Here is a 71,416-nt window from a genome sequence, read left to right on the forward strand (position 1 = left end):
CCCATCAGAACTAGTTTTGTTTTGAGATATTTGTTATCTCTTGGGGGGAGTGAAGGTTTGTTTGTACTGTAATTAGAGCTACAGTTCGCACACTGCAGGGCAATGAAACAATTTGGGTCTTGGACTACCCATAGAACTTTTCCATATCAAAGTTCAATAAGCAGGATCCATTATATGGTGGGAATAACCCCGCCCCCCGCCAATATTTCTGCTTCTAATTATAGAATTGGAGCTTCGAAAGGTCTCTCCTGGTCAGATTTCCATGCCATTGCTGCAGGATTTTTCCCTCATGTACATTTAGTGGGTTGTCCCAGCTAGCTTCAATACACCATTCTGCTCACCTTATGACTGTTCATCAATGTAACAAGTAATTTCCCTGTGCTGGTGACTAATGGTAAATTGAGGCCCTTTGCCCTCTGCCCCTCATGCAGATGCTACCAGATCTACTTTATTCTGTCATTTCTCTGTGTCCTGTCTCCCTCCCCCCCCCCTTTTTTTTAAGCTTTCTGTCCCCATTCATACTACTTAGCTTCATGTCTCTTGGCCTGGAGATTCGTTGTTGTCTCTGAGGGCACAACATGTGCTCCCAAGGCTCAGGGGTCTTGCCGTGGCCAAAGACAGCAGCCAAGTGTCTCAGAAAGATGCTTCTAGGGTCAGTTGCCTCGGCTGGCCACAGCGAGAGCAGCCAGTTTCAAAGGGGCCACCGGCAGCTTAGAAGCATGTTTGTATTGAAGAGGGAGCCAGGGTCATCTAGCTTTCCCTGACCTTGCTAGTCCCCATTCAGACACCCTATCAATCCCTAATCTCAACCCTTCCCTTCTGATTCTGATTTGCTGATGCTTCCTGACCCTTCCTTTTCAAAATACATGATTTCAGTCCTGTCCCTGCAACAAATCTAGGGCTTGTTTACATGAGAGAATGACTTTCAGACCATATCAATCCCCTCATTGCAAAACATTTCAAATAAGCAGGAGTAAAGGTGGAAGCAGAGAGGTTGAAGAGGGAAACTCCAGTGGAGCAGTGTTCCTGCTAATTTTTTCCATCCATGTGCAGAATAAATTTTGTTATGTACACCGAGGCATGAGAATGTGCACCACCAGTAGAAACACGTGCTGCTGGTTGTGGATGCTCTGCTAATCAGGCATCATTTTCATCTCTCCTGGGTGGCTGCCCAAGTGCTGAGCTTACAGGGAACCCTGCAGTGGGGTGGGGTTTGCTCCTGTGCAGTAGGAGGGAAGCGTGTGCAAGGGAGGATGTGGGGGTCATCACAATGAGGAAGGAGCTGGGTGAAGTAAGGGAGAGGTGGATCTCTCATGGAGAGCTGGGAAGGCTGTTAGAGGGCATGGGTTCATGTGGGGAAAAGGGTTGGGTACAGGACCCACAGTTAGGAGGACTGGGCAAGCAGATGGCCCCTACCAAGATCCATAGGAAAGAGGCAAGTAGAGAGGGAAATAGGGAGCCACAGAGGAGCTGGCTAGGCAGGTGGTGAGCTGTGCTTAATATACAAAAACTCAGCTCCTCCTCCCACTTTGGCCCCCGTTCTCTGGCTACATCTACACAGCTTCCCTCTTCTGCAAAAGCCTATGCAAATGAAGCATGGATTAGCATATTGCTGCACTTCATTTGCATAATTTATTAGGCGCCATTTTTGTGCACGAGGTTTTTGCGCAAAAACCTCCTCTTGCACTTTCTCATTTTTTCAGAAAGAATGGCTCTTGTGCAGGAGGGGCTTTTTACACAAAAAGGCGCTGTGTAGATGGTGCCTTTTGGCGCAAAAACGGCTCCTGATTAATTATGCAAATGAAGTGCAACAATATGCTAATCTGCGCTTCATTTGCATAGGCTTTTGCAGAAGAGGGAAGCTCTATAAGCGTAGCCTCTGTTTGTCTCATCTATCCCCTGCATCCTGCCTTCACCTGCTCTGGGAGGGACAGTCTCTCCATGCATCTGATGAAGTGGGTCTTTGCTCCAACACTTCTGTTAGTCTATAAGGTGCCACAGGACTCCTTGCCGCTTTTGTACAACAGGATCTGATCCTGAACGGGTGCCCTTCGGCACACTGTCAAAACGAATATTCATACAGCCGGGAGGGCGCTGAAGCTGGAAATCTGGGAGCGGGAGGAGCACAGTGCCCAAAGAGGGGAAGCCGCCTCCTGTGACAGCGAAGGCTTGAGAGTCCAAGGAACCCTGTAACCCTTGGCTTCTGCGCGTAGCACTTTGACTCCCATGGTGGGTAAGGAGACAAGGTTTTAATTTTAATTAAAATTCACTTTAATTAAAGGGGAGCTAGATTTTAATTGCATCCTCCCATTCTGGATCCGTGCTGTGCATCCCCTCTCTCCAGGCAGGCCTTAGTGGGGTTGAGGTACTAGACAGAAATTATACTGGAGCATCCCCACTGAGAGGAATCTTCGAGAGCTCCCCCAACACACCATAGCCCTGTCCTAAGCATGCATTGACCATAGCTCACAGTGCCAAGCCTGGCTCATCCTGGCCTATGCTTACAGACAAGCACTGCTCATCATTGCTTTAGGGCTGGGGGGCGGGGCGGGTGAGGGGGAACCTAAGGGGCTAGATGATGCCCCTAGCTTGCTTGGATCCAGCCTGCGAGGCTCAGGGCCCTCCTCCCCCGCAACATTGGGGAGCCCACATTAGCACTCCTGTGCCCCCACCAGCCCACAAAATCGACTATCCTTAGTCCTGTAAGCTCTGGTGTGTGAGAGGAATTTGGGGAGTGTCTTTCTCCTCAGCTGGGGCTACCCCAGTGAGGGGTGGCTTTTTTGCTTGTCAGCTGTGTGCAGCTCCTGACTGATTTTTTCTGTGGGTCAGCCGCCCCCGCCCCCAAAAAAGATTCCCCATGCCTGCTGTAGGGCTTCCTGTCACTAATAGCCGCTGTCAGCAGTGAGTCTACTACTGCCAGAAACAGGATTCTCTTCTCTCTTTGCTCCCTCCCCCATCACCACCACCATTCTTCTGCCTCCCTGCCTTCCCCTCTGTCTGTGACACACTCCTCAGGTAGCCCTGCCGATGGTTCACACGGTGATTAACGAACGTGCCTTTGAATTTGCACGTGGGTTTGCGGTGGCTGCGCTCTCAGCAGTTTCGCAATGACTTGCCACGTGTGGTCCAGTGCAGTGGTTTTTAAACTATGACTTGCAACACAGCACGGGGCGGTGGAATGTTAGGCCCTGGGTCTCATGGATGCAGGGGGATCAGATGAGCAGTGGGGGGGCTAATGCAGCTACCTGCCTGTCCTGGCACTGCAGATGGTGCTGTGCCCCCAGAAACCTAGGTGGGGCTATGACAGTGCACACACTGCCTGTCCTGAGCACTAACTCCACATTCCCATTGGCTGGGAACCTGCTGCTGGCTGCTTTTGGGGCTCAGCCTGGTCTGCAGTGCTGGGAGAGGCAGGAAACCTGCCTTAGCACCCCCACTGCACTGCTGACCAGGAGCAGCTCAAGGTAAGCCCCTCCTGTCCCAGCCCTCACCCCTCAAAGCCGGAGCCCCCTCCTGCACCCCAAGCTCTCATCCTCAGCCCCACCCTGGAGCCCCCACTCTAGTCAGATTATGTTGGGTCTCTGGCATCAACAATTTTCTTCAACTGGGTCATGAGAAAAAAAGTTTGAAAACCGCTGGTCTAGGGATGAGTTTCCTGACAGGAATGTGTTTTGAAATTGCTGGACTCCCCACTGGAATTCACGGGAATTGTATCCATCCTCTCAGAGACCAGAATATGATCTGCATGTCCAATCCAAACAGCTTGATGGCCAAAGCAGCCCCGCCAGGGGGAAGCCTGCAGGCTGAAACATGGGGGTGAAAAAAATATCCAGCAGATAATGTCTAGTAATAGAAAAAAATCATGAAAGTTGTGCTCGGCTCGTGTTTGGAGTGGATCTAGTAAGAGGATCGGTTCCGGCTCATTGTACTGTGGTGTTCACTCCTGGGCACAAATGCACACTGCATCTTCTCACTGCTTCCTATCACTCCTTGCTCCAGGATCTGGGGATGGGATTGTGGCAGGCATAGCGGAGTCGGCTCAAGGCAGCATCTCTTGCAACCACCGGGATTAGACAATGGAGGCTCCAGCACCAGGGATGCAAAGGACTTGGCCATGGCACCCAGCCATAGAATTCCCTTACATGGCTGTTTGTAATTAACTTGACTTACTTACGTTAATAAGTGAGATCAGGACTCCATTGTGCTCGTTGCTGTACCTCTGCAGTGTGACGCCATCCCTAACCCAACATGCCTAAACAGCCAAGGAATGAAAGGGGAAACAGAGTCACAGAAATAAGAAATGATTTTTCCGTTTTCCCACAATAGAGCTGGGAATAGATCTCCTAAATCCTATGACTTAACTACTTTACCATGTGTCTTTTTCCCCCATTCATCGAGCTGTGATCCCAAAATAGTGCTGATACCCAAAACGATTTAAATGATTTTTTTAGCGTACTCTCTTGCAAGACACTTTAGCAAATATTTTACTAACAGCCAGATATATTGCATCCCTACTGTGCCTCTTTTAGCTACTAGTTGCAATTCTGTGTTTTGGAAAAGTAATGAATCTTGTCTGGAAAGATTCATTTCTTAGGAATGTGGGATACATATACTTCCTGGCATCATTTGCTTTTAGTGATTATTCTCTCTTCATATTTGCTTCAGTATTTTATTAAGCTTAGAAATTAGATTTAACGACACCGTCATTAGGAGGGATTGCCCCTCTTACTTTTGCTCAATATTGCTATGTTACTTTGCTTTCCCCTAATCTTTTAGTACCTCATTAGTGCTCCAAAATTAAATGCCAATGCAACTTCATTCATGGTTTCCCGTTAACACTCTCAACGCGGACTCACCTAGGCTAGCTGATTCGTATCTCTTCTCCCTTTCTGGAAGCTCCTTTGCCTCATATTCACCCCTGCAGCCTTCAGCATGTGCATTTCAGTCTGTGAAACATAGCTGCCGTGAGACAGAGCTCACCACAAAAGTTCTTATCTTCAATCACTTTCAGTCGCGTATCCGTAGTTGCTCATGTAATCTCCCGGAAACACTATTGTTAGAGTCACTCTTTCTCTTCACTACACAGTGTGCTTACTCACACGCCTCTTATACATGTGATAGCTACACTCTTTCTTAATAATAATAGTTTGCTTGTCTATACTGCCTTCTCCTTGTCTGTTTATGCAGCCTAGACACAGAGCTTTCAAACAGACACACAGCGCTCATAGGGGATAGCCTGAAATCCAGTTCTCTAGCTTCAGTTACTAACTACAGGCAGTCCCCAGGTTACATGGATCCGACTTACATCGGATCCCTACTTACAAACGGGGTGAGGCAACCCCGCACTAGCTGCTTCCCCCCAGCAGATCAGGGAGACGCGGAGCGGCTTTTCTCAGCAGACACCTCAGCTTGAGAATAAAGGACCGAGAGAAGTGAGGTGTGGGAGTATAAGACTGAGCTCTGGAGAAATGTTTGGCTAGAGTTTCCCCTACAATATGTACCAGTTCCGACTTACATACAAATTCAACTTAAGAACAAACCTACAGTCCCTATCTTGTACGTAACCCGGGGACTGCCTGTACTCTTCCTACTCTGACTAGTTATGTTTGCAACCTACTTTCCATTAAATGTTCATCCCTCCTTGTAAACAGCACAGCAAACCTGCATTGGCATTGAAACTGGTAGATTAGATGTTGGGTCCAAGATGCAAGCATGCTATGAAACTCAAAACAATGTAGTTAAGGGATTTTTTTTTATGACAGCACTGTGAAATTAGAAGCACACACCAGGACTAAAATGGTGTTCAGTGCCCATGTAAAAAGTTAGTAACCTTTTAATAGGCAACCTTACTGGGGACTGTCGGCCACAGTGATCTTCGTATAGCACATCAGATGATAGGCTTCTGTTTAAAAAGCTCCTTCCTTCTAGCTCTATCCCCTTTCTTTGCAGGGAGACTTCAAGAGCCATGACTTGATTAGGAAAATAGTTTGTATTTTAGAACATGTTAATTAACATAATTTTAAAGAAGAGTTTGCACCTAAGGGAGGCAGAGCAGGTTGTATTAAATGTTGTCTGTGTTGGATGCGGTAAACCCTAGAGGGGTGTACTTGTATTAGCCAACAAGTATTTTTAAATAGGTTGTTTTCCTTGTCTAGACATAGCCAAAATATAATCTTATTCCTGGGGAGGATTGTCAGTGGGATAGGAAAATGGTAGCCCATGAAAAACACAACTTGCTCACTGCAAGCTCCAAGGAAAAGATACATATGTGTGTGTGTGCGGGGCGACGGGGGGACTTTGTCGACTCCTTTCCACCCAGCTCTTTGTTCTCATTCGATTGCCTCTCTCTGCAAATCTCCTGAAGACTGTGAAAGGAAGTCTTTCTCCTGCACAGTTTGGGGGTAGGTGGAGGCATGGAAGACTAGCTGGAGAGAGCAAGATAAATGAGTGTAACTTTTTCTCTGGAGGACCGACCTGTTCAGGCCCTGGACAAGCCTTAGGCCCATGTACCTGCCTTGGTGAGATTTAGGACATCCATCATGGACACTCCTTGTCCACCCATGAGCCTGACACTTGGAGTGGCCCATCATCCTCTCTGAGACTTACGAGGCGTATGAGAAGGTTCTCTGGACTCCCACCCATCCCCAATAAACCCTAGATAATGTGCTAGTCCCCAGGGAACCTGGTTTGAGTTGATGATGGGTCATTGGGGCATGGCTGGGCCTGTCATGGTCCATTTGGGCCTGAAAAGCCTTTTAAAGCTTGTGGGAGAAGGGAGAGACTCACCCAAGAATCACCTGGTAAGGTAGTAGGAGGTAGATTAGAGGTTTTGCCAGGCCTAGGGCAGCAAGAAGATCAGGGTTGGAGTTTACTGCCTGAGTATCCATGTCCTGGGAATGAGGAATAGCAGGAAGCACAAGGAAGGAATTTGTCACAGCTGGGAGCCTCTGCCTGGTTTGGTGATACACATGAGTTGAGTGTGTTATTTCTGTAAACATTGTAGCTGCCTCAGCTTTTGGAAAGTAAGCTGCATTTAGGGTTGCCAGGTGTCTGGTTTTGAACTTTGAACTATTTGAGCTTTCTGTTCAGGAAACAAATTGAGAAAATATAAATGAGAAAATATAAATGTCTGGTATTTTTGAAATAAGATGTAATATAGATTGTGATGTCATGTCCAGTGTGCCCGCTATTTTTGTTAAAACCATCTGGCAAGCCTAGTTGTATTCTGGCTTGCTTACTTGCAACAGCATTGTCAGCTAAGCTCTTCCTCACAGGGCTAAATGCTGCTCTGAGTTGCAGATCAGAGTCCATATCAGTTCAGACCAGTGTCACAGAAGGCAGCCTTGTGCACACTGAGATGGCCAAGGGGTCTCTTTGAGGCTGTTACTGGAGACATAAAGACTCAGCTGGACTTTCAGATCCCAGGCTGAGTTTTGGAGTGGCAGGGCTGGGGGCTTGTAAATGTGCCCCAGAAATCCTGAGTAGCAATTCATGTGAATGTCTGCTGTGTTACCTTAACAGTCACATGTCATGCTGTGCTGTAGGCCTGTATTTTGAAGACTCTTGCTATTCTCTGGAGCAGCTGCAGCAGCAGTTCACGTCTGTGCTTAGCTTGCTGGACCCCTAGCCAAAGAGGATGTGCCGTTCTCTTCCCCCTTGCATCATATCACAGAGGGCAGGGTATCAGTGCAATCGGCCTCATAGATGCCCATAAAGCATGCTTAGAGGTGATTTTGTAATTGCTTATAACGACTGTACAATTGTTTTATTTTTAATTTCTCCATGACTAACCAATCCCAAGACTAAGACAAGTTACTCACAGAAGACTAGCTGCTTTCTAAGCTTGGAGTATTTCTGTTCTGCCATTTCTGAGTTATTGGAACATACATCTCCTTGCTAAGGCAAAGTATGAAATTTTGGGCCACCTGGTGCCACTCAGAGGCGGACACCATCTGCTCCAACTGCATTACTTTTGTCTTTCCTTCTCGCCTATGTTCCCCCTCTTGTTTTTCACACTCATTTGTTGCACCTTGTAACAAATACAGGGTGAATTCTTCAAGGTAGCATTATCTTACTGTGGGTAGGTACCACGCCTGGCATAATGAGGCCCTGGGTTTTGCTGGGGCCATTAGTGTTCAATACTAATACAAATAATAAAGACATGTTTCAGTAGAAAAAGTGGATTTCACAACCAACAGGGAGCATGTGAAAGTGGGTTACATAGAAATTCTGGTGGGAACGCTGCAGCTTTTACCAAAGCTACTATAGTGATACTTACATAGGCTATGTCTACACAGCAGCATTATTTCGGAATAACTGACATTATTCTGAAATAACAAAGAGCCCATCTAAAATACAAGCCTTTATTTCAAAATAATGGCAAGCTGGAAGACTTCTTACTCTGACTCCTGTAAGCTTTGTTTCACGAGAAAGTAAGGGAAATCAAATGAAGAACGTTTTGCCTTCGACTTCCTGCTGTGTAGACAGCACCAAAGGCGGAATGAAGCTATTTCAACTTCAGCTGCGCAATTGACATAGCTGAAGTTGCACACTTTAATTCGACTTTAACCCTGCTGTGTACCCATAGAATGTTAATAGATGCAGGGTGAAAACTCTCAGGACTATTTGGAGGGATAAGGTTTCCCTTTTAAGGTGCTTTGCTGCAGTGTTCTCTCTAATCCTTTCCATCCATGTGCAGAAAACAATTTTTATGTGCACCCCCCAATGCATGTGTGAGTATGCACCACCAGTGGAAACAAACAAACCTAGCTGTGGGCACTCTGCTAATCATCTGGGTGGCATTTAAATCACACTCAAGTGGCTGCACAAGCACACAGCTTACAGGGAACACCCCTCTGTTTTAAGTGGTACCTAGCTTGTTCAAATATTTAAATTCCTGTTGTCACTGGGGAAAATATGCAAAGAGATACACGGCCACGAAGGCATGGGATAAGATTTGGGAAATGAGCACTGCTCAGTAAAGATACAGCATATGGAGACTCAGTGTAAACTATTTAATAAGGCTGTGCATTTTTGCAGTGGGCCAAAGGAGAGCTTGTGTCATGGGACGTATAAGGCAAAATAGTCTTTTTTCTTTTCCTCTGTTCAGGGGTGAATTTCATCCCGTGTATCCAATTCAGATATAATAGCTGTGAATCCCCACCCTGCCGGAAGGTTTGTGCAGTTTCAGCTGCCCAATCATTTAAATCACGGGTCCATGTGAACAGTTCAGCAATGGGGACATGCTGGAGCGCTCTTTGAGAAGCGACTTATAAAGCCTACACGGAGGCTACACTTGTGGATTTGTATTTGTGTCACTTGGGATGTTGTCTTTGACTTAGTGGGTAGAGAGAAGAGCAGAAGAACTTCCTGGCTGACTGCTGCTAGCAGCCAGAATCACATGAGATGTTCACCAGAGAACATATTATGCCCCATTATGTCTTGTTATCAATGGTATGGGTGACCTTAGCAGTTGAGAAACCCACCTGGACTTTTACACTGATCCCTATATCACTGGGACTCCTTTAATATTAACAAAATGTCAACTTGGCGCCACTGAATGTTTCTTCTCACATTATTCTTACCACAGAATAGACCTTGCGGAAAGATAGATGTCCGTGTACTCATTTGAATTTGAAAGTGAACTTTGGTTTGACCATTGTTTTGGTATTCTCATGTTTGCATTCTAAGAACTTCCAAGCACTCTAGGTTTAGTACTGTAAATTCTCAAGCAAAGTGAATATAAATCCTGACTATGCACTGATTTCAAATAGCCTGTGTGGAACAAAAGCAATACAACGTGATTTATGTAAGTAACCAGCCCAGCGTGACTTTGTGTCACTTGCATAATCATTACTGACCTTTTGTTGTCCTGAATTTTGAAAATGATTTCTATGTTTTTTTAATGGACCAAAATAAGTCTCCTTGTTGAAACAACCAGCAATGGGAATGTCCTCAATCTTGATTTGAATCATGAATTGAGCTCTAGGATGGGTATCGTTTGATGGGAGTCTTTGATGGGTCAGGGAAGAATTTGGAATGTTGAAATCAATGGAATTAAGCAGAGATTAATTTGGTCCATACAATATTAAACCTCAAATATTGGACTTTACTCAGGATACACTAGTACTTCAGCTATATAGTGACATCGTTCTATAACAATACAACAGAAGTTCAGTAACTCAGTTGAAATTCATGAAGTGACTACATAAAACTGGTGTGTGAGAGAAGTAGATGCCAATGTATCTTGTTAACACAATTCACTGCTACTTATCTGTCTAACCTTGTCATTTTAAATACTTGCATTAAATAACATGATGCTTGAAAAAGCCCTTATTGTTGCCTTCTAGGTTACTGGTTTGTTGGCTTCTCATTGGAATATCCCCTGGTTTGGATTTGCTGTCCAGAGTGCAAATTTGGATAATGAAGTTCTGTACGACACCTATGTCAAAGTTGTGTCCCCTCTGCAAAGGATAGGGGAAGTTTTACGTGAAAGCCTGCAGTATTTTGGCTGGAAATATGTTGGATTATTTGGAGGATCATCTGATACTTCCACCTGGGAGAAAATTGATGGACTCTGGAGGTCTGTCGAAAACCAACTCAAAGTCAATATCACAATCACTGCTAAAGTCAGATACAACACACAAGACCCAAGTCTCCACCGAGAAAACCTCAAATACATATCATCTGTTGCCAGAAGTAAGTTCCAGTTTAAAAGTGTTTTATATTGGCTGGCTTTAAAGAGTCTAACTGTAGAACTTTGCCAAATACAGATGAATGCAACAAATTACTTATCATTCTGGAAGCATATCTGGTATATTTTTATTAAACATATTGTAATTAGGATACTAAATGATATGTACTAAGATCAGGCTCTTACTCGATCTTGGATCCAACCAAGCCTCTCTTTCCACCACAAACAAACCAGTCTGACTTGGGTCAGTAAGCATTCAATGCCTAAGTGCTAAGACTCTGTGGGGTGGGGGAAGTCAAAGCCCAAAACCCTCTGAGACTCAGCTCCAGTAATTTTGCAGTGTGAACGCGTGTCAAGCAGCAGACCCAGGTCAGAAAGTCTTTGTAGTGCAGTACAGATGCTCTAGCATGGCGGTGAGACCAGACTCCAGCAATTTTAAACCCAGTTTTACAATCCAGTATGGATGCTCAAGCACAAGTTTGGAAATGTCAAATCCACTAGCCTGGGTCCCATAGACCCAGGCTTAGCGGGCAGTGCAGATACCCTTAGTTACATGGGGACTTAAACTGGAAAGCAAAATATGGCATTCCATATTAAAGGAATTATATTACTGGTGCACTTAGAGAAAAATATACTCATAACCCCTTCTCCCCCTTCCGAGTATATATCAACTCAGTGCAATAGCATGTCAATAGGAAGGCAATAGTCAAATCAACCCGGCTTAATCAGAATTTTGCCCTTGTCTCATGATGGAGGTCAGAGGTTATGAGATGCATATTGGTGCATGGGGCTTACTTGGTTTTATGCTTGAATAGACTACTTCTTGCTGTCTATTCTGTATTATTACTTTAGAATGATTTCTGACACACACACACACACACACACATTCAAAAGCTCAGCTATGAGTGACATAGAGGATGGTTGATAGGTTCTCACTAGCTATGGAGTAAAACACTTACACACTATGACTAGGAAACATTATCTTGTGGGTGAAAGTGTAGCAGCAAGATTGGGTTAGTGTGAGTGGAGACTGGAAGCCAGCAATGCTGACTTAATTGTGATTTGCTGTACAAAGAGGAAACACTCCCTGCCCTAAAGTGTGATTCAGATGTTGAGTTGATTTTAATGGAACTGGAGATTTTTTTTCCCCTTCAGCATCCTTGTTAATTCAATTACTGCAGTCATCACTCCATAAGGGCAGCAAACAAAAGAATTCCCCTGACAGTATGCAATATTAATCTCATTTCAGTTTGAAATGAATTGCACTGTGGTAACTATACACTACTGCAGAAAAGGGGGGTCTAAAACTAGTGTATAACACACAAATGGACCAACAATAATTTGCAGGTTTGGTTACCTAGTTAAACTAGTTACAGTGATAGCTTTGTTATCTGGCACTCATGGGGAGTGTTGTCAGTTAATTAAACAAGCCAGAAAACAAAGCTTATTGCTTTGCCCTTGCCCCCTACTGGCAGATCCGGCTCCTGGAAGTTCGACGCAGGGTGAGCGAGAGGAAGCGCCTGCAGATGCTACCAGCCGGCAATGCCGGCATTCAGAAGCCCTGCAACAGCCAGTGAGACAGGTGCAAAGTTTTCCGGTTAACAGAGTGGTGGATAACAAAGCTATCACTGTAGTTTGTTAAATGGTTTGAAAGACTTCTGCTAAACTAGCCCTTTGGCAGCTGATATGCCCCCATTAAAATAGACATCTTAAGGGTTTAGCTCCAGCTCTCTCCAGCAGTCCAAGGGTTAAATGTGGTTTTGAACAGGGAATGACAATGGCCAGTTAAAAAGTTTGAAGCAAAACATTTTCCTGCAAGAAAGCGGGGTTTTATTGAAATGACATTTTTCTGTCTACATGAATGAAAGAAACATTTCGATCCAGGTCAGCACTGATCTATGTCCTAATCCATTCCAGTGCCTCATGGGGAGCTGTAGTCCGAGGTCCCTTGCAGGCTCTGTTCTCACTTATCAGCCCAGCTGCCTGGCTGGATTCACATTTTCCGTAACACACTATGGTCTCTCCCTATGGCCATACCCACATGGTGCATCAAGGATGGGGAATCACTGTGGTCATTAGGGATCTAGAACTGCAACAGTCAGGTGAACATAGAGATTAATGTAGGCCTGAATTACATAAAGCATTTGAATTACACCAGATGCTCTGGTTGCTCATAGAAATGGGGGAAGCCCCATCTCTGCTATTCAATTGACAATGTGTCCTCCCCATCACACCCATCCTAGATGCTGTACTACTAGTCGCTGCTCCCAGGAGGCACAGTTACACACGTCAGCTTTCTGGAGTCACGAAAACCACTGATAATGGACATACGGATTTTTCAGATCTAGACACAGAGGAGAGAAGACGACAACCTGTCCAGAACAAACTGGACTTGTCAATGAGACCTGATCCACAATATTCCATCAACCATTTTTTTTACAAAACAGCAAGACAAACCCCAAATCTTTTCTGTTAAAAAGCAAAACAAAATTGGGTTTTCATTAAAAATAAGGGGCTTTGAGAAAATGTGTGTTTTAAAAATGATATTTTACTAAAAGAATGTTTTGAATCACAACTTTTGGGGGAGGAGGGGAGCTTGAAAAACATCATGAAACTTGAAAAACGAGAATATTTAAAAATGTTCACTAAGGCAATGGATGACTTTTATTACATTAACTGCGATCAAGGTTCTTCTGTTCCTTTTTATACAGAAACCTGGTCTGGTTTGAAAGGTGGCTTGCTGTGGCAGTGCAGAATTCTGATATAAAATGCGCATGTGCTCATTGGAACGTCAATATTCAAACACGTCAATAAATCAGAATGATTTCACCACTACATATTTGCTACATGATTTGCTCATTGCTTGTAGCTACAGTAAGATTTTTTTTCTGCTTGTGTTTTGAAAAGCCTGATTACAGAAAGCTTTCCTCATCTATGGCCTCCACACTCTTCCCTTATTAGCACATAGCCTTTAATGAGAAATGAAGAAAGATAACTCAAATGAGCAGGTTATATCAGAGAACCAAGGAAGCTGAATATAATTGCTGTGCACAATTGTAATGCTGGTTACAGATCCCAGCTAGGTCATCTCTGTTCACTGTTAGGCTCATGAGAAGCTGATCTTCGACAGAGTTCCTGCTGACAGCATCTGGAAAGTGTGTTCTGATTCCCCTTTGTAACTAGGCGACACTGACAAAATGCAGCATATGGATTTTTCCTCTACTTACTGAAGATTAGTACTACTTTCTTATTACATAGAAAATATCCATGTGTGAAACTGACAGTACAATAGGCTGTGACCTAAATCCCTCCTACAAATGCCTTTCTAAGACTGTAAAGTTAGCACTTCAGAAGAAAAGAATACAAGGCGGCATAGAAACTGCTGCCCCTTTTTTTGAGTTGCATAAGTCAGAGGAATTCAGCAAAGGATCAGAAGAGGTCCAGAATATCTCTGTTCCCGTACAGAGATTCATCTGACTCGTTAGGGCCATGCCAGTGCAAATCAGTACCAACCAGGAAGAGATCACTCGTGTGTCTTAAAGAGCTGGAGGAACCGGAGTTGTGGTCAGAAAACTCATTGATATGAGGATCAGCAGTGTGAAGGGCAATAGGAAACCAGTGGAGGATGCATGCTTCAACATGCTGACTTTCACTTATTCAGGAGAAAAAATTCTTAATGCAAAATTCGAATTACCAGGCCCACTAGTTGCTTCAGAACACCTAGTCCAACAGACAACTGTGGGATGTGATTTGTGTATATAGTAAGACTCAGTATTTTATCAGTATTAGTGACACTTGCATCGTGCAACAGACCTACAATGTTTAGTATAATGGGACACTCAACCTGTTTGTTTCCCTTAGGCACCACACAGACACAAATAACTCCATTTGGAAACAATATTTCCTTACTGTATTGCATTTTTAGCATTCGCCCCCAGATTTCCATGTGCTGGACTTCTACAGATGTCCTCACTAGAGCTGGCTGGACAACTGACACGCACCCCACGCACAATACTTTTATGAAATTTCCCTCTTGGGAAATCCTGTGTTTGCCACAGGAAACTCAAAACCTGTGGGTAAGGGTTTCCTTAATACACACTTTCTTGATGTTTCTCAATTTCCTCCCCCCATCTGGGAAACAGCAAGAATTGTGGGGAAGTTGTGGGACGGGAGTAGATGTTTAAAAGTGACACTACTACTGTTAACACTTAGAAGTGAAATTGTGACTTTCTCTTACTGTTAGAGATAACATTTTGTTACTGTTTTCCAACAGATACAAATTAATTAAAGGTCAGAATACTAGGAGTAGAGAATGAGAGAGGGGAGGAATCCAGAATTTCAAAATAGAAAATTCACTTTCTTTTTTCTTCTCAAGATTTTTTTAAATTCAAAATCAAAACTTTTTTTCAATTTTAAAAATGTTTCACTGAAATCCTTGTCAACAAAAAACAGTCTTTGTGAGGAAATGTACGGACCATCTCAAGTTGCCACTTGCCCATGACCTACGTGTACAGATGTTTTATGCAGATGTGGCTTCCTTTGGTTGCCATCATATGTCTGTTGACAGGAATGCAGCACTCAGGATGTTCTGAGATACACAGTGGATTTATTTAGTTTTTTTCTGGAGTGAATTACAGCAGATTTTTCTACCTCTCCACTGTGTAGCAGAGAGAAACCTGTGACTTTGGCAACCCTTATTCCTAAAAGCAACCCTTTTTCATAGGATAAATTCTATTGACTTCAGTGGGACTACTCACATGAGTAAGCAGTGAGTAAAGACTGTGTTAGTTTAGTTTCTAGCTATCACTGAAAGACCCAACGAGTCAGGCATGTTTCATTTACACAAGAGCTATCCACTGACATTGGTCCATACGCGTTAAAGTCTAGCTCAACATGTAATCATGAACCATGTAATTTAACTCATCTTTTAAAAGTCTTCCTAGTGTTGACTGACAGCTCTTAATGTGTTCATTTAAAAAAAATTGGTGAATGGTTGAGGAGCAAATGTCTAAGTCCACCTTTTCCTTTTGCAGTTATTGTTTTAATCTGCAGCTTTTCGGATGTCACGTCTATTATGCTGGAGGCCAGACATCTAGGGCTGGTGAATGGGAAATTTGTGTTCTTCGTTTTGCAGCAGTTTGAGGTGAGAGGCAACTGAGTGAGTATTGCCAAAATTGGTTTAATATTAGCACTCTTTTTTTTTTTAGTCTTGAAATGGTCACCAACAGAGACTTGACACTAAAAGTGTTGTATTAAGAAAGCTATGTCAACTAACATACTAAAGTTGGCCCTGACTCTGCACCACCATGTGGGTTAGGAGATTGCAGTATAGGCCCAAACTGCGCTTTGAACTAAGAACACTGTATTTTAAGCTACTGTACTCTCGACTTCTCTTTCTCTTTCAGGACAATTTTTTGAAAGGGACTCTCAGTAACGAGAAGAACAGCAGTGTGCTAGAAGCCTACAAGTCAGTGTTTCTGATCGGCCTCAGCCCTTATGGCGGATACTCTATGTATTCAGACTTTGTGAAGCAGGTCCATGAAAAACTAAAGGGACGGCCCTTTTACAGCTCACTTTCTTCAGAACAGGAGGTTTGATATGGTCCTCTCTACTTGCCACACATGCTGAAACTCATACCAACGGCCACTAAAACCAAGTATTCAATTCATTCCAAGGGTCATCTCCCTCTTGTGCAGCTCACAGGTGTAGTTCTGTGGGTTCCACCAGGGTACTTACTTGAGTAATGTGGCCTGAGATCGGAAACATACATGCCTCTCCCAATTTATTTATTTTTTTCCTCAGTGGGTGGTGAGGATATTGCCAAGCAGTGACTTGGAACCTTTCTGTGGAGGTTTTCCTTCACTCTCATGCTGCTCTGTCCAGACAGTGATTCAGGTTTCTTTTTGATACAGGGGATCAAGTTCAGATCTGTAGTGTGAATGTAGACACAGCACCAATGGGAAATTGCACTTGCCTTCTCCAAGGTTCAATTTGGCTTAGAAATTCACTCTTGACTTTGTCCCAAAATATAGAATCAGTCTGATAAGGTTTATATGAAAATGATCCAGCAATTTTTCCAAACAAACTCTACGTCCATTTCCCCAGGGAGAAGGCCCATCTGTCCAAGTTCTTTATCTGTGAAGCTGAAACATTGCTTGTCTATGTTGCCCTTTTCAGGTGAGTGCCTACTCTGCCTACCTACATGATGCAGTCCTGCTCTATGCCCGGTCCATAAGAGAAATGATAAAAGAAGGGAAGGAAATCAGTGATGGACGGGCCCTTGTCAACACCTTGAGAGGCTACAATAAAACCGATTTATATGGTAAGCTGTTGAAGGAGAAATTTGGTCAGTCATGTGACTTTAAGCTTCTTGTGAATTAGCACATTTCTTGTTGTCTGTGAGAGAAGATTTTCTTGACTTGATCTGAGAGGTGTGCAAGGTAAGCTCTTAGCTCAACTTAATCTTTTTTTAAAAACCATTTTAAAATGCTGATGAATTGTAGAAGTGTTGCAAGTCTTTGACGCACTGGTTTGTGCTCTGTTATGGAACTCAAGAGAGCTAGAAATATCATCCTACTTTTTGTTTGCTAAAATGGTAGCTTGCTTGTAGCCATTCCTTTTTTTTTTCCTTTTCTTTTTATGCCTTAGCAAAAAACCAGCTTGTAGTGATTCCAGGTGTGTCATTCAAAACAAACAAAATAGAGTTTTAGTACGGGCTAAAGTGTACTTCCAATGTTCCCCTTTTGCCCAAGTGGTAAGAAAGAATTATTGTGCTGGGGGTTAGAAACACTTCCTACCTAGACAGTAAAGCAGCAGTTTAGGTGGGCACTAAAAACCCAGAGCTGCATTAATGGTTTTTGTCTCTATAAACTGCATGTGTCTAGACTGGCCAGTTTTTCCGGAAAATCAGCCGTTTTTCCAGGAAAACTTGCCAGTTGTCTACACTGGCCGCTTGAATTTCCGCAAAAGCACTGACTTCCTACTGTAAGAAATCAGTGCTTTTTGCGGAAATACTATGCTGCTCTCGTTCGGGCAAAAGTCCCTTTTGCGCAAAACTTTTGCGCAAAAGGGCCAGTGTAGACAGCTCAGATTTGTTTTGCGCAAAAAAGGTCCGATCGCAAAAATGGCGATTGGGGCTTTTTTGCGCAAAAGCGCGTCTAGATTGACCATGGACGCTTTTCCGCAAAAAGTGCTTTTGCGGAAAAGTGTCCATGCCAATTTAGATGCTCTGTTTCGCAAATGCTTTTAACGGAAAACTTTTCCGTTAAAGGCATTTGCGGAAAATCATGCTAGTCTAGATGTAGCCTGCCTGTTTCCAAAATTGCTTTGAAATTTTTAGCTTTGAAAAATATTGACCAGCATTATAGTTAGCAGGGTGTCATCTTCTATGGAAAACGGATCCCTGAAGCTTACTTACTTCTGGGCGTCCCTGGAGCACCCAAGGTGTCCTGCCACAACAAGGCATGGGTGCCAGAGGACAGGAGTCGAACACTTGATAGACTGTTATTGGAGGTCCTCTTTGAAATGCTGCATAACTAGAAAAATGTTGGCTGGGAAAATGTTGGATTATTTGGAGGTTCATCTGATGCCTCTTCAGCTCCAGTTCACTCTTGTTGTGAATCAGGTTCTTGGTTCCCCTCCTGTTCCTCTGAGGTGGGCAGCTCTGCCAGTCCCACCACAGCCCCCGGCTTCTCTTCAGAGTCTCTCTCAGGCCTCCTCCTGAAGGTACAGCTCCTTCCCTCTTGGTTAAGAAGTTGCACAGCTCTCCTGCGTGGGGCAGTGCTGCAATTCAAGCAGGCTTCCCTGGCCCAGCAGTTCCCAGGCTCTTGTCTTCATACACTTTCCCCTATGGTTCCAGAGCCCCACAGCCCTCTTTCTTTGGGCTGCACTATAGCTCAGACAGGCTCACCCAGAAGGCTCCTTATGTGTTTTTAGCTAGCCATGTGCTCTCCACTGGGATGGGCCAGCCTATATACACTTGGCCTTGTTGTTTAATAATGGGAGCAGCCCAGTCCCCAAACCCCTTTCAAGCGTTCCCCTGTGAGAGCCAGCTCCTGACAGTGCTTACCCACTAGACTACCAGTTCTGCTGTTCCAAGGGAATTGTGCGTACACCAGGTTTGAAGGTGTAACTCAGGATCAGCACCTTGCTTAACAACTAAGCACAGAGATATTTGCAGCGAAGCCAAGAATATGTTTATTATCAAAGGTTCACATCAAGGTGAGTGAAAGTTATGGAAAGATCCAGCAAAATAATAACACTTTCTAGAGACTAAACTTAACTCACAAGTTACTCTCTTGTCTAAAGCCTCTCTCTCCCAAAGTTCTCTCCGGTGCTTTTCAGCCAAACCTGTCAGAAATCCCCTTTTTTAAATGAAGCGAAGGCACTGTCCTTCCACTTCCCTACCAGGATACCAAGACCTCTTCTTTGACTTCTAGAAATACCCCCCAAAGTTCATTGTCTTTTTCTCTTGGATGGGATAACTGTGGCTTGGTTTTTTTCTTTCTCTTTGTGCTCTTTTCCTTCACAGCTCTTTGTTAATGTTGGACTATGGATGTGATCAATGAGCATCCATCGTGTTAGCTTAGAGTGCCTGCTTCATTTATATCCTGATAGAAATACACTTTTTTTTTAAATCTCTTGTCTGAAGGTTAACATAATTTTCACCCTTGATGGTGAGTAATTCTGTAATACAGACATAACATATATTTGCAGCATCTGTGTGCATAATTTCTCACACACACCTGTATTTCCCAATGACATTGCTGACCAGTGTAAGGCTGGCTTTCATTTGAAACCTCGCCTGATGCTCTTTGGTGGACTAGAATGCACATAACTAGTCCCATGAGATGCCTCTACGCCCCCTTACTAGTGGGTATTAAGAGGTCCTTGAATCACACCATCTCCTCCTTGAATTATCTCACAGTGTCTCCTTGGAGAGGAGGTGTACACAGCCCATTCTGCATCTGGCAGGGCTGTCCCATATACTGGATGGAGGGTATTTGCCTGCTGGTCATTACAGCTGCTTTGTGGCCCCTTTGTATAAGCCAGTGTTTCCCAAATGGTGTTCTGTGGAACCTCCATATATTAGACTGTTATTAGGGGTTCCGCAAAATTCTTTTGCGTTTAAAAGGGTTCCGTGGCTAAATAAAATAGGGAAACACTGGTGTAAGCAGTACCAGCATAAAGGGGTTGCAGAACAACTGTGAACAGAATCATATAATCCAGAAAGAATCCCTCTATACTAAACAAGCTGCATAAAATTATGACCCCTTGAATTCAATGACAAAAATCCCATAGACTCCAGAGCGTTAAGGATTTCATCCACTATGTTACAGTCAGCTCTTGCTCTCATGGCTAGAAACATTTCAGCTGCCATCATGATACCTAAGCATCTCAAGAAAGGAAAAGGACTCAGTTCTGATTTGTTTCTAGGGAGTGAAGAGTAAAGTGCTAAAGAAGTAACATGGAATTAACTCTGAACTAAAAAAAGCCCAGCTGTGTTGAGATAAGGGAGACATTTTTGTTCCTACCTGCTATGCAATGAATGTTTTTATATTTGTGTAGGGGTTACTGGTCCAATGTATATTGATGAAGCAGGTCAGAGGTGGATGGATTACTCTATATATGATCTGCAGAAAGCTGGCAACTCATCACAGTTTGTTCCTATTCTCAATTATGATGTTGTGAGAAGAACAATCAGGTACTGTTGGTAAAATTTTAAAATGAAAATGCAATATTGAAAGTAGCGTATGTGTGATAAGTCACCCTGTTCAGAGAGCTTGCAGAAGGCCTTGAAGTTGTATTTTAGCCCTCAACATTGGGCTTGTGCTACATAGGCCTCGTTAGAACCTCTCTGCACAAGGGGTGAATTCAGTGGTCGTGAACATGTCTGCTCAGTGGCTGATCCCACATATTTTCTGAGGGCACTGCCTTACAGCGTTAATTCTTCCTGGAACTGCTGCAGATGTAACTTTGTAGAGTTTAGTTATAACAAATGAGAGAGCCTTATGTAAGTAGCATATGTTTTATATTTTAGTCTTATTGTGTATGACCTTTATACGCCTTGATATTGAACTCATACGAAAGTGGCCTCTTTTCTTCAGAACTGGCCGTGCACTGATGTTACATGCATACACATATAGCATGTTATCTCAGTAAGGGAAGCATGCATCTATGTTTCCATTTGCTTTTTCTATTAGGGCAAACTTTGTCAATATGAAAATGTCTAACACAAGCAGACAGTATCACCGGAGAGCAGTCAGTTTTCTGAGAAATAATCAGTTGTCAATCTGTCCATTGGCAGGCCCAGGATTGCAACATGTTGATAATTAGCAGGGATTTTTTAAAAAAGAGAATTGTTTACAGGAAGGTTAGACAAACATCTGTCAGGGTGCTCTCGAGTACATTGAACTCATTGCAGGGAGTCGGAGCAGAAGATCCTTCCAGCTCTATGTTTGTATAATTCTATATTGAACAATGTGTTCATTTTATTTCCAAAATCCCTGCAGGGAATCTCACATTTTTGATAAAAATATAAGTTTTTTTTCTCTTACAAATGTATGGCATTAGAAGTGATGCCAATTCTGTGTTCCCTGTTGGAAAATAACTTTAGTGCAGGAGGACAATCAAAATGGACACTTACATTTATCTGTCTCCATCTATAGCCCAACCAGGGAAATCGCCTACATCGACTGGCAGGCTGGCTTTCCTCCCAAAGACAGACCATACTGTGGGTTTCATAATGAACAGTGTGAAACTTCAGCTTTAAGTGAGTACGGTCAGACTTAATGAGATCAGCATTCTTGGCATGTGGGAAGGGGAAAGAGACAAATTCGTTGCTATTCTTTAGCATTTTTCATTCAAAGGACAGAGAAGCTTTTTACATAAGAACAGCCATACTGGGTCAGACCAAATGTCCATCTAGCCCAGTATTCTGTCTGCCAAGAGTGGCCAATACCAGATGCCCCAGAGGGAGGGAACACAACAGGTAATCCTCACGTGATCCCTCCCCTGTCACTCATTTCCAGACAAACAGAGACTAGTGACACCATTCATACTAATTCCTGGCTAATAGTCATTGATGGAGCTAACTTCCATGAATCTCTCTAGCTCTTTTTTAACCCTGTTAAAGTCTTTACCACATCCTCTCGCAAGGAGTTCCACAGGTTGACTGTGTGCCGAGTGAAGAAAAACTTCCTTTTGTTTGTTTTAAACCTGCAGCATATTCATTTCATTTAGTGACCCCTAGTACTTTTATTGTGGGAATAAATAAATAACTTTTTCTTATTCACTTTTCCCACACCAGTCATGATTTTATTGACCTCTAGCATAGAGGTCTCCTCTTTTCTAAGCTGAAAAGTCCAAGACTTTTTAATCTTTCTTCATATGGTACCCATTCCAAACCCCTAATCGTTGTTGTTGTCCTTTTCTGAACCTTTTCCAATGCCAATATATCTTTTGAGATGAGGCAACCACATACGTATGCAGTATTCAAGATGTGGGTGTACCATGGTTTTATATTTACAAACATTAATTAATGAAATCTCACAGTACTGCAGAAAAGGAGAAATTTGAGAGTGTGCCTGCAGTATGCCATCTTCATTTTATAGGGAAATGGAGGCAGAATGAGGCAGAGACTTGGGGATAAGATTTTCAAAACCGGATACTTTAATTTACGCACCTAAATCCATATGGACTTAAATAAGCGGAGCTACTGGGTGCACAGCACTTTTGAAAATCAGAGGTTGTGTCTAGACTGCATCCCTTTTCTGTAAAAGGGATGCAAATTAGACACATCGCAATTGCAAATGAAGTGGGGATTTAAATCCTCCCCGCATCATTTGCATAAAAATGGCTGCCGCTCTTTTCCGGCTTGAAGCTTTACCGGAAAAAAGCGCCAGTCTAGACGCGGATCTTTCAGAAAATAAAGCCTTTTCTGAAAGATCCCTTATTCCCGAAAGGCTTTATTTTCCTAAAGATCCGTGTCTAGACTGGTGCTATTTTCCGGCAAAGCTTCGAGCCGGAAAAGAGCGGCAGCCATTTTTATGCAAATGATGCGGGGAGGATTTAATCCCCGCTTCATTTGCAATTGCGATGTGTCTAATTTGCATCCCTTTTACGGAAAAGGGATGCAGTCTAGACACAGCCAGACTGTTATGTAGGTGGCATTACTACATCCATATTTAGGCAATTTTGGGAAATGAAGGGCAATTGTTTTGAAAGATATTTGCAAATTTTTGTTCTTTTCCATTTTTGGGATTCCCAAATACTGACACTTGGAGCTGATTTTCAGAAGCAGTGAGCACTGACATCTCCCATTGAAGCTAGTATGAGCAGGAGTAATCAGCATCTCTGAAAGTCAGTAGGAGGGTGGTCATGTAGGAAAGGCTAGGAGATCATTAATCCTCATAATGCTTCACAAGGAGTCAACTAACCTGGTGTCCCAGAAGTTTTATGCTGCCTGAGTGGTGCAAAGTCCTGTTTGGAGCCAAGGACCAGACATATAATGTCAGTATAAAGCAAGAAGACAAGTCACACCTGAAATACCATAACCTCTAGTTTGGTTGTGCCATCAAGATTTTTCTCCACCTCTCTGTAACTGGTGATGATGGGAATCATGTGTTTAACAGGTACGCCAGTGACTGTCCTGATGGTCGTTCTGTTGGTAACAGCCTCGGGAGCTGCCAGCTTAGTGGTGTTTTTAAAGATCCAGGGAAAGAAGCTCCAAAAACAAAGAGATGACAGCTGGTGGAAGATCAACCACGATGATATTATTATGCTTAACGATCATAAGGTAGAGCAAGATCTTGAACTACGAAGAATCACCCCTGTGATAAATTATACTCTGCGAGCAGGAATCCAAAAATTGGTCATCATTTTAGTAATAAACCATGCTTGTGTCCCGAAGTTGTAGGCATCTACTTAGAACAAGTACATACACATGTCCTTAACTTTAAATGCGTAAGTAGCCTAATTTAAATCCATAGGCCTGCTCTCATGCTTGAAGTTAAGCATGTGCTTGAGCACTTCGCAGTAAGAAAGGAGTTAGTGTGTCAAACCATGAAATCTGGAGTGATTGCTTTGCAGTAGTAGATGCTCATTACAGGACTGGATCCTTTTACAGGCAGTCCCCGGGTTACGTACAAGATAGGGACTGTAGGTTTGTTTTTAAGTTGAATCTGTATGTAAGTCGGAACTGGCGTCCAGATTCAGCCGCTGCTGAAACTGACCGTCAGTTCCGACTTACATACAGAATCAACTTAAGAACCCCAAGCATCCCCAAGACAGCTGCTGCTGAAACTGATCAGCAGCTGATTCCAGGAAGCCCGGGGCAGAGCAACTCTGCCTCGGGCTTCCTGTAGTCAGCGCTGGTCAGTTTCAGCAGCAGCTGACTTGGGGACGCCTGGGGCAGAGCAGCTGGGGTGCTTCTGGGTTGCTCCAGTAGCGCCGCTCCTTGGCGCTACTGGACCAACCCAGCAGCACCCCATCTGCTCTGCTCCAGGCGTCCTGATTCAGCCGCTGCTGAAACTGACCAGCAGCGGCTGAATCAGGACGCCTGGGGCAGAGCAGCTGGGGTGCTGCCGGGTTGGTCCAGTAGAGCCCAGAGCGGCGCTGCGGGACCAACCGGCAGCGCCCCAGCTGCTCTGCCACAGGCGTCTGGAGAAAAGCCTAGTTTGCTGGGGGGGGGGGGGGGGCGTACTAGCTGCGCCCCCCCCCCACCCCAGCAGACCAGGAAGACGCAGGCAGCGGACCGAGACGCACCGCGGTCCCGCTGCCTGGGTCCTCCGCGGCTTTGCTCCCCGTCTCCCTGGTCTGCTGGAGACCAGCAGACCAGGGAGATGGGAAGCAAAGCCTCTGAGGACCAGCCGCGGGACAGCCGCGGGGCGTCTGGGCTGCTCTGCTGCCGGCTTCCCCGAGGCTTTGGAAAGCCGCCCGAGCCCCCCCGTGGCTTTGCTCCGCGTCTTCCTGGTCTGCAGACCAGGGAGACGCGGAGAAAGCCCCAGAGTACCCGGGCGGCAGGACCGCGAGGTCCCGCAGTCCGTGTCCTCCTGGGTGAGCCCCGTTTGTATCTGCGGATCCGACATAAGTCGGATCCGCGTAAGTCGGGGACTGCCTGTACTATGTTGATCTGATGGTTGTAGATCCTTGACTGGCAGTGTTATTTCAGTTTCACTTTTCCCCAAATATTTTTTAAAATTTTTTCAGCACTAATGGCTGTAATTCACTGCTATCCAGAGGAGCAGCCCATTCAGCACAGCAAGTCTACTTACACCTTAGTTGAAAACTGTTTGGTTAGGGCTCATATTACCCTATGTCACCCCTCAGTGTGGCCGTAACCCCTTAGGGCACGGGTCGGCAACCTTTCAGAAGTGGTGTGCCCAGTGTTAAATTACTCACTTGTTTACGGATCTGCATGGCCCCAGACTGAGTCCATGTGAGTGCCATGCCCTGAAGGGCCCTGAGTCCCCATCTACGTCCTACGTGTGCAGGGTCCTCAGCCCCAGTGCCGCCTCCTCCCACTACCGCTGGGTGCGGCGCAGCCTAACCTGCTGCCAGGGAAGGGGGCTGCTGCTCACGCACCATGAGAGCCCGCCCCGCCCAACCTGGCCCCGCGCAGCCCAATTCGCAGCCTGCCCCACAGGAGCAACCGAGGTGGACGCCTAGCAACGGGCGGGATTTTTCTATGGAGGGGAGTGGGGCGGTGCTCCTCCATGTGTAGCTCTGCAGCCCATGTCAGGGGGTGCTGAGTTTGCTTTCTTCGCCTCCGCGTCTGCCCCCCAGAGCTGGTGCTGCAGCCTCAATATCATCTTGCGTGCCACTTATGGCACGTGGGCCGTACGTTGTTGACCCCTGCCTAAGGGCATAAATATAGAGCGTTATGTGTGCAGGTTGTACCTCCTTTACCCAGGACTCTCTGGTCCGGCAACATCCATGGTCCTGCACGAACACAAAGGCCAGGAACAGGGAGGTCTGGCGGAGGGGCAGCATGGTAGGGGGGACCGGTGACTCAGCTGGGAGCCCAGTGTTGGTGGGAGGCGGCATAGTGGGAAGTTCTAGCCCCAGCTTTCTCTCCAGCCCCTGCTGGGGCCGTGGAACCCTGGCCATGGAGGCGAGCGACTGTGGAGCTCTGGCCCCTGCTGCAGAACTCCAGCTGTGCTGCTTCAGCCCTGGCCACAGCGGGGCTGGCAGCAGCTAGAAAGCCCCGAGGCAGGAGCAGCAGCAGAGCCAGGGTGCCCTAGTCTGGTGTCAGCAGGGCAGCATGAGCCATGAGGAGAGGGAGCTCCCTGGTCCAGCAAATCAAGATAAGAACATAAGAACAGCCACACTGGGTCAAACCAAAGGACCATCTAGCCCAGTATCCTGTCTGCCGACAGTGGCCAATAACGGTTAGGTCCCCAGGGTGCCAGACAAGGGAGGTCCAACCTGTACTGATTTTTTTTTTCAGTTTGCTAACTGAACAGAACAATGTAAAATATTCATTTCAGGTTGACTGGAAATTGTTGTTGATCTTTTTCAGAGAACGGAAAAAGTCAAAACACTTGCATTTAAAAAAATGTTAATGGTTTTATTAAAAGTAACATTGAGAGAAATGCCAAAATGAGACATTTTTCCAAAACTAAAAGTCAAAATGCTTTGTTTCAGAAATTCCATAATAAATTGTCTGGATATTTTTGACTTTCTTTTGACTGGAACAGGTAGCCAAAATTGATCTGAATTTGTGAATTGTGTTAGTCAACACAAATCTGCATTTTTTTTATGGGGGAAAAAGGGTTGCCATTTCTACTTATATGGGTCCTATCCTCTGTATAGCAGTGAAGCGCGAGCTTACGAGATTTCTTTTCACACCAGGTTTTGATGGCATCTTACTTTTAATTTTCTTTGTTCTATTCTTATCATTTATGATAGGCACTGCAGGAAAGCTTATTCCTGGGTTTCTTTCTCAGTTTGTCAATATGGACAAGTCTTAGGCTCGTCAAATTTTACCTAGGTTGTTTATGAATTTTTTACAATATCACATATCTTGTGCTTTCTCCTAAAGGATAATATTGAGCTATCACACACAGGCACACCAGTGTCCAAAGGACAAGAAAGTGTGGGATCCAGTTTGATATTTTCAAGCAGTTGGCGATCTGGGTTCAAGGACAAGCTGGGGAAAGATTTATTTTATGCCACAATAGGCCTTTACCAGGTATGACTACAAAGACAGATTAGATGAGCTTCATGGCAGAGTACGTTCTGCTCTGTTTTGTTAACTGTGTCCCTTTGGTTTCCTTTATGTGGCTTGACTTCTCTGTACAGGTGACTAGGGCACAACCGGGCCAAAAGAATAAAAGCTACAGTAGTTCTCAGCATTCACAGGTAGGACTGTGAAACCAATGGAGCTAATTGACTAAAGTTGCTGATAAATGTTCAGCTTTGCTTTGCCAAAAATGGCAGATTGGAGAAAAGTCCCATATGAAATTCTGACACAGAGGGAGTCCATTTTTGGATAGTATAACTGGTCTTCCAAAAGCACGAAACATCTTCTGAGTCTTAATCTGTTGTCTATGTAAGATAGTCTCTGTGCTATGAAGCATTACAGTTCATGGCATTTCCAGCATGAATACACTGCTTCCTTGGCATAAAGTCATTCTGAAAACGTATGCCATACTGATTTAACTCCAGTGGGCAGCATGTTATGCAAGAGAGCCTCAACTAAAACTACTTCTGGACTGTATCATCTGTGACAGCCATTGGTAGTTCGATTGTTAGCCCAAGATCGTTAGCTTGCTATCATGCTTTGTTACAGCCAGCTGGTTTCCCAATTTAAATTTGGCATTTTTCCCTGCAGAGCCCCTAAACATTAATTTAAAATGCAATTTCAAACTTGTCTGTCATTGGACAAGTCAGGAATCCAATACCTTGCATAGTGGGGCTCCTATTAGTCATCTTTTATGGCTGCATGTCTGTACTGGGAAGGATCCTGTCATATAACACATTGCAGTTTTAAACTTCCAAGCACATGCTATGGTTTCCCATGGCTGCCTTTGTGACCTTTCCAAACATATTCTGAACCTTTGCTGATCTACACTAGGGCTTTATTTCAAAATAACCTCCCTGAGGCTAATTTAATAAGTGGAGAGTCCACACTGCCAAGCCCATTATTTTGAAATAATAGGTTGCTTATTTTGAAATCTGTACTCCTGCTTTTCTCAGGGAATAACGCTAATTTAGAAATAGTTATTTTGAAATAGCGGTAGTATGGATGCTCCACTGCTGCTATTTCGAAATAACGACTCCCCAGAGTCATTCAAACTAACCACTCCCCAGTGCTTCCGGGGGCTCAAAGTTGAGGTAGCGTGTCCACATTATTAGAGCCTGCCTTGGAATAATTTGGAGGCTTCCCTGTAGTGAGGTCATACTATTTCAATAGTTGTTATTTTGGGAATTACTAAATCGATTTTAGTTGTTTTGAAATCGTTTCCTAGTGTAGGCGTGACCGTTCTGTGTTAAAGTATGGTATGTTGCATTCCACCTTTCTGAATCTTTGTTTTAGGGAGCTCTGGTGGCACTCAGATATATTGAGAACCAAACAGATGCCTGGATATGGAAACAGTCAGTCCTTCGTGAAATTCAGATGGTAAGGTTCAACCTCAACCCGATCCTCACAGGCCAGACTGAAATGAAGTGCAAACATACTGTAAATGCTGCTGCATCAGGCAGTGGATCCCCCTGTCCTTCGCAAGTTGAAATTCACATTCAGAGCCTACAATATTTGGGTGGTGTTGAATTTGGAAGACGACTGGAGTCTACTTAGACTTCATTGCTGTCTTGCATTTTGGATTGGGGCACCACTATATCAGAAAGGAATTGACAAGCTGCAGAAGAAGAGCAACAACAAATAGGACTCAACTGAGCGGCAGAAGGGACTGACCTTTTTAGGAGAGATTCTGGGCCAGATCGTGAAACCCTTTCTCGTGTGGCGGGGTAATTGCACTCCAAAAGGATCATCTGAGGCCAAACTGGCCTGGGGAATAGAAAATACATTGTAGAGACATTCCTGAATGAGACAGGTTTGGGCAAGGATGAGCTAATGGCTTTTTAATTTCGAACTTGTAGGGTTGTTGTAATTAATAATGACTAATTGAATACCTCAGGGGTGGTTTTGTCATGTAAACAAACTCATTTAACAAGGCCTCATTTCCTTTCAGATGCGCGAGTTGAGGCATGAGAATCTGGTGAACTTCTTTGGCGTGTGCACGGATGTTCCAAATATCTGTATTATTACAGAGTACTGCAAGAAAGGAAGCCTAAAGGTGAGAACACCAGCAGCATTTATGTCAACAGCCCTTAAAGTCAACTTATAACAGAGCTTGCCAAGGAGATGTGCTGAGCTCCACTCAGACCAGCAGGGACTGATTTCTCCCCACTCCCGTTTTGTTTGTCAGCTGCTTTTGTTTCCTACTCTTGCTCTGTTGATATCAGGAGCTTCCTGGAATCCAATTGCTAGGATTTCAGTGCACATGTCACTTCCTATTGCTATGAGTCTTCATTGGTTTAGTGTTCGGTTCTTATGTGCAGCCATTTTGTGAATACTAAATATGGGAAGCAGACTAGCCCAAAACAGAGACACTGCACCACAAAGGCAATGAGTAGTAGGACATCCTATTTACTAAGAAACATTTTATTCACACAGAGTATTGTTCAACATGTGCTACAGGATTCACATGCAAATATTGAATCAGGTTTGTTATTGCCACTTGCCCCCTAGTGATATGTACAGAATTTTTTCAGGAACTGCTGATTTGGAGACCGATATACCTGTATTGGGAAATCAACTTTCTGTTTCCAGTAAATGTCCACAGAGCAAATAGAGTTCAGTTCCAAGCGCTCACTGATTCTCAATCTGATGAGAGTCAGTCCCGTGTCATTTTGACTGTTTTTGTTTTTCAGGACATTTTGAGGAACTCTGATATTGAATTGGACTGGATATTCAAACTTTCTTTTGCCTATGATATAGTCAATGTGAGTATGACATTGAACTGGTTTCTGATGGATACCCTTATTTTAAAAGTAGCAGAGAGGCAGCCGTGTTAGTCTGATCTTGGTCAAACAAACAAGCAAACAAGCAAACAAGCAAGCAAGCAAGCAAACAAGCAAGCAAGCAAGCAAGCAAGCAAGCAGTCATGTAGCACTTTAAAGACTAATATTCACTTTCAGTCCTTTGGGTATGATGTCCAGCTTTTTGCACTTGGATACATGACTGCTTTTTTTCCCTTATTTAAAAAGTGGTGGATTCCAGAAATGCTTATTGCACTAGGCTTTGAAAAGTTCTAAAGTTTTGAGAAAATGGCTCGACATGGTACGTTCTTCAGGGCTGGCCTTGCCATTCACTGCATACTACACTAGGCACAAAGGAAGCCTAATCTAGGTGGAGAGATGGGTCAACGTTACCCATCTCTAGACCCGGAGGTGGGTAAATGTTTTGGCCTGAGGCCTCGTTGGGTATGGAAATTGTATGCAGAGCTGGGTAGGGAAGGCTGGGGGAGGCTGTGCCTCTCCAAACAGCCAGGTGTGGCTCCGTTGTCGCCCCTTATCCAACCTCCCTCCCCTTGATCCCCTGGGATCCCTGTCCCTAACCAATCCCCCTGTTCCTTGCCTCCCAACCACGCCATCAAGGCTGCAGCAGCACCGTCCAGCCAGAGCTGCAATCATGCCATCTGGAGCATCAGGGCTGGTGGGGCAGTGACCGCACTGCCTAGGCACTGGGGGAGCTTAAGCTGCAGAGGAGGTGGGTAGAAGCGGGGTGGGGGGGCTAGCTGCCCATGCTCACCAAGCTGCTCAGGAATTGGTCTGGTTCCTCTCAGCAAGGCTGTTCCGACCCCACTCCCCGTTGGGAGCTCAGGGACCAAGCTGAGGGGTCCGACAGGCTGGATTTGACCTGCTGGCTGTAGTTTGTCCTCCTCCTACCCCCCGTTCTAGACAGTACTGCAATACGAACAAGAGGAATAACAATAACGTGTTTCTCTTTTCATTTCTAGAGTTGTTCTATATTTTCCAAAAGCAAAAATCCTTGCTTGAAAACTAGTAGAAGCTGCTAAAGGGAGGGAGGGGCAAGAGATAATGATGAGTGGCAGCTCTTACCATTCTGATTTTGTTAAAGCCCGATTCTGGTTTGTGTGTGTTGTGTAGAGTGGAAGAACGACTTCTCGTGTCTTGCTCAAAACACTGCTGTGAATGCATCCCAGAATCACGTTTGCCTTTTTTGCAACAGTGTCACACTGATGACTCATGGTTAGCTTGTGGCCCACTATGACCCCTAGATCCCTTTCTGCAGTTCTCCATACTAGACCGTCGCTTCCCATTCTGTATATGTGCAATTGAATGTTCCTTCCTAAGTGAGGTCCTTTGCATTTGCCCTTATTAAACGTCATCCTATTTACCTCAGTCCATTTCTCTAGTTTGTCCAGACCATTTTGAATTATGACCCTATCCTCCAAAGGAGAAAGGGGGAAAGATTACCAGATGAAACAAAAGGTTGTTTCCGATCCTGGTATTTGTTGGTCAGTTATCTGAAGAGCCCTAGTGTATGACCTGTGACTCAATTAGGGCAGGTCTACACTAGGAGGGAAGGTCGAATCAAGATACACAACTCCAGCTGCATTCATTATGATTTTTCCCACTGTTCCCACTTGCAGAAGCAGGAGTACCGGTGACTACAGTGGTACCCTGTGAATTCAATGTAGTGAGTTTTAACTAGACTTGCTCAATCAAACTCCAGAAGATTGATCACGGCTGTGTCGATCTTCCATTTAGTGAGGACATGGCCTTAACCACTTTTGTATTCTGGCTTTATTCACCCAGCTTTTCATAGATTTAGCTACTTTACTTTGTCCAGTTTGTGGAAGTGAAGGGCCCGTTTCCTTGCGCAGCTGCTCATCGTCCCAAGGAGAGCAGGAAGGCGTATGGCCATGCTGCCACAGCCAAAGGCATAAGATGCTTTCAAAAGTGATTTAGGCACTCAAGGACTTCCAATGGGATTTGCCTACATCCCTTCTGAATACAAGACAGGCTCCTAAATCAGTTAGGCATTGTGATATTGAGTGCCACAATGCCTAAATATCTGTAAAAATCTTGGCCTAAGTCTGGTTCTCAGTGCCCAATCCCTATAGGAGGATTGTACTCCCTTACCTCACAAGGATGTTGTCAGGATACGCATGATAATGAAGGTGAGGTGCTCACATACTTTTATGATGGGGAATGTCACAGTTCAGAGCAACCGCTCTGAGTGTATTTCTCTGCTATAATCCAGCACTGTCAGGCTTCCAGGTCCCCTGACCATCACCTTTTTTGGGCGAAGAGGTGTCTTTCTCTCTCCTGATTAGGGTATTTCCAGGCTGAGGTCCCATGACTGCCCTCCGTCATTCCCAGCAGAGACAGACTGCCTGAGCAGGCCTGCTTGTTTTGTCTTCAGAGACGGTTAGCAGCAGCAATGGTATAGGCAGAGGGGTACACTTGGGGCCCTTTACTCAGGCTATGTCTAGACGGCAGGTTTCTTTCAGAAGAAGCTTTTCTGGAAGAGATCTTCTGGAAAAACAACTTCTGAAAGAGAGCTTCCACACAGCAAAAGTATCAGCATGGTAGCCAAGTTTGTTGCATCTGAAAAAATGGGTCTTTGCCTACGGAAGCTTATGCTCCAATAAATCTGTTAGTCTATAAAGTGCCACACAGCAAAAGTGCATTGAACAAGTGATCTGCTTTTTTGAAAGATAGTGTCCACACTGAATGGACGCTATCTCACATTTCAGCTGTGATGACTATGGACGGAGTGGCCACCGAGGCACCTGTGCTTTTTCCTCTTTCCTCTTCTTTTGAAAGAACTCCCTCTTCCCCATCCACACATGCCTTTTTCTGAAAGAGCTCTTTCGGAAAAAGGCTTCTTCCTTGGAGAAAGAGGTTTATCAATGTTGGAAAAACCCCTCTGTTCTTTTGATTTTTTTCCCCAAAAAGAACACAACTGCAGTGTGGACGTAAGTGAAGGGTTTTTTTGAAAAACGGCCGTGTTTCCGAAAAAAGCTCTGCAGAGTAGACATACCCTTAGAGGGCTTGCATAAAATTCCACAATAGCACACTTGCATTTTTCATACGCTGCACCTCAAAGGTATCAAACAACCCCCCTGAAGATTTAAGGAAAATGTATTTTAATTCCATCAGATTGCTCAAGAGCGTTGCACGGGCCTGTCAATGGGGTTGCAAAGAGGGCAACTGCCTCAGGGTCATTCAAAAGGGCCAGCGGCTCCCAGCCGCTGCTACTACAGCAGCGATGGCAGCCAGAGCCCTGGGCCTTTTCAGTTGCTGCTGGAGCATTGATGCTTGGTGCGGCCTGGGGAGGCAGCATGGTGTACTCCAGGTGGCGCTGAAGGCTGGCTGCCCCCAACCCCGCCCCTTCCACCCAAGGCTCCGCCCCCTCTGGGAGCGTGGAGCCACCCCTTTCTCCCCCTGCCTTTCTCAGGGGCCTGACAAGGTTGTCGGCTCTTCTGGATTTGCTTGATACAGTGTGACGGCGCGTTGGGGGTCCCCCGTCTCCTGCACCCCAAAATGGCACAAACAGACTGCACCAGCCGGTGGAATAGAGGAAGTTTATTGCCTCTCCAGGATACAGCACAGCACAGATGTAATCTGGTCACAGAGCTGGGCTAGGATGCCTCAGGCCCCCTTGAGTTGGGGGGAGACTGGGCCCCTAAACTCCAGCCCCTCTCCCTAGGCTGTCTCCTCCATGCTCACAGACAGCAACTCACCAACACTCTTCCAGCCCTGCCCCCCAGCCAGGGCAGCATTCCACCTTCCTTTGTTCCTCTCCATGGGGGGTGTCTGGCCATACTGGTTTGCATAGTGACTCATCCTGTTTTGCTGGGTCGTGGTACCCACGGCAGCCAGTGGGGGTTACCCCAGAGCCAGCAGCATAGAAACCAGCCAGGTTCCCCCACTACGTCACAGCTTGATACGGTCAGTTTCTCACAAGGACTATGTAAGTACCCAAGGGATCTCGGTAGAGAGGTCAGAGATTCCAGGTGGGAAAAAGGAATTGTCCGTGTAGAAACAATGTCCGGGATCAGGGCCTAATGTAAGACCAGATGCCATGGGCGAATGCAACAACAAAACAAGGGGCTAGGGAAGGGAATGAGGACAGTGAGAGAAAAATGCAGCTACCCAGCAAAGTGTGGGTATAACTAAGCAGGTTTCTGGTTGGGTTTGACCAAAGCAGACTATTGCTGCAAATAGCTTAGACAATATAATGGGGGGGAAAATACTCGTATAGACCCAGTGAGATTTTGGGATGAAAGCCCTGATGTTTCTAACCAGAATTAGCTGAGCCAAGAGCTGGTTGCATTTGCCATTTGTTGCACTGACAGCCCAAACAGGATCCTGCCATCCTGCTGGTGCGGAGATAGCTGCCATTTTATAGTCATTCTGTTCCTATTTTTGCAGGGAATGTTGTTTCTTCACAGAAGCCCTTTGAACTCCCATGGAAATCTGAAACCTACAAACTGTTTGGTGGATAGTCGCATGCAAGTGAAGCTGTGTGGGTTTGGATTATGGGAATTTAAGTATGGAAAAAAATACCGAGTAATTACTGAGAAAAACACCAACTATGCAGGTAAGAGGATTGTGCAAGGATTACAAGCACAAAGGATGCACCAAAACACAAGGATGCATGGATTCCAGTAGAGGATGCTTTTACTAATAATTGTCTTCACACACATTTTATCTACAACTACCTCTTTGAATATTGGTGATTTCCACCCAGTTTTGGAAATTATAGAGAGTTTCTTTTTTTTAATTCCAGGGATATTGCATATCAGTGAGTGAATAGATCACAGCAGATACTTTTAACTGATCAGTTTTTGTCTTTCTTTTGTTCAATATTTGTCTCTGCATAGTTTATGATTTTCTTTAATTTATTTGTTGAAAATGTTTGCAAGATAATTTTGGTGATAATTCTTGGTTTGTAGCTGGGGTTGGATTAAGGCGTAAACTCTAGAAATATGTAGCAGTGTTGATAAATGCTTAGTAATGTACATTGGAAAACATAATCCCAACTATATCTATAAAATGATGGGGTCTAAATTAGCTATTAGTACTCAAGAAAGAGCTCTTGGAGTCATTGCGGATAATTCTCTGAAAACATCCACTCAATGTGCAGCAGCCGTCAAAAAAGCAAACAGAATGTTGGAATCACTAAGAAAGAGATAGAAAATAAGACAGAAAATATCATATTTGCCTCTACATAAATCTATGGTATATTCACATCTTGAATACTGTGTGCAGATGTGATCACCTCTTTTCAAAAAAGATATATTGGAACTGGAAAAGGTTCAGAAAGGGGCAACAAAAATTACTAGAGATGTGGAACAGCTTCTGAGAGGAGAGATTAATAAAACTGGGACTTTTCAGATTAAAAAAGAGATGACCAAAGGAGAATATGATGGAGGACTATAAAATAAAGACTGGTGTGGAGAAAATAAATAAGGATGTATTATTTACTCCTCGTAACACAAGAACTAGGGATCACCAAACAAAATAATAGTCAGAATGCTTAAAACAAATGAAAGATATTTTTTTTCCTCATACAGTTCATAAGCAACCTGTGGAACTCCTTGCCAGAGGATGTTGTAAAGGCCAAGATTATAATAGGTTTAAAAAATGAGCTAGATAAATTCATGGATGATAGGTCCATCAATGGCTCTACCAGAAGCTTACCCTCTACCAGAAGCTGGGAATGGACAGAGGATGGATCACTTTATTACCAGAAGCACCTAGCATTGGCTACTGTTGGAAGACAGGATACTGGGCTAAATGGGTCTTTGGTCTGACCCAGTGTGGCTGTTCTTATGTTCTTATAGACCTGTGTCCAGAGCCCCAGTTTCTGGAATCATTTGATTACAGAAGAATCACTGCCTTTATTTATTTCTAAAAAAGAGAAAATCCACAATTCTAACCTTTATTTTTGCACACAAAAAAAAGCAGCTTGAAAATGTGACTCAAGTGCAGTGATGCTGTGAAATTTGCCTGTGTCTGCAAATGGCTAAAATAATAACTGTGAGATAAATAACTTTGAGATGTTAGCAGCCTCATGCATCTGAACAGGATGCTAACTACAAGAGCCACAGCGGTGAGGAGTCATGCCAATACCATCTGTAAGGTGCTGGCTTCTCTCCAGCCCACCAAAGCCTCACTAACTCACTCTGAGTCTCTTTCTAGGCCGAGTTTTATTTCTCACATGTAGACAAACAAACCCCATAACAATTCCTCAGCCCACTGCGGGCTACATCTCGCTGGGGATTTCCCCCTTTGCTTTACTCACATAGTCCTGTCTTTTTTACCCCTGCTTCAGAATCCGTTGCAAGATCTTGCTGTGCTCTTTCAACAGAGCACCACCTCCCAGGAAACCCTGTCCTTCCCCACCCGGTGGGTTCCCACTGCCTTGCCTGGAGCTCTTGCAACTTCCTGCTGCTCCTGTACTATCCCCCACCCCCTCACACCTGACAGCAGGCTGTTTATGGCTGAAGGCGCTGCCCTTCCCTTCTAACTGGACGAACTGGGAGTCCCTGTTCCAGGATAGGGGAACTAGTTTTGCATCCTTATGCCTTCCAGTGACCCACCTCTGACAAAAGCCTCTATGTGTGGGCCTCCCAGTTGCTGAGCATGCACTTTGCTTTTACCCCTGCGACCCATCTGGTGTGGGGAGGGAGGGGTGCCTTTGCACTCCTCTAGCTACCTACCAGGGCGGTGGTATTGTATGGGTGCATGAGCACCTGCAAGCAGCAGAGAGATCCTCAGCTGGATGACAAAAGCACAAACCATCCTGTATCACGTTCAGCATTTTAAAAGGTGGCCAAGCCTGTTCCTTGCCTGTGATGAGTTTGACCCAGCTAGAGCACAGACTTACCTGCTGTTTCCTATTTTGCCTTGTAGATCTCTATTGGACAGCCCCGGAACTGCTCAGGATGGGGGAATTCCCATTCCATGGGACTCAAAAGGGGGACGTCTACAGCTTTGCTATAATTATGAGGGAGCTGATTTATAACAATGAGGATGGGCCGTTCCAAGACCTGAACAAGGAAGCAGAAGGTAGAGCTTTGTTCTTCACTTTGTACTATATTTCCAGGTGGGCTTCTCTCTGTGAGCACATTTTTGGAGTAACTACATTTCGGACGCGTCTTTCCTGCAAATACAAGGTGACGTTTTTAAATTCAAATGACCTGTGACCAGTGTTAGCGAACTTGCAATTAAAATCTTCAGACGGGTTGCCAAGTTAGTCTGGAACAGGAAAAAGTTAAAAAACGACAAATATTCTGGTAGCACTTTATAGACTAACAAAACATGTAGATGGTATCATGAGCTTTCATGGGCATAACCCACTTCTTCAGATGACTGGAAATAGCTAATTCAGTTAGCAGCTAGAGTTCAATCCCAGCTTTAACAAGAGCTGCCATATCTTTAATAACGAGGAGTTCTGTGGCACCTTAAAGACTGATGAAGTGGGTTTTACCCAAGAAAGCTCATGATTCTATATATTTTTGTTAGTCCCTAAGGGCACATCTACACGGCAGCGTTATTTTGAAATAATGAGGTGAGAGTCTATACAGCAATATTCCATTCTGGAATATTAAACCCTCATTGAATGAGGAATAATGCCTATTTCAAAATAGGGTGTGTGTGTGTGTACAGTGCAGCTGTGATTATTTCGAAACAAATGGCCTCCAAGGATTCTCACAGTTGCCCTGGTAGCCACTCTGTCCACACCCCTCAGAACTCTATAGTTTCCCTTCTTGTGCATGCTTTAAAGGTGCAGTCACAGGAGAAAGGGTTTGTGGCACAAGGAAGGTCCTGACAGCCCTGTGCCACACACCAGCATCCTGTCACTGCTTTCCCTGATGCCATCTGTGACCCCTGAACTCCCACTGAGCCCTCCACAGCTGCAAGCGAGCCGGCAGCTAGCTCTGAAGCTTCTGCCCGGGGACGGAAGAGGAGGGCCCCTTCCTGGTCTAGTGCGGAGATCTTGGATCTCATCGACGGGGCTCGACAATTAGGGCAATCTGCTCGCCCGTGGCGAGTAGATTTTAGCCCGGCATGGTGCTGCAGCGCGATCGGCGCATACACAGCGTGCCAAACCGCGTGGCTGGCGAGCAGCGCTCGTCAAGCCCTGCTCATTGAGGTCTGGGGAGAGGAGGCTAACCTTCAAGTATCGCCACACCACATGCAGGAATTCAGATGCTTATGGCTGGATGGCCACTAGCCTGGGCCAGAAGGGCCACGTGCACCCAGGAGCAGGTGTGCATGAAAATGAAAAAACCTTAAGCAAGCCCACACGATGGCCAGGGAGCTGAATCCCCACTCTGGGGCAGCAACCAGTTATGCTGCTTTTCTGAGCAGCTGCACCGCATCCTGAGAGGGGGATCGGTCCCTCTCCCCCCACTTGTCATGGACTCTGGCCTGGAGATATCCATTGTGAGCGTCCCAGAGGGCGGGGCTGTGGACGAGGAGGAGATGGAGAAGAAGGAGGCCAGCACTGACATCATGACTGCCAGCCAGGAACTTATCCTGTCTCTGGAGCCGGTACCCCCCTTCCAGGATGTCTCCCAGGGTTCGGACAAAGCCGGGGAAGGCCTATGAGGTGAGTTCCATTACTTTCCCTAAATACATGGGTGGGCGATGAAGGGCTGCACACTCCTCGCATGGCCATCTCAGCCTGGGGAATTGCACAGCAGCCTGTGCACGTGGATGCACGTGGAGCACCAGTCCAGACAGATAGCCGCATGAGGCTGCCACAAAGGAACCAGTCACTCTTTCTCACAGGGTTCTTGCACAGACCTGCTTTTCTTGCGACTCTGTGGTGGGACACCTTCCCACCACAAGCCACCACTAAGGAGAAGGGGGTCAGGGAAACAGACAGAAGTACTGCGCATGGGCACACACCTGCACTCTCGGGACAGCATCTGCTCCCGGGCAAATGCAGCAAGGCAGAGGACAAAGCCCCTGCTTGGGAACCTGCTGGGAGGAAGGAAGAGAAGGGGACCCCAGGAGTACCCTCCCCAGCAAACAGTGTCTGCCATTCACACACACACGTCCCCCAGCACCCTCCCCGCCTCCTCCAGCAGGCAGAAGTCCTCTCCCTGTGGGAAGCTGCCATTGCCAGCCCTGGCATGTGCACAGCATAGAGGGAAGGTGAGCTACCCCATTACCCCACTCGTGCCTGGCGGGCACCTTCCCATGCCTGCTTGTCCCAGGATGTGGGGGCAATGAGGCTCCCTGGGACGTCCGTGACCCTGCAGGCCACAGGTGGCTTTGCTGAAAGCACATCGCCATCATCTGAACCAAGACCTTTCAGTGTCGGCTCAGAGATGAGGTCTGGGCTTCATGCACAGTATCTCCTGGGGTGACTGCCCTTCTCACTTTTCATCACAGCTGGACCAGCTGCGCGTGAGGCGGGTCCCCCACTTCCCGGGCCAGCCTCCCGATCTCACTACTGCAGACGACCCCAGGATGACCTGGAGGGGAAACACATCGCCTGCCTGTGCGCCCTGCAGCGATGTTTTGAGAGGCAGGAGCAGTGGTTGGCTGGTGGGAGCGGTCCCAACAGAACTGCAGCATCTGCACAGCATAAACCGCTGCCGTCGACCACCTGGTCACCGTGATTGAGCGTTTCAGCATCCACCTCCCCGCACCTTCTCCTTCCCAAGTTCCCTCCCACTCCCGCTCCTGTCCCTGCCTCTGCCTCTCCAGCTTCTCCTCCTATCCCCACTGCGGCCACCAAGGGCCTTCCACCCGAGGTAGGCACCAGTCCCAGCTCCATCCCTGAGCCTCTCTTCCCTCCTCCCCCCGCTTCCCATATTATTTTCCCAGTCCCACCTCAGTTATATTTCCCCCAAATAAATATCACAGAGAGTTTCTTATTCCAAAGCAAAAAGTCTGGTTTCTTTGGTTTACAGGGGAAGGTGGGACGAGGGGGCAGGGGAAGGGAAGGGTGTGGGAGGAAAGGCACAGAGAGGCAATGCAGATGACCCTTGTGGGGAGGCCCTGGGCAGAGTGTCATAGTCGGTCTTGTCTGAAACTCTCCCTCAGGGCCCCCAGGATGCACACAGCCCCCTGATGGGCTTGCCAGATGGCAGCCATGCGCAGCTGTTCAAAGGCCCTGGCCTACTGGTGTCCCGTTGCCAGAAGCGGCAGTGCCCAGTGTGCAGGAGAGGGCAGGAGGGCCTGTGCTGCCTGTGCAGCCCATGGAGAGAGGTGAGGAGGTGCCCCAGAGAGATCTGGGGGTTCTATTCCTGCAGAGCCACGTGGGCAGCCTGCAGGAACTGTGCCAGGAGGTGGGGCAGGAGGTCTAAGAGCTGGCAACTGCTTTCCAGCAGGTCTGGCTCCATGGCTGCAGTGCTGTGGCCTCCACAAGGGAAACCAGTGAGAAGAGTTTGCTGTCCCGCAAGGAAATAGGCAATGGAGAGGAGGCTGAGACAAGGCTATCGAGGGGAGCCCCTTTAAGCACGAGCCTCAGGCAGCAGCTCCAGGAAGTGAGCTCTGTCCGGATGCCCTGTCTGCTTTAAGTGCTTCAGTGCGGAGGGGCTTAAATGCAATTCAGCCGCCAATCAGAGTGGACGCGCTATTTCAACATATCTCTGCGCTATTTCGATGGCCAGTTGTAGTGTGGCTGAGCTATTTAGAAACAGCCATTTTGGGAGCTGTTATTCTGAAATAGTTTATTTCAAAATAAGCGCGTAGTGTACACATACCCTTAGGTGCTACAAGATTACTCGTTGTTTTTAAAGTTACAGACTAACATGGCAACCTCTCTGAGATTTATTTGGGCATAAGCTTTTGTGGGTAAAAACCAGGCCATCAGAAGCATTGGAGTGGTAATTTACAGAGGCAGGGATATAGATATCGGTACTAGTGTATCAAAACATGGAGTTATCCAGTGTAGGACCACTGTGAATGAAGGGACTCCGTGTGTGGGCTCAGCTACATCCACCCTGACCGAATTGGCCTTGGTAACACTATTCCTACACTGGATAAGTAGCTCTTTTCTTTGGGTATCCCTGCCTCTGTAATTTTAACTCCAATGCATCTGAGGAAGTGGTTTTTACCTGCAAAAGCTTATGCCCAAATAAAACTTTAAGGTGCCACATGACTCCTTGTTTTTGCAGCTACAGACTAACAGGGCTCCCCCTCTGAGACATATCTTTAATGTTATTTTAGCCAGAGTAGCGAGAGCAGGTTAGCTATTCTGAGTTGAGAATCACAGAGTACCCACATGGTTTGTAGGCAAGGGACTTTTTGTACACTGTGAATGAGGATAGTCACTTGTATCACTGAACTATCTGCTTGTTGAGCATAGACAACTTTGGTCTTTTGGGAAGGCGCACAGGCTTAACTGTATGTATGTTTAAATGATTTTGCAATTTTGCCTAATAAATCCTCAGAATTTAGAATTTAATCTGAGCAAGTGCTTCATAGTGCTTTGCTAACTCGTTATTGATTTCCTGTCACTATTTTTCATTGCTGCCTTCTTTACAACTGAAAAAAGCAATTGCTTTATGTTTGGCTTTGTTTCAAATACAGCAGCAGATGACTTCTCTCGCAAACTCCTATAGTCCGCATATAGTATTTCCTTGAGGGACATTACTCATAGGAAATCCTCTATCTTGTTTGACCTTCTATTGATCTGAATAAATTCCACGTCCTGTAGACTGCTCCGATAATAAGGCTCTACTGCACCTTTTTCTCTGACTCTGTGTGTAAGTGCGTCACAGTGAAGTGTAGTAATTACTCAGCTGAAGTTTGGCCCAATTTAAATACCACACCATTGACATGTTGGAGCTACATATGGCATGTGCCAAGTTACAACAGCTACAGCTCTGAAATCCTTGTGTCTAGGAGGAGATACATCTCTCTTATAGAGCCAAGATTTAGCTTGTAGCTCTAGAGATAGTTTCCCCTAGCACTTCAATGTGAGTACGTTTAGACCCACAGATACTGTCGACAAAGCTTCTGTCGACAAAGAGCGTCTAGACCACATCCAGTTCTGTCGACAAAGCAAGCCACTTTGTCGACATGATAGTGTGGACACAAAGGACATTGTAGATGCAATAATGCCTTTTGTTGACAGAACTCTGTTGACAGAAGGCGTTATTCCTCGTGGAATGAGGTTTACAGCTGTCAACAAAACTGCCGAGTTCTGTCGACGTTATGTCAACAGAACTCAGCGGCAGTGTAGACGCAGGTATAGTTTTGTCAACAAAAGTCCACTTTTGTCAATAAAGCCCTGTAGTCTAGACACACCCTGTGTGTGAACACAACTGTGGGACGAGACAGGCCACTCCTTCTTGGAAACTGGGCAGCTGCACGCTTTGGATAGAAGAAGCAGACCCTAAGCTTGTCCAGATGAAAGACTGTGATTTGCTCTGACCCTTCTGTGAGGTGCATAAGAGAAAGGGAAGCTCCATTCATTCTTTGTTGGTGTTTTTTTCTCCCTTCAACCTCCTGTATTAAGGACCTGGATAATTTGCTCCAAAGTTAGGGACACCTAATCCAGCCGTTTTTAAACTTTTTTCCTCATGACCCAGCTGAAGAAAATTATTGATGCTCACGACCCAACATAATTTGACTAAAGTCTGGGCTCCAGGGTGGGGCTAAGGAGGAGAGCTTTGGGGTGTAGAAGGGGGCTTCAGCTTGGGGGTGGGTCAAGGCTGTGGCAGGAGGGGCACAGCACAGTCTGCAATGCAGGACAGGCAAGGAGCTGCCTTAGCACCCCCTGATCCCCCGACAATGGGACCCAACCCCCGACATTCCACCGCCCAGCGCTGAGTCGTGACCCGTAGTTGGAAAACCATTGACATAATCCCCCTCCCCTAAAATAATTAATCAACTCAAATCCTGATTGATCACATTTGCAGAGATAATAAACCGACTCCGGGACCCCACTGTGCTGGTCCCACTGCGACCATCCCTGTCGACAGAGAAATGCAGCGAAAGGATCATTGCCATGCTTAGGACTTGTTGGGATGAAGATCCAGGGAGAAGGCCAACATTCTCCTCTGTGAAGAGAGGGTTAAGAGATGCAAGCCCCGAAGGGTGAGTCTTATTTGTCTGTCTGAGAATTATTCCAGATCTACATTGTGGTTTTCATCCAGTGGGCTCCCCAAGTGTTATAGGAATGGTCTCCAATATGTGGGGATTGCTCACATAGCGCTGAAATGTGTCTGCATCAGAGATGGGACGTGGCACCTTTTTAACAGCCCACAGCACCACTGCAGGACAGGTTAGACCAGGGAGATGAAGATGTAGGTTTTCCCCAATAGCTCACCTTTTGGACCTATAAGGATAGCAAAGTTCTGGGCTAGGCTTCCAAGCAAGGTTGTGGAGTACCGTCACTGGAAGTCGGACAAACACCTGTCCGGGAGGATCTAGACTAGTCATGCCTCATCACAAACAGCTGGACTAGACGCCCTCTCAGGGCCTGGCCAGCCAAATATTTCTGTGATTGTATGAATAATGTCCAGCTAAAAGCACAGTTCAGGGGTCTGTTGGGCAGTGGGGCATGGTTTACATGGATGCAGTGAACCTAACAGCTAGCCAGTTTTAGAAAAGCTTTTGAAGTTGATTCCAAGGACTGCAGCTCCACTCTATCAATATTTACCTTTTTGAAATCCCATTTTTTCTATTGGTTACATGTTTTTCTTTGCTTTCTTGAGAAAAAGTCCCTTATGGTGGAAATTGTGGGCTATACAGGAGGAATCATTAAACTAATGTTATGCAGAGTTTTATCAAAGTAGGAATTTGAAAAAAGAGGAATTTTTATGCTCTAATCTTTCACTTATAGTATCTTAAGTGATACAGGTAATAGATATGTAAAAAACCCATCAGAGAAAAATATATTTTAGTTGATGGTATCTTTAAATACTTAGCATACAATTACCTACAGCAGAATTTGGCCATAATGACAGATATCACTTTGAGTCTTGCAAGGGACTTGGATTTGATGATCCATCTCAAAATTGTGCCTTCTGTCAGCCAGAGCTCCCAAATACTATGTGGATTTGTCTAGACTTCATGGCTCCGTCGACGGAGCCATGTAAAGTAGTTTACTCGACATAGTCAATGAAGCGGGGATTTAAATAATCCCCTCTTCATTAAAATAAAAATGGCCGCCGCACTGTGCCGACAATCAGCTGATTATTTAAATCCTCGCTTCATTGACTATGTCTAGTAAACTACTTTACATGGTTCCGTCGACGGAGCCATGTAGTCTAGATACACTCTGTGAAAGCATTAGTTCAGTACTAACGCTATCTGTAGCATGTCTAGTCTCCATATCATGAGAGGCCCTAGTGAGGAGTAGCCAAGTATCATAAGTCATTTCTCCTCAATGAACTCTAGATGCTGGAGTGGATCTTTGAGTGGAAATGGAAGTGGAATACAGTTCCCATCAATACTTTGTATTATTTCATGCCATTATGCAAATTTAAAAAATAGATACTGTATTTGTTTGAACAATTCCATTAGCCACATAGGCATCTTGGATAACATGGTAAATAAGCTGGAAACGTATGCCAATCACTTGGAGGAAGTGGTGGAAGAAAGGACAGCCCAGTTGGTGGCAGAGAAGAAAAAGACAGATAAACTTTTGTCAGCTATGCTGCCCAGGTAATCAAACAACCTTTGTATGTTCACAAGTTTGTTGACCATAGAAATTGGTGCAAGACGGAGCCTTGAATGCATGGTGTTTCCCAGGATGCTTTGCAAAGCACTTCAGTAACTTAAGCGCTGGCCGCACAGTCTCTTCTGAAGTAATCGCAAGCTCAACAGTAGCTCACATGCGCACAGCTTTGGAGAAAAGGTCTCATTCTAGTAGAAAACAAATGGATTGTTGCCTCGGGCTTTAACTATTTAATGTTAATTATTTATTAATGATTATTAATTATATTATGATAGTGCCTAGAAGCTCCAGTCAGGGACCAGGACCCACTGTGGTAGATGTTATACAAGCACAGAACCAAAAGGCGGTTCTCCCCCCACCCCACCCCAGGAGCTGACAGTCTGAGACAAGAATTTTCAAATTTCATTGCACTGTCACCCCCTTCTGACAACAAACATTATTACACAGCTCCAGGAGGGAGAATGAATCAGCCAAGCCCTGCTGCCTTGGGTGGGGGAGCCAGAGCCAAAGCCCAAGCCACACTGCCTAGCAAAGCAGAAACCTAAGGGCTTCCACCCCAGGCCTATAACCTGAGCCCTGCTGCTCAGGGCTGATGTCGTTGGCTTTTGGCAATGGGGCTCATGCTTTGGCCTCCAGCTCCAGCAGTTCTAAGCCAGTCCCAATGATCTCATTACAAAGGGGTTGTGACCCTCTTTCAGGTCCTGATCCACGGTTTTGAGAATTGCTGGTGTAAGACAAAGGACTGTCTCTGGGTACACCAGACATGAGGAGCAGAAGTGAAACAATGAGCCTGAATTGTTCAACATAGGTTGTGGTCTCAGCATGCCAGCTCCCTTCCTCCTTGACAGATATTTTGTGGGGATGGCCTGAATCCATGCTAGCCAACATCATGTAGTGCTCACACCATCTAGTGCTCCACTGACCTTCACCCTCCCATGCCCCTCTGGCAAATGGGGGGTTGTGGCCATTTTTCTCTGTGGCATCTTCTTTCCTCCAGTAGAGGGTCTAATCTGGAGACCTTTTGCCAAAGTGGAAGCTGATATAAACCCAGGGTGAATCCTGGTTTGGGAATTTTTAAAGCAGTCTTGAAAGTGCTTTAAATGGACCATTTGTATTTCCCAAAGGCGCAGGATGTCAAGGCCAAATGGATTTATTCTGAGGTGGAGGGCTAGGGAACAGAGAGAGAGAGATCAAACAAACCTGAGGAAAAAGATCATTTTCTCCTCTTGTCCCAGCTTCATCAGAGAGCAGCTCATTGCGGGGAAGTCCGTGGAGCCTGAGAGTTTTGAGTCTGTGACCATCTTCTTCTCTGATATCGTTGGGTTCACCACTTTGTGTTCCCTCAGCAACCCCCTGCAAGTGGTCAGTCTCCTGAATGACCTGTACAGCCTGTTTGATAACATCATTAAAACCTACGATGTATACAAGGTGAGACACGCTGCTGCCTGCTCATCGGGCAGCGCCATTGCTGGGCCCCGTCCGGCAAGCAGTGTGTTGGCAGAATGTCTATCGAAGTCGAGGGGAGTTTCCTGGAGAGAGAGCCCTCACTGAGTCAGTCTGTAGCTACATGCATCCAAAGCCCCATTAACATCACTGATGTTAGCTCAGTGTCTTGATTAATGGATTCCAAGTCCAGAAGGAAACATCTAGTCTGACCTCCTGTATAGTGTAGGTCAAAGAATTTCCCCCAAATAACTCATAGAATGGAGCATTTAGAAAAACAACCAGCCTTGATGGAGAATCCACCATGGTCCTGGGTAAATTGTTCCAATTGTTGATGTTTGAGAGCAGTCATGAATAAAATTCTGTACATGTGTGTGAGTGGGAATGGGAAGTGGCTCACAGAACTTCCCTCCCTCTAAGCTGTCTATCTGAATGCCGCCCTGTTTGATAGCAAAAGAGAGGTCTAAGCATCTGATGGATGAATGGTGGCCAGGGAAGGTGATTAAATTGGTTGAACATAGGCCCTTTAGGCTAGCGACTCTGTGTCACAAAGGATGCCCCAGCAATTGGTCCGATCATTGGAAAAGAGGGACAGACTTAGTGTTTTGGAGTGAGCTTTCAAAAAAGGCGCTCAGGTGTGGTACATGTATAGGAAGGAAGGAGAGTTGATTGTACCCAACAATCATAGCATTAACCACAAAGCCAGCTGCAGAGCACCTTAAAGCAATGATTCTTAAAGCATTCTCCAAACGTAACTCATCCATTTTCAATTAAAAAAAAGACACATCTGGTCTTTAGGTTGCTACGACCATCCTGTTGCAAGGGAAATGGAGCTCAGCAGTTCTGGACTCCATGAACAGTTGCCAACATATACAAAGGGCTGGATAGGACCTCGAAGTCATTGAATCCATTTCTCCCCATGCTGACTATCTTTCTCCAAATCCTATTTAGCACTTAAATTCTACAGTAGGTATCTTCAAAGGTTTATCTTCAAAATGACAGCTACCTATCTACGGATCCTCCAATGAGGCAAGCTGTTTACTAAGTTTAACCCAAGTGTGAACAGGCACAGATGTGAAGAAACTAAGCCAAGGCTTATCAAAGTCAGTGGGTTTCTTTCCTTCCATGTCAAATTACTTTAAATCAGACTCCAAGTCACTTGCCCAGGATCATTCTGCAACTCAATGGCAGAACCATGACTAAAATGTAGACAATTTTAACTCCCTCTTTTAAGCTAAGTCCACTCGTTTGCGTGGTCTCTAAGGCTGGCTATTGTTTGCCCTGTGACTCAGATGCCTAAGTGCTTTTTGTTTTCTTTGCTACAGGTTGAAACAATTGGCGATGCCTACATGGTTGCCAGTGGCCTCCCCATCCGCAATGGAATGAAGCACGTGGAGGAAATCGCCACCATGTCTTTGCACTTCCTCAATGCAGTGGTCCCTTTCAAGATAGGGCACATGCCCAAAGATAAGCTGAAACTGCGGATTGGCATTAACACCGGTAAATAGCATGAGTCTCGTCTGCTTCCAATACCGAGGTTTGTTCTCGGTCCCTAGAAACTGAGCCACAAATGCATAATTCACATGTTTGCATCAATGCATAATTCACCTCTGGATGAGTCAAGCATCAGATTAAGAGGAGATTGGAGAGTGATTAGAGATTTGTCCTCCACTCCTAATTCAGCCAAGATTCTCCTTAACCGTAATTTGGATTTTTGCCTGGAGAACTAGTAGCTAAATGTTTGTTTTAATCTTGGGCATGGGATTCATCCTTAACTCGCTGTAGCACATACTGAGCTGTTACAGCATGGCTGTGTCTAGACTGGCAAGTTTTTCCGCAAAATCGTCTGATTTTGTGGAAAAACTTGCCAGCTGTCTACACTGGCCGCTTGATTTTCCGGAAAAGTAATGACGATCTACTGTAAAATCATCAGTGCTTTTCCGGAAAAACTATGCTGCTCCTGTTTGGGCAAAAGTCTTTTTCCAAAAGACTTTTGCGCAAAAGGGCCAGTGTAGACAGCATAGTACTGTTTTCCGCAAAAAAGCCCCGATTGCGAAAATGGCGATCGGGGCTTTTTTGCGGAAAACCGCGTCTAGATTGGCCACGGACACTTTTCTGCAAAAAGTGCTTATGCGGAAAAGCATCCTGCCAATCTAGATGCTCTTTTCCGAAAATGCTTTTAACGGAAAACTTTTCCGTTAAAAGCATTTCTGGAAAGTCATGCCAGTTTAGACGTAGCCCATGAGTCAGGGAGCTGGGTATTCCGGATTCTCTTCACACCTCAGCCATGACTTGCTGTCTGGCCTTGGCAACTTCTGTAACAATTCCATCCTCAGTTTCCCAATCAGCAAGGTGGCAATATTAACATTCAGTGACCTGACAGAATGCTGGGGAGATTAATTAGTTTTTATTTTAAATGCTTTGAGATCCTTGGCTGAAAGGTGCTATAGAACTGTAAAACATGAATTTACAACTCTTAGAACTACTTACAACACTCTTATCTGTGTTTGTAAATCACTGCGTACGTGTGCAGTGCTATGTAAATCACTTTATAATGATTCTATTAGTGTTGGGCTTCTGCAGTACTCATCTAAAGAATGACACCTGCGTTCCCCGTTGGTGCTTTCTGTTTCCTGTTCAACCATAGCTTGGAGTCTATGCTAACAGATGCGTTTGTGGCGAAACTCAATGCAGCACATTCCAGCAAAATCATTTCGAAGTGCATTTCAGTGGTAGGACTGGTCATCCCACAAATATTGGCCTAAAACTATCATGCGGCCTCCTATTAGAGTGAATAGGATCTAATTCCTAGAGCAGAGCAACGTGTCTCAGATGAATGCTTTATTTGCTGAAAAAAACGGTTTTGAACAACATGAAACATACTCACAAACTGGACACAAATTTGCAGATTCGTTTCATCTGCAAAAATGGAAGAGGAGGCCACATCCCCTTTACCATTTTAGCTTACTGGGCAGGGCAGTCACCTGGGGTGAGGGAGGCCTAGGTTCTCAAACAGAGGTCAGGAAGAAATCTCTCCTATGGGCAGCTTATTACACAACTCCCTGCTGCTATAGAACTCATAGTCTGAAACATCTGGTATTGGTAGAGTCCAGATGTTGTTGCATACATGGACCACTGGTTTGCTCCTGCATGGCAATTTCTATGTTCTTTTCTCATGGTGTTTCAGTGAGAATTGTAAATGTTAAAATAAAAGAGGGAAATAATTGTATTAAAATGAAAGCATTCGGATGAGTTTCATCTCTAATAACACAACTAAGCATTTCTATGATCTTTAAATAAATCCTAGCTCTTTTTCCCTCCATTGATCACAAAGAGCCTTTCAAAGAGGTCACTGTTACTATCCCCATTGTACAGATGCCTCGTGAGATTAAGCGACTCATCCCAGTTAGAACATATTTGTACACAAAATCGTTTTTATAGCAGCAGTCAGATTAGCTAGGGAACATTGCTGTGTTCGCTGTTGTGAAAACTGAGACTAAAAGTCATGAGTTGCGAACATCAAAAATGTTAGTTGGTATCAGAGAGGGGATTAGAACTGAGGGGTTACACGTACCCAGGCTTGGGATCCACGTAGGAGACGGACACTCTCTCATTTAAACTGCTTCTCCAATGGCTGGCTAGGAGTCTGAGTGCGAGGCAAAATTGCTTTGCACGACACTTTCTGATTTGATAGCTTCATGGTTTGTACTTTGTTTTGTACTTTAGGACCTGTTGTGGCAGGCGTGGTGGGAATCACAATGCCACGGTACTGTCTGTTTGGAGACACTGTTAACATGGCTTCAAGGATGGAAAGCACCAGTTTGCGTAGGTATCATTTATGATGAGTTTGTAGTCATCCTGCATGACACTTTTTTTAACTTGTTTGTGTCAAAACTTTGCCATGCAATGCTGTGATGGACCACTCTGATGAACTCTAGGGTTCTTACATCTAAGATCATTTCAGATAACAACAACTAATTCTTATATAAGGCTTTGTTATCACCAGATCTCAGAGCACTTTACAAAGGAGATCAGAATCATTATCCTCATTTTACTGTGGGGCAAAATAAAGGATGGAGAGGTGAAGTGACTTGACCCAGGGCACCCAACTGACGTGGGCCAGAGTTAGGAATATACCCCAGATTCTCCTGAGTTCCAGATCATTGCTCTGTCCACATTGTTCACAACCAGTTGGAAGGTCTAATCTTTGAAGAACCTAAAATGAACACGGTATTTTTTATGTTTGTTACTGCCCTCAGACACACATGACCGTGTGTCATAGACCTTCTACACAGAGAAACCTTTGCTTGCTCATTTCTTCTCCTGATGATGCCAGGGGGCTGTGAATGACCACATTGTGCAGCATAGTGATAACTGCAAAGATGTAGATAGCTATGGACATTATAAGACCAAATATTAAAAGAGCAAGTTTGAGGTTTATATAATAAACACCTTGCTTTTGCCCTGGAGACCATCACTGTCAAGTGACTTCATTTTAAATGGAGTCAGACTAAAAACCAAAATCTTAATTACAAACCCTTCTGAACAGGAGGAAAGATTCAGGCCAGAAATGAAATGCCACCTTATGGACGCTAAACATTAACTTCTACACAGATTGATCCTGCCTCATTAACTAATTACTCCTCCCCAGCCAGCCATGCACCTTTCTAACACAACTAAACCAATGTATTTTGCTGTAGCTCTCCGAATCCATGTCTCCACCACCACCGCTAATGCCTTGCAATCCATCGGCGGGTATGACTTGCAAGAAAGAGGGACCATAACAGTAAAGGTATGAACGTTGAGAGTGCAGATGGGAGCCTATCATGCCAAGGAGGTAGATTTCATATACTAATGGGGGAATTTGCAAGGATGTACAATGGAAGCAGATTCACAGAACATGGATATGAACTGATATTAATGCATGCATGTATAAACACCACACATACAGAGGTGTTCGGTACTATGGAGTGACATAAGCACATAAGAACGGCCGTACTGAGTCAGACGAAAGGTCCATCTAGCCCAGTATCCTGTCTGCTGACAGTGGCCAGCACCAGGTGCCCCAGAGAGGGTGGACCGAAGACAATGATCAAGCGATTTGTCTCCTGCCATTCCTCTCTAGCCTCTGACAAACAGAGGCCAAGGACACCATTTTATCCCCTGGCTAATAGCCTTTTATGGACCTAACCTCCTTTTAGCCTTTTATGGACTTAGATCAGACACCTCTATTATGATAACCATCTGCCTAAATAGGACTCCATGCTGTGAAGTCGTGTTCTCGCAGCCCTTTTAGCACCTCACACCCGTGGATTCTGGGCGTTGTCCTTACCGTCATGCTCTATGTTGATATTACAGTGCTTTGTTACCGTGGTGTCCAACCCGTTCTGAAGCAGTAGCCACAATAGTGGCTAGTGCTGTAACATTATTCTGAAAATGTAAATAATGTTGTGAGCCAACTAGCCACACTCAGCCGGCCAAATAGCCACATGTGACACGTGGCTTGTGCGTTGGACACCACGGCTTTATGACTTATGTTGCTAGAGTGCCTTGAGTAAAGGTCTGTGGCCTCCTCGTGCTGGCCTCTGTACCAAACTATAACCAAGAGAAGTTTCTGCTCCCAGGTCACAGTTAGAACTTGCCAGAAGTTTTCCAATGGATCAGTTTCATTGGAAAATACCCATTTCCCAATCAAGAATATTTGACCAAACTAATTGGTGTTCCAGGGTCCATGGCTCGCAATAGCTTCATTTGGCTGTAGGCGCTGTCTACACAGCAGGAAGGTGAAGGGTGAACATTCTTCCTTCGACTTCCCTTATTCCTCATGAAATGAGGGTTACCGTGAGTCGTCATTATTTCGAAATAATGGCTTGCTGTGTAGATGCACTCTTTCTCATTTCGGAATAATGTCAGCTGCTGTGTAGACATACCCAAAGGGGGGAAGTCGGGACGGCTGGCTTGGGCACCAGCATTGAAGGGCACTTGGTCATTGCGTTTGAGGGTGCTAAATCCCTGGAGACAGGGAGGCAGTTGGTTTAATTATGTTTTAGCTTTTGGAGATTTTATGGTACTTTTTCAGTATGGGGGACACGGAAAAGGTTTGCCATCCTGTGTGACAAAATGCCTCTGGGTGGCTGTGGTTTCAGGGTGTCTATTTCATTTTGAAAACCCCACATGTGGACATTTCCCAAATGGTTCCTTCCCCAAGAGCCCAAGTTTGGGGGACACTTTGAAAAATTTGGAACCAAACCAAATTCTGAAATTTCAAATTTTCCCAGCACCCAGAAATTCCTAGTTTGGGCCAGCTGTACTTACCATCACTGTGGGTTTTCTTCCCCCTTGCCCCCAGATTTCTTTGTGCAACTCCACTTTCATTTCTTTCTGTTGTCAGGGGAAAGGAGAGCACAGAACGTTTTGGTTAAAAGGAAAAGATGGCCTTCACTTGTCTCTCCCGGAGCTCAGTGACAATTTATAAGCTTGTCGAAGGACACTTTGCAGGTAAGACACTGGTAAGATTTCTGTAGGGAACAGTGTTAAATCCATGCTGATAATGTAGTTATACAGTTGAAGGATTGGAGAAGTGATCTAACATGTGGGTCTGTTGAAGAAAACTCAGAGTATAGATGTAGCCCCAGAGACAATAATGAGTTTGTTCAACAGTCTAAGCTAAGAGTCACTTGGCTTTTAGCTCATGCAGTTGAGGTGCATGCACTAAGCTCCAAAGGTCCCAGGTTTGATTCCATCAGAACGCACCCACCATCACATGGCCCGTGTGCACAGCATCTGAGTCTCTTAAAGCTCCCAATTCTAAAACTGTACTTTAACTCTCAATCCCTGATCATGACGAAAATGGCAGTTGTTGCAGATGCACCCGAAGACATCTCCATTAAAACTGATGAGAAATTCTCCATTGAAATCAATGCTGGATATGACCTTTGGTACATAAGAAGCAGAGGGAATCAAACTGTTCTTTGCATATTCACTGGGCAAAATTCAATTCTGTCATAAACAGATGATATAAGTAAGATTTATATGAGCGATTCATTTGGCTGACTGCCTTTCCCATGTAAGGGTTATTTAATTTGATGCATTAAAACCTTGGCAAATCCTATAAATACGCACAGGAAATGCCCTTCCAAAGGGGATGCAGTTCTATATCTTCCTATTTAGGATCCCTCAGTAGTGAACTAGAAGGCAAGACAGAGAATATGTTGCAATCCTGTGCAGTGTAGTGTTTGTGGGGAGAAAAACATTTTCACCACTTGTAAGTTCATAATGCATTCAAATGCAAAGCTCCCAAAAACATGGTGGAGAGACAACACGTGTGCTTTTCCAAAGCTTTATACCATTAGTTAGGAAGCAAAACACTCAGACAGTTTTGTAGGAAACATTTGCTGTGCTGTGGCACATTAAGGATGTGGAGACTGGCATTTTTCTTCTCAAAATACTTTTGTGTTTTGGTTGAGATATAAACCCCCAAAGGCCAGATCTTCTGATCCGCAAAGGGCCTTTTTGTATTGTACTGGTGACTCCTAGTGATCACAAATTGCCAGTGAAGAATCCTCCCTGTTCGAGAGAGCTCTCCACTTGGGTACACCGGTTTCCCTTTCCCATGCAGAGCAAGGGGAATGAAGGGAAGTGGGTGAATTGGGGAGAGGAAGAAGCATAGCAAAGCAGAGCTCTGCTATACCTAATCCTCCTCTGATGTAAGGTCCATTTTACCAAGAACAGGCAGTTCTTAAATGAGGGAGCCACTGTGACTGTTAATCTCCACAACGGCTGAGTACAGCTAAGCTGTAATGAAGAATTAGAACTATCCTAAATTCCTAGGTGAGGTGGCTGTGCTCTTCTATGTCACATTCTATCCAGGCGTGGACTGAGGTAAATTAATTCTTATAACATGTGAAGAGCCCAGTCCTAAAGTGCTGATGTGGCCCAAACCTTTCTTGGCTTTGGTGAGCGAAACTCCCACACCTGGACAGTAGAATTGGTACCGTTTTTTCGTCCATCTGTCAAACAGTTTGGGATCTTTCTGGAGGAAAGATGGGCTGGCCCTTTAAGGATATGGACTCAGCCCTGCCTTTCCTTTGTCACCAGGTGTCTGGTGATGAGTTTGAGCGTCAGCCAATGCTTGGGTCAAGTAACCAGGCATCACATGATAGTGGTCGGTTGGCACAGCTTCCTAGGGAAGAGCCTGCTCCCTCTGAGAGAAGGTGGCCAGGAGCTAGGTCAGGTCTGGGAGAGGGCTCTCCAGGCAAATCCACAGAGAACCTGAAAGAGGTGTCCAGTTCAAAGCGACGTGGGGAGCTAAGAGAGAGAACTGAGGTCCAAACCTCTGAGATCAGAGAATCTGAGGATAACGAGCAGGAAAAAGGTTCCACTCATCAGCCAGAGTGGAGACTTGGCTGGAAGCAACCTGCAGTAGCAGCAGGAGCAGACATCTTAAGAGAAGTAACAACCATCCAGTGAAGAGACTTGAGAACACCTCAGGCAGGAGGAGCTGGGGTTTGGGAAAGAAACCCAGTGAGGGGCTTAACAAACTGGAGTTGGGAGACAGGAGAAATAATAGCAGCTAAAGCAAACCTACTCGTTGCTTTTTTATGATAGTGTTGATGTCTTAATAAATGCAGGCCCCAAGAAGGGGTATTATTAGACGCACTGGGGGTATGCCCACACTAGGAAACTATTTCAAAATAACTAAAATTGATTTAATAACTCCTGAAATAACAAAATCGAAATAGTGTGTCCTTGCTATGGAGAAGCCTCAAAATTAGTCCAAGGAAGGCTCTGTTAATGCTTCGACTTAGAGCCCCAGGAAGCACTGGGGAGAAATTAGTTCAAATGACTCTGGGGAGTAGGTATTTCAAATAGCAGCACCGGCGCGTCCACACTACCACTATTTCAAAATAACTCTTTTGAAATTAACATTATTCCTTGAGGAAATCAGGAATACAGATGTTGAAATAAGCAGCCCGTTACTTCGAAATAACAGGTCTGGTAGTGTGGATGGTGCACTTATAAATTCGATCTAAGGGGAGAGGAATTATGTCTAAATAAAGCCCTAGTGTAGACCAGAACTGGGTGCAGTTTTTGAGAACCCCCCAAAAGGGGAAACTGAGTCAGCAGGCGGGTTGCTTGATGGATCAGGCCTGACTTTGTCAGTCACCCATATAAGAGAAATCCACATTTCCTCTGCTCTGAAAATTGAATCGTACTGTGCCACTTCCTCCTGTGGTTCTTGACACTCCGGATGACCATCACCTTCTCATTGCAGTAGGAGGAACTCATTGCTGGGGCTTTTGATCACAGTGCAAACTGAGGCCATTTCACTGCAACATGGTCTGAATGGAAGACTTACGTGGTAGTTCAACCGTGCACTGACTGATGTGGAGACCAGCATTCAAGACAAACGTCTTCCTGCCCCACCAACCACAGTGGGCCTCAGTCTTCTATCCTGTTGAAAGGTGATCTCTCGTAAATAGTTTGTTGTGAACAACACGGGCTAAAATCTCTTGCCTCCAGCCATGTTCCAGATTGAACCCTCAGATGCTAATAATGCAAATAGCAATTAGTTGGGCATTTCATGGGGAAAGTAACAACCATGTACATTGTGGATGAGCAAAATGAAGATGAAGTGCAGTTTCATTTCTCTGCATTACAGGCCTCACTAAATAATGTACAGATCTTTCCTTGGTCGTTCAGAACACTCCTGGGTTCCCTGAGAATAGCAGCTGGGTCCCTATTGCAGCCCGAACTTCCTGAACCTTCCTGCCTGCTGCTCCAGGCAGGCTGAGTTGCCCCCTTTGGGATAGGGATTGCCTTAGCTGACACTCCCTAAGGATCTGTACATGGATCCGTACATGCATTCACAAGCCCAAACCCAAATCACTTCTGAACTTTGGGGAATGACAGATCCAAGTTCAGATCAGGATCCAAACTTTGTAGCTTGTGTTATGGCCATATGCAGCTGGTGGCATCGGCTAAATCCAGTGGGAGTTATTGGCACTCAGACACTTGGTTCCATAGCCGACAGGGACTGTGGGAATTCTGTGACACACTGAGCTGCCGGGAACATGTGGGAGTGAGACTCAATTCAGGTTAGCAAAGAATAAGGCAATAAATTTGAAACATATTTTATTGGAATTATTTCAGAGTCCCCCCGCATTAGTTTTAGCAGTGTTGACTTTCATGTGCTGCCGTAGTCTATGTAACAGGTTAACACTGAAATTGCATGTTATTTTTAGTGACTAAATATAAGTGCAAATGAATTATTAACAACTATTGTTGCAATCTAATTTTGTTCACAGCTAGAGGCCTCAACCAGCACATGGGCCTCATTGTGGTAGGCTTTGTATGATTACATAGTTTGTGACTGCTCCTGCCCCCAAAGAACCTAGGCTATGTTTACACTGCTGACTTCTTGCTCAAGAACTTTTTGCGGAAGAGATCTTCCGCAAAAAGTTCTCATGCAGGAGCGCATTCACACTGACATGCTTTTGCACAAGAGAGCATCCATACTGCCATGGATGCTCTTGCACAAGAAAGCTCTGATGGTCACAGAATGGCCATCAAAGAACCTGTGCTTTTTCCAATAGGGGTTTCTTGTGGAAGAAACCCCTCTTGTCCGTCCACACACTCCTTTTTGCGCAAGAGCTCTTGTGCAAAAAGGCTTATTCTTCATAGAAAGAAGAATAACTCTTGTGCAAAAAGCCCTGTCTACTGACTGTATTTTTTCTTGCACAAAACGCGCGTATAGTGTGGATGCTCCGCGAGTTTTTTGTACGAAAACGGCTGGTTTTGCACAAAAACTCTGCAGTGTAGATGTAGCTCTAGAGTCAGACAAGACATATCAAACAGTCAGGAGTAGTTTGAGGAGGGTTGTGGCAGCTGGCGCCCCAGGCGGAACGCGCGATCGGCACCCCCGCCTGTAGGGCCGTCAATGGATTGACGTCATCATTGGGCACCCTGGGCACCCCGTTGAAGGCGGCGCCCTAAGCGGTGGCTGAGTCTGCCTATAGCCACGGGCCGCCCCTGCAAACAGTTGCAGCTGGGAGGGAGTGGGGCAGAAGAATGGAGGAATCATAACAGAATATTACAGCATCAGTAGCAATGATCTCAATAAATGAAATGGAGAAAAGGCAAGCACATTAAAATGGCAGCTTGAAAAGGAGGCAGCTCTTCCGGGAATTTAGCAAGGTTCAAAGAGGGACAGGTTGGTTACATAGCTAAGAAAGAACAGAGGTAGGATAGTTAATGCAAACAAAGTGTATTGGAAAGGAGACAGAATCTGATGCTTCAGGCTTTAAACCAAACTCTGACTATTAGGGATTTGGGGCTGACTGGCATGTCAGGCAGATTACCCCACATCTCTCTACCATGAGATTTTTTGTCCTTTTGGCTGGAGCATCTGGTCTCTGTTGGATCTCAGGTCTGATCCAGTCTGTTAATGTCTATGTTCTTGTTTCTGTGATGTACTTTCTGTACTGTCTATATAAATATGTGTACTCCAGGTACTGGGATTAATGCAGGCAAATAAAAACACATTCTACCGAGTGTATTCATTTTAGTCTATTTCATCATTATATATATTCTTCCAGTGGGCCAGTAGATGAGTGGCTGTTCATTGTATATATAAATAGAAGATGGAAAGACCTGTTAGAAGAATGCTCCTTTCTGGATACTTGCAAGCGTCAATCTAGATTTAAATGTGTCAAGAAATGGGTCTTCCATCACTTCCCATAGAGACACTCTTCCCCTGCCCCCAGCAGAAACTGGCCATGTGCCCGTCTAGGGCAGCTGTGGCCAACCCATGGTTCGCGAGCTACATGCGGCTCTTTCCCCCAAAAGTGTGGCTCATGAAGCCGCTGCTGTGCTCCCTCCCACAACGGCCACCGGGTCGGCGATTCAAAATGGCACCCAAGATGGTGGCTGTTGACGGGAGCCTGATATGGCCAAAAAGCCTACACTTGCTTGCTCCTTAAAGGGGCAGCCTCCTGGGTTGTTTGTTTGTTTGGTTGGTTGGTTTTTGCTTGACAATTCGGGGGGGGGGCTTTCCTTTTTTTGCTTGACAATGCTGGTGCGGCTCTTTGTATTTTTTCCGCCACTGTTTCAGCTTTCTTTGTTAAATGTGTTGACCACCCCTACTCTAGTGGGTGGCCCCAGAGGTGATAAGTCCTTTCCCCATATGGATGGTTAAAAATTGTTACTATTATCATTTGTATTGATAGTATCTTGGGGTCGTAACTGCAACCAGGGCCCCACTGTACCAGGTGCTAAACACTATGGTCAGGAGGTGCTTTTGCAGCAGGCGTAGATGATCTGAAGCTAGATTTGCTCACTCTAGCTCACTTTGAAAAAATCCCCCTAGTTTCAAGGCTTCCTGGAAGACTCCATACGTACTGAAGCAGCTACCCCTATGCTGCCACTCTCCTGCGATAGCTTGCTCACATCTAACTTGGGTATGCCTACATGTGCTTCCATCACACCTTCTGATTGCTGAGTGGCTATCCACAGGGAGAGTCCCTGCCCCAAGGAGCCTGCATTGTAAATACTTCTCTAGTTCCAGGAGTGAGGATTTGTGCTTTTGGTGCTGTGATCATGCCTGTGAACCTTGCTAACAACAGTGGCATCGGTATGTATGCAGCCATGGTGGATGATATTGCTATGCTTTTCCACAGAGCCAGGTTTTCTGTCTAAAGTACTTCTAGGTACAAGTTAATCCAACATTTCCCTTTGTGTGGGGCTCCTGATGGACACAAAGGGCTAGATAAAGGTGAGGTGCATGAGATGTATCAGGGCTCCATCCTTTCTGGCACAGAGCATTTGGGCCTGGCTCAGTGAAGATTTAAGCTCACGAATATTCCTATTGACTTCAATGGGATTGAACATGCGCTTAAAGTGCTTCATTGGAGCATGCCTGAATACTCAGCACCTTGCAGGATCAAATCCTAAGATGAGCTGGAGAAAGTCTTTAATAAGACCAGGTGGAAGGAGGTTGTAACGAATGGACTTCTTCTTTGCTTGCTTCTGAAGGGGGGAGAGCTTTGGGAAGTGCTGAGTTAGCATGTCCCTGTGTCTCTTGTAGAAGGGAAACCAGACCTGTTTCATGCCACACAGGTCAAAGGAGAGAAGTGAACAGCACCTGTAAGCTGTTGTCTTTCACTTTTATAAAATTACTGCAGCAGTTGGGGGAAAGGAAGATCAGTGTAATTGTTCCCCATTATTACAGAAACAAAAATCAAGCCATGGTTTATTTTTCCTGTAAAACAATACAGTTTTCCCCCTCCCCCGTGAGTAAAATAAATTGTTTTCATAGTAAAGTACAGTTACAAAGTGGGGAGAGGGGATCAGTAGAATGTGTTAAGAACTGCAGCTGGGCTGTGACTCACAGCAAAACAGCACTGATTCCAAGCGTGAAGATTAGATGACTGAGAACAGCTGGAAGGAAATCACAAGGAGTAAGGTAAGTACTCAAATGAACCCTTCAAATATCTTAAATTCTCTTTGGGTTCTTATCCTGTGCTCCTCACCCTGGCATCTGAGCTCCCTATAGTGTCTCGGTCAGCATGTTAGGCTTAATATTTAGACTTTTAAAATGTGTTTTATGAATCCTACCAGGAATAGAAATGTGTGTTCATGGCATTTTTTGTAAGTTGGTGAAAACACGGTTTGGGTTCTGCATTTAAACATTCTTCTGCAGTGATGGCAATCCAAAACATAGCACCACAGGGCAAGTGCATGGAAATAAGAATGAAATTGACACTATACAGAAAGTGAAACTGACAGATCTCGTTTCACTGTGCAAGGTACCTCTATTATAAAAAGGAAGCCACATAAATGTTGTGAAATAAAAGTGGATGTTAAATTCTTTCTTCTATAATAACTGCATTTGCTATTTAGTAGATTTATGATTTTGTTAAAAAGTATATGGATTGATATGGATGGTTGCTTTCTAGGATGGGTATTTTTGGTGTTGTATTTTGTTCTTTACCTGAGAAGTTGTAGTGTGTTGCCAGACCTCCGCCTGTATAATATGAGAAAAGAACAATTGAGTGGCATGCGCAAGGTAAGGCAAAATACAGCTGTGATATTCAGCAGAACAGACAACATGCAGGTATATAGATCACATTTTGATCAGTATTTTCTCTCATGGCTTTAACATTTGCTCTGTGAATGTGACCCTGGACAAGCCTAATCCTCTACTCTCATCTCCAGGGCTTGTTTTTCCTCTTGCTTATGTTGATGTAAGTGTGCATCTAGGAACAAGAGCCCTGAAGTCAGTGAAGTTATACCAGTGTAAGTGGGAGTAGAATTGTTATTTACACTACGGCCTCTGGTAGCAGAAAGGGGCTATAAAGTTGGTGCTGATATAACTGCCACCATAGCATAAAGGACCCTTAGTGTAAACGAAAATTAGGCCCATCATGTTTGAAGAATCCACCCACCAAAAGATTTGCATGTAAGGGCTGCATCCCACAGTCCTAAAAGTGCTAACTTCTGCACTGTGCTCTAGGGAGAAGTAGGCCGTGGTGCCAATGAAGTTTTACAGGTGGACAGATGAGGGTGTGTGTTTGGGGAGGTGGGATACTGCCAAAAGGAGCAGCCATTGGAACCACAGCTGTGCTGATCCACCAGCCAAGAGGCTGGGCTTTAGAAACACCTGGAGCCCAGTTCCACTGGCACACTGCAGACCTAGAGAGAATTCCCTGCCTCTCCACCCCAGTGGAATATCCCTGCATGAAGCCCCTTAACCCGAGTGGCACGTGTATTCCAGGGTTATAGTCGCTGAACTCCATGGGCGTTTTATCTGTTAGAAACTGGCCCTTCTACAGCAGCTGTAGCAAAATTTAACCCTTCCAAGTAATCACCAAAGTCTAAAGAGTTTTTTAACTGCTGCTAATCTCCATTCTCTGTCTTTCTATGGAAGCATTACCCCCCTCTCTTACTGTCATCCCTGCATGGAGAATGACTGGCTGTTCTCTTCGCAAGAGAGAGAAACTTTTCCAAATAGAAAGCATCCACACTTACTACGCACTGCAAGTTCCGCCATTAGCACTCCTCCGGTTTGCTCGGTGCGTCGTTTTCGTTTTTCACATGTCTCCAAAGAACAGAGAGACATTTATTGGGGGGAGGGGAAGAAAGACCTGTAGTTTTATTTTGTTTTAATCTCAGTTAGCCTCTGTACGTTGGATTTTAAACCGAAACCCAACAGACTGCAATGGCCAGCGCCTTGTGTCACTCCTGCAAGGGGCAGAGCAGGAACAATGCTCATTTTTCAAAGAGAATCCTCGTTATGTATTCTCTGAGAATCCTGGAGTGGACTCGAGTGGGCCATAGGCAGCGGTCGTTGAAAAATGACTGTCTAATTTGTTGCCACTTTAAGAGGCTGAAATGACAGCAGCCTCTGTTGGATGTCCTTGTCTAATCACAGACTGGGCCAACCTGCTCTTTCCACAGTAGCTTAGAGAAACCCCCTCAAGAGGGCAAAGTGGAGCTGATCTCCATTTGTTCAAGCCTTCTGTGGCTACTCCCTAAGGAAGTCTCTGAGGCTGCTGCTACTACAGTTATTGCCAGTTATGATTTCTGTCTGTTGGGGAAAGGACGGAGACCACCAAATTGATTTCCTGTAGACCACCAAATATGGAGCACAGTACCTTCCGTCACTCCTGATTTGGTCTAACCAGTGCACTGCCAACAGCGTGATCCTGCCAGTTCCCTGACTCTTGAAGATCACCCAAGTTGTTTGTTTTTACACAAGCTGTACAGGGTGACTTTGGCTTCCAGCAAAATGCACTGTTGGTAACCACAGAGCCACCACCTTAGTGGAAGCTTATCTGCAGCAGACGGGGTGCAGGTTTCCTGCCCAGATTGGGCTCTGCAGCTGTTAGACTCCTAGAGCCCCGCGGAGGTTTCCCAATTGGTGCACACATCCTAAGACCAGCTGCAGATCTGTGGCAGCTGGAGACTGATAGCAGGAATACTTGGAAGTGCAGGAACCCCCAGCCTAGTGCTTGATCAGGTTCCATTCCAGGCCAGCTCATTGCCGGGGGGGCTTCGTTTGCTTTCTTTTCATACATGATTTTGTTCACTTCTGGTTTCATAGGTGGGACACTCAGAGAACTGGTAGGAGATTGTTCCCTGGTTTTAGTTGCAGATCATGGGTAAGGCTACCAAAGTTTCACAGAGCTGGCTGGAAAGCCCAGTGAATGTCTTTTGAAAAATGCATGTGGTTTTTTTGGTGATAGAAATGTAGCCGTGTTAGTCTGGTGTATATGAAACAAAAGACAGGACTATGTAGCACTTTAAAGACTAACAAGATGGTTTATTAGATGATGAGCTTTCGTGGGCCAGACCTGCTTCTTCAGATCAAATAGTGGAAGAAATTTTTTTTGATTGTATCCTGTGGTATATATAGTTGTGCCAATTTTCTTCCACTATTTGATCTGAGGAAGTGGGTCTGGCCCACGAAAGCTCATCACCTAATAAACCATCTTGTTAGTCTTTAAAGTGCTACATAGTCCTGTTTTTTGTTTCATGTGATTTTTGTGTGTGGTGTTTTACTGTTTCTTTCGAAATGGTGGTGACTTGTGTCACTCAGCTCTCTGGCTGGTTGTAGATCCCGAAAAAAGTTCTATAAAATCTTTCCCTGAACTTTTTCCATCAAAAACCCCGAATTTGAACCAACACATTTAATCAAGCATGAAATCCAGACATCAGCCCATTCAATATAAGGACAACATGTACTGCTAGACTCCAGTGACAACTCTTAGAAGTGCATTGTTTTGGCTCCCTCTAGTGGACATACAAGGAAGAAACTTTACTTGAGAGGGGAAAAAAACAAAAATAAAACAAAAATGAAACAGACCCCCAGATCCCAAACACTTTACTGGGAGCTGACGACCCTGGATTTGAATTTTGTAGCTTGGGCCCATCTCTAATTCTCAGAAGAGGGACTTACCACAGGGCAGGCAAACTTTTCACTGTCACAGACATGTGTCTCACAGTGCAGCCAGACTTTGGATAGTTTGGGGATGTTTTGGAACCGGAAGGCATTGAACTGGAAGGTGGCCCGGTGGTTTTTCCCATTTTCATGCACTAAGATAGAGTTGTCCGTGGCACACCTAAAGGGCACATTAGAGAACGTCATGAGATCAGACACAGTTGCAAGGCCTAACGACCTTAGATTTCTGATCTTCCTCTTTCTTTAACCTCAGGAACCCCATCAGGGTACTCCCTTTACCTGAGACTGGCATTCCTAATGCTGTGCTTAAGCTCACCTTGATGGTCATTCTGCTCTCAGCTGTATCATTGTAACATGCAGGGGGAATAAGTGGGGTGTTTGGATGTCATAGAATCATAGGACTGGAAGGGACCTCGAGAGGTCATCGAGTCCAGCCCCCCGCCCTCAAGGCAGGACCAAGCTCCGCCTACACCATTCCTGACAGATGTCTATCTAACCTGTTCTTAAATATCTCCAGAGAGGGAGATTCCACCACCTCCCTTGGCAATTTATTCCAATATTTGACCACCTTGACAGTTAGGAATTTTTTCCTAATGTCCAATCTAAACCACCCCTGCTGCACTTTAAGCCCATTACTCCTTGTCCTGTCCTCAGAAACCAAGAGGAACAAATTTTCTCCTTCCTCCTTGTGACACCCTTTTAGATATTTGAAAACCGCTATCATGTCCCCCCTTAATCTTCTTTTTTCCAAAGAAAGTGAAAGCAGACCGTTGTCCCGTTCATACAGCTTCTTCAAGCAACCCTCTTGCTTTTGGTATCGTGAGCTTTCATGGGCTCTTCTTCAGATGACTGGAGTATTATTCTTGGATCTGGACTTTTAATGCTCCAATCGTCTGAAGAAGTGGGTTGTGCCCATGAAAGCTCATGATACTATCTGTAGCTGTGTCTACACTGGCGCGATCTTGCGCAAAAGTGGCCGCTCTTGCGCCAAAACCTGCTGCCTGTCTACACTGGCCACGTGTTCTTGAGCAAGTAAACTGACATTCTAATGTATGAAATCAGGGCTTCTTGCACCAGAACTCTGACGCTCCCGTTCAGGAATAAGCCCTTTTGCGCAACTGTTCTTGCGCAAGAGGCCAGTGTAGACAGGCAACATGAATTTCTTGCGCAAGAAAGCCCTATGGTTAAAATGGCCATCAGAGCTTTCTTGTGCAAGAGCGTCTAACACTGCCATGGATGCTTTTGCGCAAAAGCACATACCAGTGTAGACGCTCTCTACTGGAAGAGTTTTTGCACAAGAACTCTTCCGCAAAAGAGTTCTTGTGCAAGAAGCTGCTAGTGTAGCCGTAGCCGTATACATGTTTTGTTAGTCTCTAAGGTGCTACTAGACTATGGGTTTTTTTTGAAGTTTTTCCAGTTACAGACTAAATCGGTTACCCCTTTGAACCTCTTGCTTTTTGGCATCTTTGGATGATTTGACAAGATAGTCCTTTGGGTAACAAGTTCTCACCTACTAATGTGTCCTGGACGATGTGCATCATAACTCCTAAGTTGCTACTCAAACCACAAATCTGATTCCTCAGACCCACCCTCCATATTACTCTACACCCACCATTTCCTGCTTTGCCAACCAGAACAAACAGGACCTGAAAACCCCCAGCCTGATGTTCATGTGACCCATCCAAATTGCACCCCATTAGGCCTCCCTCCTGCAGTTACCTACCCTTTTGTGATCAGTGGCCACTGGATTTGGTAGAAATATTCCGATGAAGGTGTTACCCAGCAGTTGTTCAGAATCACTTTAAACCTGTGACAACACCAACCAATACACAGCCATCAGCAATCAGCTGTGCGTGGGAGACAATTCCCAGTTATCAATCAATACTTTTCCTACCTGTTACTTAACCCCTTGGCTTCCACTCCAGCAAATACATCAGAGCCAATTTCTGAGGTTTCAACGACAAAGGGGGCTTCTTTTTTACTGGAAAACTTGGCATTCTTTGAGAGAAAGAGAGAGTGTGCATTAATGACCCTTCCCATGCCAAGGCGTGTGACCGTGTAAGATAGCCTGCCACAGAGAAATGGAGAGCAAAAGTCTGGATTATCTTGCTCAGGAGATTCTCAGGTGAGGTGAAAGACAATTAGCTTTACATATCTCTGTATCCATCCATACTTGCTAGCAGCATTTCTCTGATCTGACACTAACACTATTTAGTCACCAGTGATCCCTGTAAGCTGAGCACTTGGACGGTTACCCAGGAGAAATTCCAATGCTGCCCAGTGGATTAACTGAACGCCCACAGCCAGCAATATGTGTTTGCATTGGTGGTGCACATTTGCACATGCCTCAGTGCGCATAACAAAATTTATTCCCTACATGGATGAAAAAATTAGAGGGAACACTGTTAGTCACTGACATGATTAAGGCTTAAATTGCCAAGGCGAGCTGCAGGGTGGCTCAAATCTCCCTTTTGCCAGAGCGGGGCCAGCCCTCTATCTTCTGTCGGGCAAGCTCAAAGACTGGCTGAGTCTCTGGGCACAGTTGGTGGGAGGGAGGTGGCTCTGTGCCCCCAGAAGGGGTGGGGCCTCATGCAGAAGAGCAGGGCCAGGCCAGCCAGCCCTCAGTGCTGTCCAGCCCATGCACCCACTCCAGCGCCATCTGGACCCCACCCCCGGGGCTCCATAGTGTGCCGCATGGTGCTCCAGCAGTGATTCAAAGGCCTTGGGGCCCATGGGTGGTTAGACAAGCCCCCCAACCCCACTCACAATCCCGGCCCTTCTGCTCAAGCCCCAGCCCCCCAGCACCACAGAGAGGGAGGAGAATGCACAGCCCCAATCTCCTTGGCCCCGGAGCACCAGGGAGGGAAGGTGGCTCATGGCCCCTGTCTCCCAGCCCTGGAGCACAGATAAGGAGGGGGGTGCTTGGGGGCAGCAGTGCTCCACCCCCAGTATGCCTACAGCAGGCATTCTGGGGGTGGAGTGTGATTGGGGCCATGCTGACAGTCTGGGAAGGCAACTCCTTCTCTTGCCTATGATACTCGCCACCCTGTTGGGGCCTCTTTGAATCTCCAGGCCCTGGGGCAGTTGCTCCCTTTGCCCTTCCTGACCACAGGCCCTGCCTTCTGTTTACGTCCAGCAAGAAAGAAGCAGCTTCTGCAAAAGACAGTCTGAGTTGCAAAATCCGTTTTTACTGAGCTGACAAGGCTTGGGGGCTGGCATCCAGACAAAGCGTCTCTTCATAGGTTCTGAGCGGCCCGGTTTCTCATTGCACTGTAGCAAAAGAAAGCTCGTAAGAGACTGAAACAGTGTGAACAGAAGTGTGGTGCACAGTCCAGAGTGCTATCTCGCTGGTTAGCTAGAGAGAGACACAATCCCCAAGCTTCACAGAGCCATCATTCATCAATTCCTCCCCTGCCTTTGTTTCCTGACTTGCTCATTCTCAGGCAGTGATTTTCTCACACTCCTCCGGACAAAAAAAGCCTGGAGTCATTACAGCAGCCTCTTGTAGCCGTACGCTTTGAGAGACACAATAGTCTGCCTGCCTTGAATTTAAACCTAAAAACTTCACCCAGGCTAACGACCGTGGGATGGTCCATGACATAAAGAACCACTTAGCCTTGTGGCAGACCAAAGAATGGGTAGATGGGGAGTGCGGAAACTGGATGTGCCAGTCCTCACCGGCTCTGTGAGACCTGCTGCCTGCAGAGACGGCCAAGAGAAGGTGAGGAACAAGGGGGGGAGGAGGGATAGCTCAGTGGTTTGAGCATTGGCCTGCTAAACCCAGGGTTGTGAGTTTAATCCTTGTGGAGGCCATTTAGGAATTTGGGGCAAAAATTCATCAGGGATGGTACTTGGTCCTGCTGTGTAGGCAGGGGACTGGCCTTGATGACCTTTCAAGGTCCCTTCCAGTTCTAGGAGATAGGCAATCTCCATTATATTATAACAAGGGACCCATACCGAGGGCAGGATGGAATTAATTGAGCCTGCCTGACTTGGTGGCTGAGGAAACACATCACAGTGCAGTTCCTTCTGCTACCCAGCCTCGTGAAATGCTGGTAGGGTCTGAGTGGAAGCAGAAGAGTATGCTGCATCTGTATAAATGACAGCAGGGATGGGGGGATTCCTACTCCACTGTGGGCTGCCCAGGAGGACCCAGAAGAATTCAGAGTCAACCCAAATCCCTCCTGCCATGGACTACTGAAGCATGCACTCCTGGCCCTAGCGTCAAAGGTACTCGCTCCATCACATCTGCTGCTTTGGCATTGCCCCAGGAGCAACCTATTGACATGTGCTTTGTAAAAGAGCAGGTGCTTTCTATTTTGAGAGCCTTAGCACAGTCATCAGGGATTAACACTTGGAAGGGAAAATCTAGGGCCACATGCTGCCCTCTTCTGGGAGAAAGCAGAATTTTCTAGAGCATTTTTTTTTTTAACAGCACAGAGTAACACTAACTGTCCTGAGGATGCTTGAGGAGATATTTGTTATCGTTGGCCTGAGGTGACGAACATACTTAAAGGCAGAAGACAGGCACGAGCCTAATTCAACCTGCTTTTTTTTTACGATGCCAGTGTAAATGCTGTGACATGCTCTGCCAAGAAATCGAGGGAGGCTCTAAGTAACGCTGAAGTCACACTTGCTTTGAGCATTTAGTCCTAACACTGCAATGGGCTGCACTTGTAAGGCTGGTTTTCCTCAGCAGTACCGCTCTGCATTGATTTTTCTTTTAGCTCCATCCCCTGGATTATTTCATGATGACTTTCGTTGCTGCCCACACCAAACTGTGCCAGAGAAAATGTTTGTGTGGGCATGGGGTTACCGACTGTGTGTGCACACAAAGGCCCCATGGGCCAATCACAGCACTTTCAGGCAAATGGTTATAAAATTGACACCCCTTATTCTTTTTGGTTTCATTCGGAGCCATTTGGCATCCCCAAGAGAGTGATGAGCTGAGGTGGAAGGATACATAAAGCGATATTGTGCTCCAAACGAGAGCTGCTTGAATCATGTAGAGAATGGAACTGATCACAAAACAGTTTCCCTTCCACAGGAATTTTTGATAGTTTGACCTTTCTTTTCATCTTTGAAATGGGACGACAATAAAATATCAAAGTTTTTCACTGAATGAAAAGTTCCAAAAATAATTATTTTTGGAAATGTTCTGTTTCAATCAAAACATGATGTTTCACGTCCTTTCTTCTTAATGTTTATCTATGAGCCCTGTGGGAATTGTGGTTCTGGGTTCCTCATTCCATTGTTTTTCCTTATGAGCTCCGCTCTCTGTACAGCATATGTCCCTCCGTATTACACTTGGGTCTAACCCTGTTACATGATGCACCACAATAGCTGTAAGAACCTGCCAGGCTAAAACTTGGGATCATGGGGGTCCTAAACCACTCATGCCATCAGATCACCACAAGAGGCTTAGGCTAAGCTCCTGTGAGAGGCCCCTTGATGCTGGACTCAGTAGGAAGTACCTCCCAACACAACCTGAGTGACAGCTTCTCACAGTGCACTGATTGGCTGGCACCGGTACTTAAGCCAGAAAGGCATGTGAGGGAGCTTTCTGAGATACAACACCGCTTGCCTACCTGTCCCTGCTTCAGCCCCTGCATGTAAACCCCAGATTCCAGCTTCTGACTTTGCCTCTCTCCTGATACCTGGCTCTCTGTCTGCCCTCTGGCCTTCTTAGACCTGACCCAGACTGACTTCTGTTCTGACTGCTAAATCGGACCACCCGCGTCCTGGCTGTGTGACAGTAGCCCAGCAATGTGGAGGAAAGAAACTGCGGTGTCTCATGAGCGAGGGAGTCTGGTGTGGAAACTGGGCCCACTTGGAGAAATGGAGGAATGAGTGACCCGGAATGACAATTCCACCGAGGCACAATGGCAGCTCAGGTGGAGGCCGAAAGCAAAGCCAATCCAAAATAAAATACCTTGTTCCTATTTTTGCTGATGGAAAATTCTACCAAAACTGAGATTTTCCTCTAGGGGAAGATTCCATCCATTCAAGCCCTGCAGAGGATCCATAGACAAAGCCTTCCACAGCTGGGCCTCAGGATTTGGCTCAATATCATGACTAGTAATTAGTGTTGCATTTTATTCATGTAAACTAACTATCCTCCACTTCCCCTATGATTTGATGGGAATAGATGCAGGGTCTCACTTGCTGCTCTACCAATACAGACACCCCAACCCCCTCCCACCCCCAAACAAAAAGGTGGTAGAACCATAAAAAAAACTTGCTGGCATGGGATAAATTTAGGAAATCAAATCCAGTGTGAACTAAAGATCTGAAGGGAACACTAAACAGCCATCTCATCAGAGAACAGCTAAGCACATTTCAGGGGGCATGAAAGGAGCTTCTATATTTAGTGAGACTGGCAGGGTTTGGATTCACACGGTACTTTGTTTAGGCTAGAAGCAAAGTTTGGCTGTTTCTTCTGACACCAGTGAAATCTGTAGCCATGTGAGAGAGAAACATGCCTCCAGCCAGCAAAATCTGTGCCATTAAGGGACGTCATATGTTTTAAAAATAGTGCCTGAGCTACTCCATTCTATGCAGGCTGATCCTTACTATTTTATCAGAAATAAGGACCCTCTTACAGCATGTTCATTACCATACAAATCAGGGGAGCTGTGCTCCTTGTCCCCTGGCTCTTATGGCTGGATTCCTTTCTCACGGAGGCTGATGGAAATAAAGAAGCACTCCCATGAAGTCAGTGGAATCTGCTCAGTGCGTAGGCTTAGACTAACTACTCCATGATAAAGAGAACTTACAGAGTAGAAGTTGAGAGATAACTGACTTTCAAATGAACCGGCGCTCCCATTCTTCACATGGACTGTCGCCACTCTAGAAAATTGAGAAAATTTCGTATGACTGAAACATATGTTATTGATAATGGAGCCAGCCGTGAGCAGAAAATGGGGTATTCCAAACCTCCTGGTGGAGTTACCTTTGGTCGAAGGCTGCCTGGTTGACCAAGTAGTTTGCATGGTAAGTGCAGGTGAACGAGTAATTCACAGGCTGGCTCTTCACAATGACAGAGCTGTCGTTGGAGACGATGGAGTTGTAGAAGTGATAGATGGGGTTTTTGAACTGCAGGGTGACAAGGAGAGAAATGGCTGCAGTGAATGTGTGATATAACAAGAAAGCTCTGCCTAATATTTGAAACAGGAAAACACAATTCTCACGACATAAATGATCAGCAAAATACTATATTCTGGTCCTTTATGCGTTTGTATTGTAGTCTGTTAATGCACTGAGGCTCCACTTGCTGAGAGCTGCACACACATCATGGAAAGAGTGTAAAGTTAGTGCGCCTACAGAGATGAAATGAATGTGAACCTAATCCCATGTGCATTTTGGCTGTGTCAGGGATGCAGGACTATCCAATTTCCTGCATAAATGCCAACGAGCCTTGAACACATCTTCAGAGTTTACACCTTCTCAATTACAGCACATAGAGCCTGACCCAAAGCCCATGACTGTTCAGTGGAATCTTTCTACCAACTTCTGTGAGCGTTGAAATGGACCCATAATGTACTATGTAGCTGCCAGCTCCTGGGAGGTGAATTTTTACCCTTGACGTACTAACCTCTGATTGAGTTCCACAGTAGGATTTGTTTTTGGGTGATAAATCTGGGATCGTGAATTGATAGTATCCTGAATCATGAACCCCATTGTAGCAAACGCCTCCAAGAGCCAATTGATTAACCTCCCATCCATACGGGCATTCGGGAATTTTTGTAATGATGGTTTTAGGATAGCAATACACCAAAATGACATCTAAAAGGAAAAAAATATAGATATTCTAAGTTGCACTTTCATGCTGAGACTGATCTAAGTATGCACATTGTGGGTAGTGTTTAAATCTGGAGTTTATATTTGGACATTTCTTTACCTCAAACTGGATTAAGAATCTAATCCACTGATGTCAATGAAAGTTTATCTACTAAGTTTAAAGGAAGCAGGTTTGGGGCCTATAGGAATTTGAATCCTATTGGATTTATATCTACTGGGACTTGCCTGGATAAACCCTTTTAGGTCCCAAATCCTTAGAGCGAACAATAATATCTAAACTCTCTGGGTGGAATTCTGTTCCCACTGAAATTGGTGTGAATTTTGCTTTTGATTTTAGAGGGACCAGAATTTCACCCTTTGTGTAAATTTTATTAAAGGATCAAAGAACAAAGAAAAATGAAGTGAAATCATACTCTGATAATATTGTATTAGATTATGTTAATGTTATGGGCTCAGATCTTTAACTGGTGTCAATTAGCATATCACCATTGACTTCATTGAAAATAACAAGCAGTCCTGTGGCACCTTAGGGTGTGTCTAGACTACAGGTTTTTTCCAAAAAAAAGTGGCCTTTTTTCAAAAAAACTTCCCCTGTGTCCAGACTGCCACTGCGTTCTTTTAAAATTAAATAGAAAGAACACGGTGATTTTTTTCAAGCAAGATAAACCTCATTTTACGAGGAAGAAAGCCTTTTTTTGAAAGTGCTCTTTCAAAAAAAGGCATTCTTCAATGCAAACAGGGCTTTTTTGGAAGAAAGCTTCCAGACTGCCTAGGTGCTCTCTTTAGAAAAAGTGGCTCGCTTTTTTGAAAGAAGTGGTTGCAG

General features: G+C 45.3%; 2 protein-coding genes across 2 annotated transcripts in view; one reads left to right on the forward strand and one right to left on the reverse strand.

Annotated features, from left to right (window-relative positions):
- Positions 1-16,616: 16,616 nt before the first annotated feature.
- Positions 16,617-57,380, forward strand: LOC102448215 (guanylate cyclase 2G-like). The gene is made up of 18 exons (XM_089780214.1): positions 16,617-17,015; positions 20,261-20,396; positions 21,361-21,464; positions 23,326-23,489; positions 26,736-26,885; positions 28,233-28,316; positions 28,888-28,992; positions 29,630-29,701; positions 34,166-34,334; positions 36,653-36,808; positions 42,628-42,805; positions 44,237-44,377; positions 45,626-45,818; positions 47,159-47,333; positions 49,560-49,658; positions 50,534-50,625; positions 52,225-52,331; positions 55,108-57,380. The coding sequence occupies exons 1-17, from the start codon at positions 16,934-16,936 to the stop codon at positions 52,306-52,308; spliced, it is 2,184 nt and encodes a 727-aa protein (XP_089636340.1). The 5' UTR covers positions 16,617-16,933; the 3' UTR covers positions 52,309-52,331; positions 55,108-57,380.
- A 1,614-nt stretch (positions 57,381-58,994) lies between these two features.
- Positions 58,995-71,416, reverse strand: part of TECTB (tectorin beta) — a 14,289-nt gene continuing 1,867 nt past the window's right edge. Inside the window, exons 2-10 of the mRNA XM_014579458.4 lie at positions 70,388-70,578; positions 69,746-69,888; positions 69,570-69,642; positions 64,688-64,791; positions 64,517-64,600; positions 62,791-62,953; positions 60,861-60,930; positions 59,824-59,856; positions 58,995-59,270 (exon numbers count right to left, since the gene is read on the reverse strand). Coding sequence (XP_014434944.1) covers positions 59,218-59,270; positions 59,824-59,856; positions 60,861-60,930; positions 62,791-62,953; positions 64,517-64,600; positions 64,688-64,791; positions 69,570-69,642; positions 69,746-69,888; positions 70,388-70,578 — 914 coding nt within the window. The 3' untranslated portion in view covers positions 58,995-59,217. The remainder of the gene's footprint in view (positions 59,271-59,823; positions 59,857-60,860; positions 60,931-62,790; positions 62,954-64,516; positions 64,601-64,687; positions 64,792-69,569; positions 69,643-69,745; positions 69,889-70,387; positions 70,579-71,416) is intronic.

This window comes from Pelodiscus sinensis, chromosome 8 (assembly GCF_052426305.1).
Source record: "Pelodiscus sinensis isolate ZL-2025 chromosome 8, ASM5242630v1, whole genome shotgun sequence".
Lineage (NCBI taxonomy): Eukaryota > Metazoa > Chordata > Testudines > Trionychidae > Pelodiscus > Pelodiscus sinensis.

What these genes read in the sequence shown, in the direction of transcription:
- LOC102448215 (XM_089780214.1), top strand. Translation starts at nt 16,934, where the DNA reads ATGATAAAAGAAGGGAAGGAAATCAGTGATGGACGGGCCCTTGTCAAC. An exon ending in CCACAATAGGCCTTTACCAG is followed by an intron (nt 26,886 to 28,232) that starts GTATGACTACAA and finishes TCTTTGTTTTAG; the next exon opens with GGAGCTCTGGTGGCACTCAG. An exon ending in AAACCTACGATGTATACAAG is followed by an intron (nt 45,819 to 47,158) that starts GTGAGACACGCT and finishes TCTTTGCTACAG; the next exon opens with GTTGAAACAATTGGCGATGC.